The sequence below is a fragment of the Saccostrea cucullata genome, unplaced genomic scaffold, assembly GCF_032062105.1.
Source record: "Saccostrea cucullata isolate Sc308-1 unplaced genomic scaffold, CSIRO_AGI_Scuc_v1 ctg127, whole genome shotgun sequence".
Lineage (NCBI taxonomy): Eukaryota > Metazoa > Mollusca > Bivalvia > Ostreida > Ostreidae > Saccostrea > Saccostrea cuccullata.
In genome coordinates, this window is record NW_026940370.1 from 201,892 (window position 1) to 266,119 (window position 64,228).

General features: G+C 34.0%; 5 protein-coding genes and 1 long non-coding RNA gene across 6 annotated transcripts; 3 read left to right on the forward strand and 3 right to left on the reverse strand.

Annotated features, from left to right (window-relative positions):
- Positions 1–13,730: 13,730 nt before the first annotated feature.
- Positions 13,731–30,494, reverse strand: LOC134255215 (protein CFAP20DC-like). The gene is made up of 16 exons (XM_062737724.1): positions 30,343–30,494; positions 26,740–26,899; positions 26,181–26,253; positions 25,321–25,435; positions 24,532–24,688; positions 23,816–23,907; positions 22,513–22,591; positions 22,153–22,253; positions 19,027–19,075; positions 18,538–18,720; positions 18,215–18,355; positions 17,663–17,887; positions 17,065–17,206; positions 16,751–16,856; positions 14,953–15,549; positions 13,731–13,843 (listed from the first exon to the last, which is right to left on the reverse strand). The coding sequence occupies exons 1-16, from the start codon at positions 30,361–30,363 to the stop codon at positions 13,751–13,753; spliced, it is 2,334 nt and encodes a 777-aa protein (XP_062593708.1). The 5' UTR covers positions 30,364–30,494; the 3' UTR covers positions 13,731–13,750.
- Positions 30,495–32,721: 2,227 nt separating this feature from the next.
- LOC134255232 (uncharacterized) lies at positions 32,722–36,341 on the forward strand. Its single transcript, XR_009989475.1, has 4 exons — positions 32,722–32,820; positions 33,680–33,735; positions 34,152–34,239; positions 35,068–36,341. It is a non-coding gene; the product is annotated as an uncharacterized LOC134255232 (long non-coding RNA).
- A 1,095-nt stretch (positions 36,342–37,436) lies between these two features.
- LOC134255217 (vacuolar fusion protein MON1 homolog A-like) lies at positions 37,437–45,637 on the forward strand. The gene is made up of 7 exons (XM_062737728.1): positions 37,437–37,732; positions 38,932–39,074; positions 39,418–39,859; positions 40,206–40,381; positions 40,725–40,845; positions 41,099–41,380; positions 43,901–45,637. The coding sequence occupies exons 1-7, from the start codon at positions 37,475–37,477 to the stop codon at positions 44,039–44,041; spliced, it is 1,563 nt and encodes a 520-aa protein (XP_062593712.1). The 5' UTR covers positions 37,437–37,474; the 3' UTR covers positions 44,042–45,637.
- Positions 45,638–46,040: 403 nt separating this feature from the next.
- Positions 46,041–52,393, reverse strand: LOC134255228 (uncharacterized). Its single transcript, XM_062737743.1, has 4 exons — positions 52,288–52,393; positions 49,135–49,204; positions 46,744–46,898; positions 46,041–46,546 (listed from the first exon to the last, which is right to left on the reverse strand). The coding sequence occupies exons 1-4, from the start codon at positions 52,340–52,342 to the stop codon at positions 46,344–46,346; spliced, it is 483 nt and encodes a 160-aa protein (XP_062593727.1). The 5' UTR covers positions 52,343–52,393; the 3' UTR covers positions 46,041–46,343.
- An 857-nt stretch (positions 52,394–53,250) lies between these two features.
- Positions 53,251–55,729, forward strand: LOC134255226 (uncharacterized). Its single transcript, XM_062737740.1, has 4 exons — positions 53,251–53,527; positions 54,451–54,571; positions 54,833–54,999; positions 55,114–55,729. The coding sequence occupies exons 1-4, from the start codon at positions 53,449–53,451 to the stop codon at positions 55,308–55,310; spliced, it is 564 nt and encodes a 187-aa protein (XP_062593724.1). The 5' UTR covers positions 53,251–53,448; the 3' UTR covers positions 55,311–55,729.
- A 724-nt stretch (positions 55,730–56,453) lies between these two features.
- Positions 56,454–60,340, reverse strand: LOC134255224 (uncharacterized). Its single transcript, XM_062737738.1, has 4 exons — positions 60,255–60,340; positions 59,946–60,033; positions 58,105–58,379; positions 56,454–57,962 (listed from the first exon to the last, which is right to left on the reverse strand). Exons 1-4 carry the CDS (start codon positions 60,310–60,312, stop codon positions 57,622–57,624), a joined length of 762 nt encoding a protein of 253 aa, XP_062593722.1. The 5' UTR covers positions 60,313–60,340; the 3' UTR covers positions 56,454–57,621.
- Between the last annotated feature and the right edge of the window lie 3,888 nt (positions 60,341–64,228).

Here is a 64,228-nt window from a genome sequence, read left to right on the forward strand (position 1 = left end):
AATATTCTTCAAATGCATTGATGCAATTTTTCTCTGAAATACTGACGCAATGCTGACATTTATAGTTACACATATGTAAACAATTGTGTAATACATATGTAAGTTTTCGGGACACATGCACTTTCGTACAGGAGTACGAAATCTCGCCCATCCTTTGACCGAAATTCTAATAAATTATAGACACATTTTCAACGCACCATGTATATTTTACGGGATGAATTTCGTTGTGCGTGTATTATTTTTCGAACAGGAAGAAATCCGCCTTGAACACGATTTTACCGGACAACCCAGCTTGATTCTGGTTCAACCGTGAGCTTTCCTCTTATTGTTGAACCCAGATTCTTTTAAACCTCAAGACACAAACACGAGTTACTAATTTGTTACTTTTATATAGAATCAGCAAAGAATATACTTTTACATGAGCTTGGGAACTATCAGCACCGAAGGTCCGATTCCAACTGACTATAAGTTTTCACAACAAATCATACATACTGAACAAAGACAGAGTAAAATAAAAGGATTAACAAAAGGTATATAGAAATCAAGTATCAAACAATTATTGAGCGAATGGTGACATTTTAGCAGCATGTATATAATAGAATTAAAGATGAAAGATTAAGTGTCAATAAATATAAACAGATGTCAATTAAGGGATTAACTGCATGTACATCACTGACTCTGCCTCAGGTGGGATTAAGGCTGTGCGAAATTTATATAATTTATCACATTTGCCGAAATAAAAGAAAAGTTTTGACAACAATTTACACAAAGTCCGAAAAGTTAATTTACACGGTAATTTAAAATAAGTCCAAAAATGTTGTATTTTACACCGTAACACATGCTCCGCCTTCGCGTAAAACACGTCCTCGTGTTTTCATTTTTTTCTCAATAAAACCGGCCTCTTCTTGGTTTTCCTTGACATCTCCAGGATTGAAAAGGACGTTATTTTTCTAAAATGATGGATTCTAGATCATCTCTTTTATCCTTCAATCGTCTGCAGCAGGGCGTTGTTTTGTCCCCTCAATTGTTTGGCTGTTTTCTCAACGTCCTCTTGAATTTTCATAATGTACTGACTATAGTCCTTTCCGATGTAGTTCAATTTCTTCTGCATTAAGTCCATAAGGACTTTGTCAGCCTGGGCGTCTTCTTTTAATTTTTGAATTGTCTTTAGATATAACATTTCTTTGGAGTTATTTGTCTGTTGTTTTAACTTATTTTCCATTTCTCTGTTGTCGTTTTGCAACTTTTTGATTTCTGACTCGGCTGTTTTTAACTTTACTGCCATACTTCTCCCCTGTTCTTTACACATGTGGAGTTGCTTTTTCAGATGTTTTAGCTCAGTTCGCAAAGTAGAAGAAGTATCACAATATAATCGAAACTGGCTGTCTCTAACAGAATTGAATGGTAGTTCTCGCAAAACTCGCTTGTTTTCGAGAAACTTGCTCAGTCGTTTCATGTCGCGCAATTTCTTTTTGCTTGGGACTGGTCCTTTATTCACAGGTTTTGGCTCCGTTTTCTTAATCTGTGTAAAACACATCCTTGAATAATGTCCCATTCTGTGGCATCGGTAGCACTTCTGGTGAATTTGCAAAACATGAAACGTTTGGATGCACATTTCCACACCTTCCGCACACTGGATGCTGACACGAAGGGAAGTTAAACTTTTTCTGTCTCCACGGCGGTCGGAAAGAATACTCCACTGCTGATCCTAAAACGTCTGCTTCATCTGTATCTGAACTGACAATACTGGGGAAGCTTGCTTTTTAGCTCTTGTAGAGGTCCAGGATCTGACTACTACAAAGTATATGTAGCAGCCCCGGGTGTCGTTACCCTTAGGTTTCTCACACCAAGTTTTACGGGATGAATTTCGTCCGTCTACACTGATTCTGGTTCAACCGTGAGCTTTCCTCTTATTGTTGAACCCAGATTCTTTTAAACCTCAAGACACAAACACGAGTTACTAATTTGTTACTTTTATATAGAATCAGCAAAGAATATACTTTTACATGAGCTTGGGAACTATCAGCACCGAAGGTCTGATTCCAACTGACTATAAGTTTTCACAACAAATCATACATACTGAACAAAGACAGAGTAAAATAAAAGGATTACCAAAAGGTATATAGAAATCAAGTATCAAACAATTATTGAGCGAATGGTGACATTTTAGCAGCATGTATATAATAGAATTAAAGATGAAAGATTAAGTGTCAATAAATATAAACAGATGTCAATTAAGGGATTAACTGCATGTACATCACTGACTCTGCCTCAGGTGGGATTAAGGCTGTGCGGAATTTATATAATTTATCACATTTGCTGAAATAAAAGAAAAGTTTTGACAACAATTTACACAAAGTCCGAAAAGTTAATTTACACGGTAATTTAAAATAAGTCCAAAAATGTTGTATTTTACACCGTAACATATATACGAGGGGTTATCAAAAAATTTGTGGACTAGTTCCATAAAATTAAAACCATATTAGGTACATCAATGAATTTTAAAATATCTAGTAGGCATCATCTTTTCTATCTGAAGAATAAACAATAAATCATAAATTTTATTTTTTAATAAATTAGTAGTGTTTTTGTAAACAATGGTATGTCCAGGCGGCGCAATCGAACACGACGTTTTTGCGACCTAAGTGTAACTGAGTAATACTCTTATGATATGACCATTTGACATCCAAAAATCCCGTGAATTCAGATATGTGTTGGGACACAATTGTTACATAAAATATGAAATTTTAAGTTCATTCTGGAATTTCTATGAAATTTTATCTTAAATTTTACATGGAGTGACCAAACAAATAAGGCCTTGAAAATGACGTCAAAAGGGGGGATGGGTTTCCTTTTCCAACATTCTATAAAGTTTTACCCCTGAAAAAACTGGTATATACCTAATTATGTTTAAACTAGCTACAGAGAAAAAATATGCATCCAGAGTATTTATCTTTTAATGTCAAAATAGATTCAGAGAGAAAAGGGATGCACAGTTAATGTTGATTTGTAGTGTAAAAAATCAATCACGTCAAAAATGATCATGTGTTGTAAGTATTGAACTCCCAAAAACAAAATATGCTGGCACAATCAAGTGAGGATCCCTCCCATTGTATAAAATTAATTTGATATATTATATTCATTGAAAGTCTCTGTTCATGACATTGTAAAGTCATTTAAACAAGGCCTGATTAAGTCCTTATTCAGCGCCAGAGAATCTCATCAAAATAAGTGTATGAGGAACAAGAAGCGGACATTGAAAAACAATGACGTTGTCGGACGTCATGAAACTAAACGGCGACAGCGCCGGGTGATCATATAATATCGATTTTATTTTATGATAATTTGACAAATAATATACGTATCAAGCTAAAATTTTCAACATTTCTTTATTTTTTGTTGTTTTATGTCACATATAAATGTTGAAAGCACAGACTACATAGTGCTAATTTTATAGCCTCAGTCCACGAATTTTTTGATAACCCCTCGTATATGGCACGCCAAATTCACAAAAATGAGCTAATCATAGTTTCACAGTCGATAAACTAGGTTTATCGGTTGTAAACTATAGTTTACGGACAGTAAACTATAGTTAACAACGTTAACCTATATATTTGTAAACCATGATAGTTAACGCGATAATCTATGTTTCAGAACCGTAAACTATACTTAACACTGAAAACAATCATTTGCAATTGCAAAACATAGATTATCTGATAAATACAGTTTCACGATTTGTAAACTATGTTTTACAAACTCTTAAATATAGTTAACGATCTGATACATACAGTTTCACGATTTGTGAAACTATGATTCACAACTCTTTACTAATATATATGGCACGCCAAATTCACAAAAATGAGCTAATCATAGATTCACAATCGATAAACTAGGTTTATCGGTTGTAAACTATAGTTTACGGACTGTAAACTATAGTTAACAACGTTAATCTATATTTTACATCTGTAAACCAGAGTTAACGCGATAATCTGTGTTTCACAACCGTAAACTATACTTAACACCGAAAACTATCATTTGCGATTGCAAAACATAGATTATCTGATAAATACAGTTTCACGATTTGTAAACTATGGTTTACAACTCTTAACTATAGTTAACGATCATAAATTATAGTTTACAGACGTGAATCTATGTTTATCAACAAAATCTATTGTTAACGTTTTATTACAGACAGATAAATTTAGATTAGCATTCGTAAACTATAGTTAACAACCGTTAAATATAGTTTTACAGCTGAAAACTATTTATCGTTAACTATAGTTCAAGTTTGTCTAGTTTGTTAACGTTTTATGTTTACAGCCAAATTCACAAAAATGAGCTAATGATCGTTTCACAGTTGATAAACAACAGTTAACGATATATATTTCTATATTTCACATCTGTAAACCATAGTTAACGCGATAATCTATGTTTCACAACCGTAAACTATACTTAACACTGAAAACAATCATTTGCGATCGCAAAACATAGATTATCTGATAAATACAGTTTCACGATTTGTAAACTATGGTTTACAACTCTTAACTATAGTTAACGATCATAAACTATAGTTTAACTATATGTTTATCAACAAAATCTATTGTTAACGTTTTATTGATAAACTATAGTAAACTATTTACGTTAAATATAGTTTTGTGAAAACTATACTTAACGAATCGTTAACTATAGTTTACGATTTGTAAACTATAGTTCACGATTTGTAAACTATAGTTTACAATCGATAAACCAAGTTTATCAATTGTGAAACTAGGTTTAGCTCATTTTTGTGAATTTGGCGTGCCATAAATATAGTTCACGCTTGTAAATTATAGTTTACAGTCGTGAATCTAAGTTTATCAACAAAATCTGTTGTTAAGGTTTTATTACAGACAGACAAACTTGGATTAGCATTCGTAAACTATAGTTAACAAACGTTAAATATAATTTTACAGATGAAAACTATAGTTAATGAATTGTTAACTATCGTTCACGGTTTGTAAACTATAGTTTACAACCGATAAACCTAGTTGATCAACTGTGAATCTATGTTTAGCTCATTTTTGTGAATTTGGCGTGCCATATATATAATATACGCTATTTTTAAAACTTATCCAGTAGAATTCAGACAAGTGCACTGTAACATCAGGGGAAGGGGACAGGGTGACCCCCTTTTTATTCATAAACTTTTCCTACTGAGATTTTAAGTTGTTTTTTCCGTGCTCGGTCGATATGCTTTTTCGTAAAAATCGTTATATTTGTGGATTGACTGAATGAAAGGGCTATATTTGTCATATTATTTTTAGAGAGTTTGACAGGACAAAATTTGAAAGCAATAAAAGCAAAATTTAATTATTCATAATGAGAACAATTTACTGTTACATGTTTAATACCATTGTGCTACCACCTTTACATGTATATATACAAATAGAGCATTTTAGGGAATGTACCTTAAATCTACACTTTGTTAATGTTGCTTTTTAATATTTTTTTTATCAATTTATTAAAAATATATCAAATTTGATTTGACATCGAGTCGCTAAATATTCAAAGCATTTTTACCTCTCAATATATACTCACCGTCAATAGAAACGCAACACCCTAATTTTAGGGTGAAAATTAAATTCAGGTTATAACTATGTACCAAAAAAGTTAAATATTGCCAAATCAGCGGTTGAATGAATTTCTTTCCATTACCGGAAGTTGCTTTTTAGCCCTCTTAACAAAATTCAAAATTTTCCATTTTTTATAAAATTTTAACAATATATAACTGTTAATTATAAGTATTGTACTAAAAGGCCGGGGGAAAATCCTTCTTTCTTTACCGGATGTGATGCCTATATTTCCTCAAAATGACTGATAGCAAGAAGGGGGGATGTTTTAAGAGTTATTTGTTACCTTCTAAAGGTTAATGATAACATTAAAACTGAATATATTTAGGTAAAAAGTAAATTTACAAAAAATTAATGCTCCATTTAAACATTAAATGTTATTTTTATGAAAGAAACAAATGTAAATCTTAAAACATCCCCCCTTCCGACCATTTAATGAAAACGTGCTAGTCCGCCATATACAACACACGATTTCTAATGCATTAATTTTATTAATGTCTTAATCTGAGCGAAATTAATATTCTTGGCTTGGGCATTTTTTACATGTTTTTAGATATTGGGGTCGAATTTTCTCTAACCTGGCGTAGTGTAGCAACTTTTTGACTTTCAAGAAACTGTCATTTATGCTATTGAAACACATTAGCCAGTCGTTATATAGTGTACATTTGTATCTGCATCTCTTTTTTCTTTATTTTGACAATTTCCAGCATTAGCAATGAAAATCAGTCATTTTGAGGAAATATAGGCATCACATCCGGTAAAGAAAGAAGGATTCTTTCCCGGCCTTTTAGTACAATGCTTATGATTAACAGTTTTAAAACCTTGGAAACCCAAAATATTGTTAAAATTTTTTATCAAAAATGGAAAATATCCGGTAATGGAAAGAAATTCATTCAACCGTGAAATAACTGATTTGGCAAAGTAAAAGATTACCTAACTTTTTTGGTACATAGTTATAACCTGTATATAATTTTTATCCTAAAATTAGGGTGTTGCGTTTCTATTGACGGTGAGTATATATTACAATATATAAGAACTAAGTATTTGCGTGTTTTTACCCCTCAGAATTCATTTATGTCGTCTATGTAAAATCAACACACTTATAATGTTTTATAGAAGATTATTTCCATTTTTAGAATCATCGGGTCGATATGCATTTAAGAATCTTAAAAATAGTACAAGTAACAGCTTTTTAAAAAGCTTGCCTGACTAAATCAATCAATTTATCAGCATGAGGAGTGATAAACCTTTTAACCATTAATACTTTTGTAGGTTTAAAACATATCCTAACTTAAAGAGCCTGGGTGGTCGTGGCCACTTTTAGACTATTTTTATCTCCTTTAGAAGAAGAGCTCCATTTAAAGATGAATAAAAATAATCAAATTTTAAAACTAATATGTATGAAATTTTTCTTTGTCAAATGAAAGTTGACAGCTAAAGATATCATATCTGAAAATCTAAGTTATATCTGGTGGCTAATTTTTTGTTAATTTGTTGACCCCCCAGCCTCCTTAATATTTTGAGAACCTTGTGAAATTGAAATCTTGATTTTGTTTAACTTGTAGAAGAATCATCTCTACATTTCATACTAAAGGGCTGTTATTTGGGGGGGTGGGGGGGGGGGGTGGGGTGGGGTCTGCCCTTGGGTCTAAATCCTATTATAAAATCTGTCATCAAATCATGCATTGTAAACATTTTAAAAGATGGATATAATTAAATACACATATTTTCTCCTCTGAAGTAAACAGTAGTAATGTGTGTTCATTATTTTTTTTTCCTTAAGAAAAAGGGGGGGGTAGTGACACTATCATATATTGAGAATGAAATAAGTAAATTCAATATTTAGGCCTTTTTGGAAAGAAAAATCCTAGATTTTTCAATGCTTCCTTATTTATTGTGTGCATCTGAACATAGACATGTTAATAGATCATGCATAAGGAGACGATGATTTTGAACTGCGTTGTTTATTATTATTGGACTAGTCCATTTATGGAATATCGGGATACAAATTAGAAAAATCATTTCTTTAGTGTTGCATGCCCATATATACTGAAGTATATGATATGTTGTTTTAAAGAATGATATAAAACTTGTAGATAGAATTTCTGAGGCATTAGAATAAGGTTTTCATGGAAGTTTGCACACCCATTCATACAATAGAACAATCCAAGAAAAAGGCGCGGAGATAGCTTACTAGTGACAATTGGCGCGAAAAGAGCGATTCACCCCTTTCGTAGAATATAAATGGACTGATCCAGTAGTATAGAAATGCAGAAAAAAGAATACACGGACATGTTGAAACGGCGAATCACATGGAATAATATGTTGCATGCAAAAAGAGTAAAAGAAGTAAACACTGCAGTATTTTGCATCAGTAATATCATTCTTTTTTCTGAATATTGTTTCTTTTAAAATGCAGGTAAAGAATTCCAATGTTAATCAGCTTGCACGAAATCTAGTTCTCTAGATATGATCGCACACTTTCGGATCGTGGAAATATCAATCCTTATACAGCCTGACGCCGTGACGTCAGGCAATCACAAGGCTATATGCTGTTATATACCGTATTTTGATCATATGATCAAGTTTTATCCAATCAGAGAGCTTGGAATAATACAGAAAATAAAGAATACAAATCTGTGAACAGGGTGATAAAATATGGATCTTTTTGACTAGTCACGCCCGCCGTGAGCCCTATGCATTGATCAGAAACAAGACGAAACAATCCGTATAAAACAAAGGCCTAACCATTGAAATGCAACACGTCAGTCAAAACTGACCCAATGGTAGGTTATATTCGCTATAAAGAATGTCATTAAAACAAACGACCTGACTTTAATAACAGAGGTTGCTGAAATCCCTGTAATATCAACATATTTGTCAATAACCTGCCTTGTTTATAAATCGTTTGTTATAAAGAAGCATGCTCCTGAGTATCGAATTACTAGTAGTTTGGAGAAGTAAACACCAAATGCATGTGATAGTGGAATATAACTACATAAATAAAGTAAGCTGACGATGGAAAAACTGAAATCATCTCGTTCATCATACAATTTTGTTGTAAATTGGCCCTTCGTCATATATAGTCAATAAAACTTTCAAATATGAAACAGATGAGACAGACTCTCAGGTGTCTTTTACTCTATGTAAGCTAGAAAGCCAAGTTTAGAATGATTCCAATACCCACTTCTCCCAAACTCTTTTGCCCAAATGTAACTAACTGGTTTTGGCTTCAGTTTATTCTTCATTTTAATTATACACATTGAATAATTATACCAACTACTTACTTTACATGGTGATATTTTTTCGGGGAGGGAGATGGGTTTTAAAGGTTTTCTTGGTAGCTACTAGTATACATGTATAATTGTCATAGAAAATCTCAAGGCTATATCGATATCCCATCCTTTCCTGCTTTACTGTTTCTATACTTTAAAAAGGCACAGATTTTCTGTAGGTTTTAAAAGAAGCTAGGATTATAAGATACATTTCTTAACATGATTATTAAACAAGAGGCCCATGGGCCTTATAGGTCACTTGAGAATCATGCAACAACTTTCAAATGATTGATTTTGGTCCATGTTTTAAGCTAGATGCTATGATGGCATTCACAATTTTGAAAGAGGCACCATTACTAATCATAACTTTACACTTAGCAATTGCTTAGTTTGGTTACTTAATACCCATTGGCAGGGTAAGGGAACAAAAATGCATTTCAACTAATCAGTAATATTCAGCAATAATAAGAAGTGCCCCTACCACACATGAACCCCAGACCCTAGGTCCACACACTGCACAATTTTTGAAAAGGCACACTTGCTTATCAAAAATGTTTGATTAATACCAAGGAGCAGATTTCAAACAATTCATTTTCAGTATATAAGTAGACCCCCCTCCCCCTTCTATGGTATCCCAGACCCAGGGGCCTTGTAATTCACATTTCTGGAAGAAAAAACCCTTGCACATCAAAACTGTATAGGTAATTCAACTGCATGGAAGCAGAGAAAAAGATTTTCAAAGATGTAATGCATATTCGCTATATAATCAATAGAGCCCCGCCCTAACACCAGAACCCACCCTAACACCAGAACCCCTGACCCTGGGGACATGAATTTCATAATTTTGGTTGAGGACTCAATGCTCATTGCATTCATGTCAACAGTTTGACTGCTTGGTGTCCAGAAGTAAAGAAGAAGATTTTTAAAGATTTCATTAATTTGTGGTTTTGGCCCACCCCTCAGGCCCCTGGGGGGGGGGGGGGGGGCAGGGGCCATAAAATTCACAATTTCCCTTTACCCATAGATGCTGTAAACCAAATTTGGTTGAAATTGGTTCAGTGGTTTCAGAGAAGAAGCTGAAAATGTTCAAATGTTAACACACGACGGACGATAACGGATAGCAATAGATCACCTGAGTCAACAAGGTATGTTCATCAGTAACACTTACTGTTTGATTGACATAACAACATTTTAAATATATTTTAATCACAATTGATCACAGACAGTTTTCATGAATGGAACAAAAATACTGTTGCAAAATGTGGCTTTAAAATGCTGATTTTCAAACAATGAAAATGTACATGAAAATTAATTTGCATATACATGTACATACACATGAACTCCTTAGTTTCTTATGCAAAAATTATTCTTGTGTCATATTTATGCACAATTTGCTTTGAAAACAATGCACTGCTCTAAATAGTACAAACTATAATAACAGACAATATCGTGAATCTCATGGCACTTTTACATATGATGAAGGTATATTTAAAAGAATGTGGTCTATCATTTGTGTGATTTCTAATCACAATTATCACTAACATAGCCTATGTTATCACAGACCTTCAGACTGTAACATAATGAGGGGATAATAGTATACCCTCTGTGTGTCATTTGCATCCAGATCTTGAAATGTCAGGCCTGTGTATGGTTGGTGTCAGTGTTTAACAATTCACAGCCAAACTACAATTATAAACCTGTCAAAGATTTCTGTTCTAAGACAAGGACTGAATGTGTATCAGACACGGGGAACCATATAAGTCAAGGGAAACCATGCCAATTTTTCTGGGGGGGTTTTCTTCTCTAAAATTTGACCATTGATACAATATGATACATTTACACTGTAATCTCAAAATGCATCAGAATCAATTCAAAAGAAAACTTATTCTTCAAGAAAGATAATTCCATAAAATGACATATTAATAAAATGGTTTAAATTCACACCAAAATACATTGGTCTTTGGGCACAAGAGCCATTAGATTTTTGATGACATTATCATGAAGTCGAATTCAACTAGAACTTGAGAGGCATGAGAGCTATAACAAAACCTTCATTTAGGACAAGCTCCTAATGTTTGCTTCTCTAAATCAGTGTATGGTTCAGATTGTGACTGATTTCAGAAGAGCTTGTGATGCCTCTGTATAATCGAGTCACTGTACAGTTCACAGTTCAGATTGATTCTATATGAGCTTGCAACCTTTCTAAGTAGTTCTGCCACTGTCCCGGGCTCAGTCACATCTTGCATGAGCTAATAATCCTTCTTAGTTGTTGAGTCACTGTGAGGTTAAGGGTTCAGAAGTATCTCAGATGAGCTCATAATACTTTTGGGTGTGTGGATCATAGTAACAGTTTAAACACGAGTCGTATAACAAGTCTAACTCATCTTCATCTGTTCCATCATCCCGAGTTGATGGTGCATAAATCTGCTCATGTGACTTTGTATCTAATAAAATAAAACAAATTCAGAATTATATATCTCATCTTAAACAATAAATTATTTCATGTTCACATTGGGTTACTGCACATACATATATTACCAAAATTAATAAAGTGCCGCGCCACAGCATGATACGCCCGTCAAAAAATTACAATTTTCTTGAACAGTTTAGCGTGCAAGAAAATCACATCAACCTCGATTCTAAGATTTCGATGATTTTTCCATTCCTTAAAATATTTATCCATACCCTGTGATGTAGGCATCAATTATAATAAATATTACATCACTGATAGATTTCTGTGCTGGTTGTGTTAGACCTTGTCAAATGCCCATCATCAAATTAGTTTTAACAACTTAATCTATACCAAATTAATTTTGAAAAGAAAAGGCTGGCCATCAAATGACATATGCTATAAACTGATCAGCAGTTCTTCTGTCTAATCCCCAAAGGATACAGACAAGACTACTTGATCAGAGTGATTGAGACAGCTAGCCTTTCTACATTGAACTCATTAATTAATCTTTAACTGGATGCTTGTCAAACCTTCTACCAAGAGAAAGATCAATGTTATAATTTTAATAAAATACTAAAGATTTTTTTTTTGGTTGAGATTTAATGTCGGACAGGTTTTAATATGTAATTCATATGGACATGCTGATTCCACCCCACCCCAAAAAATTAGTTTTTAAATTAATAATATTACATGTACATAATATCAGATTAGTCTATTATGCAATATCAAAAGTTTTAATTACTTTTCATCAAATATATAAAACTTAAGCTATCAACAAGAGCTATTTTTAATAAAACAGGCTTACCCATTTGCCCAATACTCAAGGGATATAGATAACACCAATGCTAGCTCCTCGCACTCAAAACCCATTAATTTCTCTCTAATTTGACATGCAATTTTCTGTTATCAAAATTCTTCTTGACCAGTGCTTGATAATTACACTCATGGGAGAGGCAGGATTTACTGACATACATTATATTTGTTATAGATTGCTGTCAAGTATAAGAGAAAAATAAGTATTTTCTATTTAAACTTTTTTAATAAGAAATGCAATACTCATTACATTTTTTATGTGTAAATGAATAGTAAAAAGACACATTTTTTTTTTTAAAAATTCACTTAAATTAAAGGTCACAGTGATCTTGAAATAGGTGGCGACACACCTTCTACCTAAGATGCATGAACTGGCCAAGTTTGATGATTCTAGGTCTTATGGTTTTCTAGTTATGGGCCGGAAAGGATTTTTCCATATTTGGCTATAACTTCTTAAATAAAGGTCAAGACACACACCTTCTACCCAAGATGCATCAGATGACAAAGTTTGTGTCCTAGGCCTAGTAGTATTAAAGTTATATCCATAAGCTAACAGACAACGGATATGACAAACAGACGGACGGACACGAAGCCTATAACATTTTTCGTCCAGTGACCGTATAAAAATATCCTGTATTTTATAAGTGCCAATATCTAGGAGTCGCTGTTATTGTTAACACAGATCCCTACCTTCATGGTGAATTTTTGTGTGATAATGAACAGCTGGATAAATCTTTATCCATAAGAAAGATATGTACCGGGGAACACAATTATAAAAGCAATTTTTCTGTAATGTGACCTCAAACATTCACCAAGGAAAAGGACAAACTTATTTCAAAATTACCTGAAATCACAAAATTTTTTTTAAAAAAATATTTTGTCTCTATCAATAGTTTTCAGCTTTTTTATCATATAATTTCAGTAGATAATCTAACATTATGTTTGTAATTATTAAAGCTTTTTCTAATATAAATTTAGTATATGATCTAATATTTTGTCTGATATCATTATCAAATCTCTGTAATTCCATACACTGCTGTACATACCGCGGATTGGAGGAAGTCAGTGTGTCCGTGCTGACTCCTAACTTCATCTCTGTTGGCTAAAATATCAAAATCATTTCAATTAAATCATAACAAAGTAAAATGTTTTTGTAACAAAGTGTCATGGATGAAAAATTTGGATTCATTAAAAATTAAACTGGTAATATATGATAAGTTCATAAATAAAACTAAAGAGAGTAATAAAACACTTGAATTCATTACAAAATTCTTTGCTGCAACTGTGTTTTACACTTCAGTAATATGTAGATGCTCTTATACACGTTTCCTTTTGCCTGTTACTTCAAAAGTGCAAAACCTTCAACATACATTTAAAAAAATTTCTCACTTAAAAAATAATTTGAACACATGCTACAGAGCAGTGTACTTACAGGTGCCTGCCAGGTGCTGTCTTCATCACTAGTCAGGGTCAGAGTGGGAGAGAAATCGTATAAATTTCTGTGATATGCTTCTAGGACATTTTTTATTGTCATAGCACCTGCTGGGGCTGGGGGAACCATTTATGTAACTCCATGAAACTATCTTCCTCTGTTTGTCTTTTCATACTGGAGAACATGCCAGTGTGTCAAAAGAATCTGTAATGTCCTCCATTTTATAGTTTATTGCACTGTATTTGGTAAAATCATAGGGCTTCTGGAAAAAAAAATACAAAAACATTTCAATTAAATCATAACACAAGTAAAAAAGAGATTTTTGTAACAACAGTGTCCTGAAATTGAAAAAAATCCAAAAGGGCATAACTCATTAAAAATTAAACTAAAACAGAAATAGACCTAGATATTCATCTGATAAAATAAAACACAAAAAAACTTGGCTGCAAAGAAAATGCGGAAACTGCAAATAATGGAATAGTTCAAGGGGCATCCTTTAAATTCGTTTTACAAAAGGCCAAAAAAAATTAATATGTAAATGCCCTTGTACATGTTACCATTGGCCTGGTACTTTAAAAGTGCAAACGTTATACATACATTCAAAAATTAATACATGTACTTCATTCATTAAATCCATTCACACTAGAGAACAATATAGCTCTAAATCTAAAGTATTTTATCAGTTAACATTTAAATAAATGTTTGGCCTAACATTATTTAAAGTTGTCATATTATAACTAATTTCAGAGAACAAAACTTTTAAAACAATTAGTAGATATTAATTTCTGTGATACAAAAATAAGGTGTCAAACCTGCTTTAAAAAAAAAAAAAAAAAAAAAAAACCTGCCTGCCGCATTGAATTTTGAATTTTTTGGCCTGAGAAACTATTGATTAATTTTTTTTGGCCAAACAGAACTACACATAGATATTCATCTGATAAATCTGTATACCAAATTTCATTTCGGTGTGTGCAAGGGTTGTGAAGAAAATGAACGGAAACAGCAAATAATCAGAATTTTTCGAAGTACAAGTTTGTCTTTTCAAAAATGGCACTGGAGAACATAAAACCAGCTTAAAAAATCTGATTAATCTGTATACCAAATTTTATAGTTTATTGCACTGTATTTGGAAAAATCATAGGGCTTCTGGAAAAAAATACACAAAAACACTTGTTACTTAACAGAATCAATGAGAAATAATTTAAAATTGCATATATAGATTTATATTTTGAAACAAAAAGAGCAAAATAAGAATTCAATTCACAAGATTGTAAATTTGGATAAAACTTAATATCCTTCAAACCACATACACAGCAAAAATTGTCTATGCCAATAAAAAGTACATTTTCTGTAATCCAAGTCCCTCCCTACCTCAGAAGACTTTATCACAGACAGACGAGCATCATCCTTAGGAATCTCTTTCACAGATTTACGACTCATCCTGGAAACACTCCTGCTAGACAGGCTCCCATTGGTTATGTCCGAGCGGTGAGTGGGGAGCTGCGAGCTCATCTGAAGCTCAGGACTTTCCGCAGTTTTTGGCATGTGATTGGTCAAAAGGTCTATTTTATCCTTTCTTTGGGGCTTGGGAACATTTTTACAGTTCTTGGGACTAACATGATTTGCAGCACTATTTTTAACACTAGAAATGCTTTGTGACTTTGCACTTGTGGGTCTTGGGACATTGAGTGGACGGTTGGACCCACTATGCGGTCTGCTTGTTGTGCCACTGTGAGGGCGACTGGTGGTACCGCTGGTGGGTCTGCTTGAGGCACCACTTTGTGGTCTACTGGTGGTGGAACCACTGTGGGGTCGGCTAGAGGAGCCGCTGGTGGGGCGAGATCCAGGAACTTTTTTACGTCTCTGGGTCTCCTCGTCCTCAAAGCTGGAATCACTACTGTGAACAAAGTCATTCTCCAGCTTTGGCCCTCTCTGTTGTTTCCCTTTGGAGCAGGTTGGGCTCTTTACCTATAAAATAATTAATGTCTTATCAATACATTATACAATCATTATCTGCTAAATTTTTATAGCAAAGGTATATATTTATCAAGTGATATACAGTCAAACTTCCTTTTTGGAACTTGCTGGGAAAAAGATTAAAATCTGAGATATCAAAAGATTCCAGACAGAGGTTAAAAACATTTCAAGGAGTGCTTTGGGACTACCAACACACTTCAACATACATGTACCCCTGTATTTCGAAAAATTGTGTTCAAGATAATGAAGGTCAACTTTAAAGTTAATTTCCCTGCAGTTGTAAAGCCAGAGTCTGTGTTTGAGTGTATAATTGTGCTTTTTTTGTTGCAATCAGGGGTTCAAAAATCCTCAAGCCCGACGTCCCGGACTAACAAATTTCGGTTCCGGACTCGGCATTTAGAATTCGCCAAAGTCCTGGGACTTGGCTATGTTTCTTGTTTATCTTTTTTTATAAATTAAAAAAATTATCGTAGAGCTAAAAATAAAGCAAATTCTCAAATGTATTAAGTAAAAATGTGGGTTTGTGGGCGTTAAAATACCCATAAAACATTACGAACGTTTCGAAAATACAATCCGTCTTTTTATTTTCCGTTGCGGTTAGACTCTTGCTTTTACGCAATTCCTCATGTTTCCTCCTATATGACAAATGGCAATGAGTTTGTTAAATTTCGGTTTTAGCTGTGACTTACAGCACATTCTAATTTCTATTTATTGTAACAGATGGTTTATTCAGTAGTGAGTATTTGTAAAAGTTATTGTAATCTACCAGTAATCTATCAGTCTGGTATTGTGTTGAAATACTCATGTATGACTATATGACAGTTTATGGAGGACAAATAAAACATATATTAGTACACATAGTCTTTATTCATTCAATGCAACAAATGAAAGTAAATTATAAGTTACATAAATTTAATGATGTATAGGTAAATATGGATTCTGAAATTTCTTCCTCGGACTTGCCTAAAATTTACTCTTCAAGTCCTGGACTTGACCATGACAAAAAAAATTTTGAACCCCTGTTGCAATGCCTCAGCGTGTTTGTAAGCCACCACCAGAATTGATATCCCAGTAGTTATGGGGGAGCTATTATACAAGTTTTATAAAGTGGACAGTATCCATTTGAAATTAACCCTGTAGCTATATGACCAGTACCATAATGATATTAACCCTGTAGTTGTATGGACAGTACCTGTACTTCCTCTTCCGTGTCCAGCTGACTAGGAGAGACATGGCGTCGGGGGGCTGACTTGGGTTTTGATACAAAGAGAAACATCCCACTATCTGACTCCTGCTCCCTGTCAAGTGAATAAAAGTTCATTTCAATCTAGTTCTTGTCTTACAAACAAGCATGCAAACTGTCTACTGTACTCTTCTTACTCTCTTAGTCTTAGTAATCACACTCCTCACACTATCTTTGATCTACTCTCTCTGTGATACCTCTCCTCATACTCATTTCATTCTCCTCATACTCTCTTCACTTTCAACATACTCTCTGTAACTTACTCTTCACTCTCCTCGTACTCTCCGAGATCTTCCCTCTCATCCTCCTCCACATCCCCGGGGCCAGGGTTTAAGATGTTGATCACACCCATTAAGGAGTCATCCATCACCGCCCCATCTCCCTCATAGTCACCACGATTATACTCTGTAAACACAAATTATGTGTTATCACTTCAAACAGTTCAGTTCTACCAATTTTGTAATGGTACATTACTCCAGATCTATGATCTGTGTCAAAATGTTTTATTTGTGAGTTAGTTTACATAAAATCATCCTCTCAAGGTTTCTCAATTCAACATAAACAGTAAATTTTACAAACATGTATACTGTAAAATCACAAATTTTCACTGTTTTAATTTTCATTGTTTTCAAAGTATGAAGAGACCCACAAATTCAAGTCCACCATGAATTGTTAAATACTACATACATAACTACTCAACAATTCTTCATGTACGAATTCAAATCCCCACAAACTAAGAGTTTTTACTCAAACCACAAAAAATTTGACCCCAGGAAAATATGTGATTTTACAGTAATGTACATATCTTTTGTATTGAAATGGAAAGAGAAAGGCATCATGTACCCAACTCTTTATACCAACCTTTTCTGTAGGACTGAGACAAGGATATTCCTGACTCTGACCCTGACACTGGGGTGTCCTCCTCGCTGCCCTTCCCCGGGGATCTGACTTTCTCCCCCCTGTGTTTACTGACCAGCTCAGTGTCAGACACCAGTCTCTGGCGACGCCCCTCCTCCCCTGCCCCCCGCTGTGAACTGGAAGTCTTAGCTGAACTGCTTCCACTGACTGATGAGCTTGTAGCCTCATCTGTGAACAGAAATATGCCATCTATAGCTGAACAGCTGATACATGTAAATATTTTAAGACTATGCATAAGCAATAAGTATTCTATGTATAAATAAGGACAGTTTATATAAATAAATTTCATTTGGTGGGTATGAATGGTCTCTGTACATTATAATTGTTAATTGGCTCTTGAATGATTTAATGGCCATCAAAGAACATATACCATAATTCTAAAATTTCAAACTCTATAGAACTTAAGATATATGAAAGTCAACTTCAAGCATTGAATACAGACATGTTTAACATAAGTCTAATCTTGACATATTATTTTTTGATTGAATTCCAAACCTTTTAATGACCCGGCACTGGACCCGCGGTCTTTGTTGGAGCTGCTGGACCCGTTTTTGACCCGGATTCGTCGGCGGAGTCGGTCAGTGGAAGGCTCCCTGGGAGGGTGGGGCTTGACCAACAAGTCAGGCTTCTCATAATCTACAAGCATACATTGGACGGTAAAAAAATTCAAAATATAATCTCTATCAAACTATTATTTACTTTGGTCGTGGTGAGTGATTGATCAATCCAAAGAAACATGTTAACAACTTCTGATTTGCTTCACTTACCATTGGTATTCAAGTGTAAAGGAGGCAAAAGGGTCAACAACTGTATCTTACCTATTCGACTGGCCATTTCTAGGTCTTGCTGTGTAGCTGGATCTGAGAGCTGTCGCCTGTGTAATACTGCTCGGTGTACCGTCTCGGGAGGCCTGTCTCCACCCCCACCTGGATCAAACCCCGCACCATCTCGGAAGATACTGTCAGAAAGATCTCGGAATGTTGGCTCTTCATAAACAGCATCTGAATAAAAAATCATTATTTTTGGTTAATAACAAAATGAGGGTAAATTATTTAAGTTGTAAAATCATATTTACTGACAGCACAAACATCATTTGCCAGACCATTTCTTCTGTTAATAAGTTATGCCAGCCAATTGAAAAGAGAGAAGAGTTATATCCCTTGATAATGTGACAAGACAAATTTGCTCGGTTAAAAAAAATATTTTTGATTTTTAAATGACTAATGTTTTAAATCTTATTGATGATTGATGATTTTTTAATAGTGGGGGACTATAATGACAACACTAATCTACATTTCTGTACATACCCTCAGCTCTGGATACTGCACTCCGATTACTTCTGTTTGTAAGATTTCCCTGAAAGTCAGATACAAAACAAATATATAAACAATCAAATTGCCTCAGAAAACTAGCCATACTGCATGCAGTCCTTTTCCCTATTAATTTTCAAAGGAATATTCTAGTAAATTAATTTATACAAGGAACTATATGGTTGTCTTTTAGCAATATACATGTATGTATTTTAATTTACACACCATACTCAAATAAAGATTGCATCTACTCATACATTATCAATGAATTTATATTTCTCAAAGATATACATGTACTAGTGTGTTCATTGTGTTCAAAGCACTTTTTATTACACATTCATGTAATTCACATTAAATCATGACATGTGATTTTACATTTGTTTGGATGTAAGGCAAAATTATTGTGTACGCATTTATAGTTTTATACACGTACAGTACATGTATGTGTATTACACACAGAATTTTATAACTTTATGAACTAGATAACTGACCAGTCAGCAAGGGCCCCGCTGAGGGGTAGAAATATAAGGGTGCAGCTCATTGAATGAGAGTTTTACTTGATTATTTTTTTTAAATATATGAAGATTATAAGTAACAACTGTTACAATATTTTTAAAATTTCAAGATAATTCCTGAATGTCCAAAAACCTGTAAATGGTAACCTTGTATTTACATAAAACAGGGAAAACCTCATGTCTTATAAAAAAAAACTAAATTAATGTGTATTTAAAAAAGATTTAAGCAGGTGTTTTATAAAATGCAGTGAATGCAAATATCATCCAGGGTTGACCTCAACTTCAAAATAAACATCAGTTGCAGACAAAGGTGTTCATTAATCTTCATGTGACAGATAAAGATAAGCCTCTAAATTTTCTGCAGCAAGCAAGATAATTAATCCCAGGTGATTAAATGAACTGCTCTCTCATCCTTTTCTTCTAAATTTACAATAAGAACTTTTCAGCACTGAAAGAATGGGGTTAATATCTGATTACCTGTTAAAATTAACAGCATTAAGCTAAGGCAGCAAAAAAAAAATAAAAAAAAATAAAATAGTAATAATAAGAAAGGATATCTTAATACATATCTTGATTTTAGAATTCAATAAAATTATCATAAATCATTGTGTACAGTATTTAACCAAAATAAAGTATGAATATTATTTTAAATCCATATTTCAGAGAATGTGCACATCATTCAAAATTGACCTTAACTTGAAAACAAAGTTCATTTGCAGACAGAGGTGGTACAGTAATTAACCTGAATGAGACAGATAAAGATAATGCTTGGAATTTTCTTCATGTGGAAGGTTAATTAATCCTAAAGGACAATTTGCACAGCGTTCCCAGTTTACAATGGTAACATTCTCAGCAGTTATCTCTCTTTGCCCATTCAGTATGCATAGTTAAGAAATCTACCCCACCACCCCAGCTCCAAACCAGAAGACGTAGAGAGAAAAACTTCGCATCAAAATATGTATTTCTGCCTACTTAACTACCATACCAAAATTGAACTTGATTGGGCAACCATAAAAAGAGTTATTAGAAAAAAACAGAAAATTTGTGGACGGAAGAATGACAGACAGACGGACAGACAGAGTGATTACTATAGGGCACCCGCAAATCCTTGCGGGGCCCTAATAAAGTTACATGGATGAAAAGTGTAACAGATAAATAATATTCATAACCTCAAGGTGCTGTGTATTATTCCATTAAATAAATCATGCTACAAAGTACACCTAGATATAAATCAGTATAAAATCAGTATTGTAGATGAGTGGCACTTCACTCTCAGTGAAATTACTGGGCACTAAATACTGTGCTAAAGTGATTTTTATTGGTTCATTACCCCCCAGTTAAAGGATGCAGCTAAAGCAAGTCCATTGGAGAAAGTTCTCCTTCTACATAACTTTAAATATAAAAAGAAAACGTTCTAATTTTAAAACAAGAGGCCCAGGGGCCACATTGCTCACCTGAGCAATTGGCTAGGAAAAAGCACATATCAGATCAGAATTGAAAGTTTACTCAGGGGAGAGGGGGCATGAATTTTAACCCCCCAAGGGGGTCATGATTTTAACAAACTTGAATCTACACTACTTAAGATGATTCCCTATAAATATCACTAAGCATGGCTTTAAAGTACTTGAAAAGAAGATTTTAAAAGGTTTCCCTATATATTCCTATGTAAAACTTTGATCGGCCATTTTGGCCCCACCCTACCCCTGGGGGTCATGATTTGAAGAAACTTCAATCTACACTACCTGAGGATGATTCCACTTGAGTTTCATCTTTCCTGGCCCAGTGGTTCTTGAGAAGAAGATTTTTAAAGATTTTTTCCTAATATATATTCCTATGTAAAACTTTGATCGACCATTTTGGCCCCACCCTACCCCCGGGGGTCATGATTTGAACAAACTTCAATCTACACTACCTGAGGATGATTCCACTTGAGTTTCATCTTTCCTGGCCCAGTGGTTCTTGAGAAGAAGATTTTTAAAGATTTTTCCTATATACATGTATTCCTATGTAATACTTTGATCGGCCATTTTGGCCCCACCCTATCCCCGGGGGTCATGATTTGAACAAACTTCAATCTACACTACCTGAGGATGATTCCACGTGAGTTTCATCTTTCCTGGCCCAGTGGATCTTGAGAAGAAGATTTTTAAAGATTTTTCCTATGTATTCCTATGTAAAACTTTGATCGGCCATTTTGGCCCCACCCTACCCCCGGGGGTCATGATTTGAACAAATTTTAATCTACACTACCTGAGGATGATTCCACATGAGTTTCATCTTTCCTGGCCCAGTGGTTCTTGAGAAGAAGATTTTTTAAAAATGCTATTAATTTTTCACTAATTAATTCATAATTATCTCCCCTTGGAAGAGGGCGTGGCCCCTCATTTGAACAAACTTGAATCCCTTTCACCCAAGGATACTTTGTGCCAAGTTTGGTTGAAATTGGCCCAGTGGCCTTCGGCTCAGGTGAGCTAAAAAGTCTAAATCCATCACAAACTAAAACAAAATCTGGGAACTGAAATTACTGATCTAGCCAGAAATAAAGAAAGTTTAATCGGATCTATCTAGCACCTTTAAATATTACATTACATTAAGTCTGTAGTTTTACCTTGTTTTTGCTGGCCGTGGGAGCCCCAGGAACTTTAGTTCCAAAGGCAATGTGGTACGCTGAGTCATTGAGAGAAGTCCGTCTTCCACTGGCATTCAGGTCTAAAACATACAGGACAATGGGATATATGACATAAATTTACAGGGTTTTTTTAAGTTTACAATCTGATTTACAGTTAAAAAAGGAACATTTTATTCAATGCTCTTGGAACCTTTGTTTAATAGAAAAATTTTAAAACTCTTTAAAATCAAAATAAAATCTATACATGTACATTGCAGTGTATGAGAAATAATTCAGAAGTCATTCACTTTGGTAATGGAACATGGTGTGCAAAAAGAGACAATTGATGTGAGGCTCTACCTATCTCTGTGGATGACCTGACAGAATTATCCCCTCCTTTCAACCTCTCAGCATGCTTGATTTTGGCCATGTTTAAAACCTACAAATAAAATGCCCCCTCGTAATGTATTCTTTTCAAATCTTGAACTTGTAATAAATTGTACAAATTTACTTTAAATAATGCAAGAATAAAATGAATTTAAATGATGAAGATAACAGTAATGCAAAATAAAAACTTGCAGAATTTCTCCTTATATTTGTGAAGTACTCATACATGTTAAAAACCTCAAAAGCGGTAGCATTGCGTGCGTGTTGTTTAACGCTTGGATTATCGATCTCTTTCATGGAATATACATGTAAATTATAAGCCTTAAATGAAATCAGGTATCAGGTACCTACACTAATTAATCTTAAATATCAACAGCAAAGAAGAAGACAGAAACACTTTAAGTTTGACATAAATTGTACAAATTCAAATATTTTTCATGCTCATCATTTTGCTTGGATTGGCTGCTTTACTTAGCCTTTTGAAGAGTGATCTTTGCTGAAATAGCCTAGAAGCAATAACTCTGAATGTTAAACAAAACAAATGATGGCATGGTAAAGCATAATATAAATCAGATTTCCCGCGATGATCGAAATCGAAAGTAGAGATGTGCCACATGCCTTGGTCAATCGAGTGATTTCTATTGACTTTATTGATAAAGTTGTGAGCTTCTGTGCTTTTAAAGACGATGTCAAATGTTTTCATCTAATTCTTAAAAGCTGATTCATGGCAGGGATGTTGATAATCGTAACCAATGTAATCACTGGTAGTCTTATGTTGTTGTCGTTGTCAAATCCGTGCTTGAAATCTATGTACAAAAAAAGCGTTTGTATGATTCCGAGTCAAATCACGCAATATCTAGCGAGATTTTACGAGAGTGGCTTCAAAAATGGATACCCAAGCGAACCAAAAATACTTTAGACACAGCTTTTGTAGAAAAGCGGTAGATTTCTGAATTAAATCGGTAGGCGGGAGATGGAGTGAAAAAGCGGTAGACTCCCGCCTAAATCGGGAGAGTTAACATGCATGAGTACTGTGGAATCATTTTAATTCGTGGAGGTCAATGTTTGTTGGTAAGCAAAATTTTACCTTATCATGGGGACATAATTTCGTGGATTAATCATAATTATAATGGTTCAATGAATCAATATGTTATCAAAATAAACATTCGTGGGGATGTAAATTCGTGGGTATGGGTGATCCACGAAATCTACGAACATTGGTCCCCTAAGAACAATGATGATTCTACAGTATTTTCATATAACATTAATGTCCCACCTGAGTAACAAACTGTACATCGGTAGCGAACTGACACTGTTTAGGAATGATTTCCAGTTCTCCTGTGTTACAAGGTTCACATCCGTACATCTCTGTAACAGATTCACCATAATTAATTCATCCAAACATTCCCAAGTACAATATTTATCATGATCAATAGTTACATATCTACTTGTACCTTGTAACTTTACAGGTACCAGTATGTGCAATAAAGCTTGCTTTAAAATGCTGACACACTAATAACTCATTATTAACTGTACATTCATGTGCAATCTAGTCAAACACAAAAATTTCTTATACAAATTTGATCCGCTTCATTGATTTAAAAAAATTACAGATTCACAAATATACATGTACATGCATCATGCAAAGTTAATCATTTTAGATTCCAAATACTGCAGACGTACTATTTTCCACGGGGTCATAATTCCGCGGAATCTCAATTTCTTTTAATCCGCGGGTAGAAAATTACGCTGATTTGCTAGATTGTCACTAAATGCTTTACATTTATGTTTATATGATTGGACAAATTTCCACGAAAAATTTGTGACCGCGTACATAGCATAAATTAATACCACACGGAAAAAAAGTACTTCTTCAGTACATAACATGATGTTTAGATGCATGTAGAAATGCTGTCTCTCTGAGAATGTTAAGGAACTTAATAATAGAACACTAAATATACATGTAGACTGCTATAGAATATGACACCTTACCTTCATCCTCCGCAGTGTCGGGTGGCTGGGTTTTTAACGTAAATATCCGGCGCAGTTTACAGTTGGCTGACACACAGACAGACTCCACACAGCGGTACGTCTGACCCCTCCATGTGTCCCCCACAACTGACACCAGGTCCACACACAAATTAACCCACTAAAATACAACACATCACAATCAAACAGGGTCTACCCAGGTATTAACTGACACCAGGTCCACACACAAATTAACCCACTAAAATACAACAGATCATAATCAAATAGAGTCCAACCAGGTATTAACATACACCAGGTCCACACATAGATTAACCCACTAAAATACAACAGATCACAATCAGATAGGGTCCAACCAGGTATTAACTGACACCAGGTCCACACACAGATTAACCCACTAAAATACAACAGATCACAATCAGATAGGGTCCAACCAGGTATTAACAGACACCAAGTCCACACACATATTAACCCACTAAAACACAACAGATCACAATAAAATAGGGTCTGCATTTTGACATAATTTACAATCTTTTTCTATTTTTAGTAGTATTTACATGTTGAGTATCATGTACTCAGATGATGGAATTTAAACTTTTAATAATGCTAAAGTGAATTGGAGTGCTTGGATTTCAATTAAAAGTTCTGGTTCATTGTACTCTATGTTTATGAGGTACATGTATTAGGTAATACTGAACAAAAGCATGTTTCTCCCAACTACAGTGGGGCAGCTACGAGCATGGAGTTCATTTGCCTGTATGTATTACATGAATGCAGTACTATATCTGACATTACCATGTGTCTCCTGACTATGGTGAGAGGTATGCGAGCGTGGAGTTCATTTGCCTGTATGTCCTTCTGTGCTGAGGAAAACATAAGTCTTCTCTTGTTTTTCCTTTGATCTATGACCCTGAAAGAGTAAAGGAAAAATCAATGTAGGGAATCTGATAAAGTAGATGTGTTATAACAAACTGATAAATGGTGATTTTTATTTAATACTTTCTTGCTTTGCACTGAAACAATGTTCAGTTTAGACAAAGTGCCTTTAATAGACTTTTACTTCAGTTCTTGGTATGAAGCTTTTCAGAACTTCAAAAGTACTCAAAATTTCATGTCAGTTTAAAGTTTTCAAAGCCTTATGGGTAAAAATGGGAGTACATCTCAAGAGTCTAATGAACTACAAAGTTTACCTCAATTTTCTATATATTCCCAAGTAAAACTCTTTCATTCCCAATTCCGGGAAAACCTACCTTTGGGAATCATGATTTGAACAAACTTGTGTCTCCACTATCTAAGGCTGTTTGCATATTTATAAGTAAATATAAACTTAATTACATGCCTTTTTGAGACATTAAAAAATCTTATATACATGAATTCCTATGAAATATTTTGATCCCAATATGCTTGCACATAAATATCATTAATCATGAACTTTGGTCCTCACCCCATCGGGGCATTGAATCTATACATGTTAGGAAACCATCACTCCAGTTTTATGACTTTGTCCCAATCGTTTGCAGGAATCTTCAGTTCAGGTAAGTTAAGAAGGGTCTTACAAATCATGAGATGAACTCAAAACACATTTCCAACAAAAATGTCATCATAAAGCTCTGATAAAAATTGTATAATTTATGTACAGTATATAACCCACATACCCAATTTCAAAAGAAAATTCTTTTCCTCTTGGAACAAACATCTGAAAGACTAGGTATCTCTGTATAAGATTGGCTGGAAAAAAAAAAAAGATGTGTTAAATAACTGCCAAGCGTAACTTCATGTTATCAAATAATGGTGTATTAAATATACATAAATAGGTGAATCTGTTTACTAGAATCTTGTAAAACTATCACAAACAATCTTTTAACAGTTCCAACTCTTTGGTAAACTTAATTTGCTCAATGAATTTGAGTGCAAATTTAAGAAGCAGATTTTCAACAATATTTTAGAGGCAGAAAGTGCAGTTTCATCCACACAGCATGAATCCTAAACTATAAACTCAGTCTTAAATATATGTTCAGAGACACATAAATTGACTATTACCTTTAGGAAGGTGTCTTAGACTGTGCGGTGGTATTACAGATGACCTTTGACATCTTACCTTAAGGAAGCTGTATATCTGTGGTGGTAGTACAGATGACCTTTGACATCTTACCTTAGGGAGCTGTATCTTTGTGGTGGTGGTGGTGGTATTATGGATGACCTTTGACATCTTACCTTTAGGAAGCTGTATCTTTGTGGTGGTGGTAGAACCCTCCAGACAGTACAGATAACCTTTGACATCTTTCTCATACTCTCTTCTAATCCCTCCACTATGTTTCCAGCCATGCAAGGGGTCTTTGCCTTGTGCAGAAAAAATCTCGACAAAGGGTCCACCCTAGAACATGAAGAATGGGTCATTTCAAAAACTTAAACCTGAAATTGTTAAAGTCAATGATTTTATATGATACACTGCAGTGTTTTCATTGAAGAATCATACATATAAATCTAATTGTAAATTTATTAAATTTACTAAAAATTGCTATTTTTTTAATGACAGATTTCAGTCTGACCCCTGACTGGTTAAGAACTACTTTTAAAAAAAATAATGATTCATTGCTTAAAAAAAACAAAAAGTAATTATATTTTTATTCACAATAACCCTGTCAAAAAAAATAATAATTATAAGTCAATTGTGACCATTTATCAGGTCTGGTACAATCACTAGATTTAGCTACGTAGCTTGATTTACCTACATAGCTTTATTTACCTACCTGAGGTAGCTTTATTTAGCTACCAAATTGATTTACTGTAAAATGAGAAAATTTGGCGCATACGTATTTTAGCGCAAATGCAAGTGGGAATGCATTGGCGCAAATAAAATTTAGCGCTTGCACTTGTCAGTAAAATATATATATGTGATATTTTTTGTATCCACACCCGTATTTGATTTCTTGTACATATATTTAGAATTCTTTAATGTTGACTTTCGATGTTAAAACATTCCTCTATTCATATTATGTATTAAAGAAAATAATTATCTCTATTTGACGCTGATTTAAGAATTTTATTTTTTCGCTGGGGGGGGGGGGGGGGGTGCTGATCACTGATTCCAATATCACTCCCAACACAGCAAACATGTAAATACAAAATTTTATTTTAGGGATATGTCTGAAATTAGTGGGACCTTGGCTATAGAAATAAATTGAACACAATAATAAACCATGGATCTGTATTTTCACTTTGAAAAAATGAGTTGAAATGATTTGTTAAAAACAGAAAAGAGAGAACCACAAATCGCCACTTTTTGACCGTGCGGTGTTTGTTTCCAAACATTCCGATTAATTCATAACATAATTATGATTTTAATATGAAATCTAATCTATCATAACTTAAACCAATAGGTAAGGACGTCAACTTCAATATGTAATAAATTAAAACCTTAAATGAATCACTTTTCGCAATATATCTATATAAAATCAAAAACCATAGGATGACTCATATGAAATATTTTTAACATAAGTTTGACTTAGCTAAGACCTAGCTAAGTTCGCTTTATGTTACGGTTTAAGACATACTTAAGTAGTACTTAGACAGGTCCTAAGATTGTGCCTAAAACGTACTTACGACCCTACTTAAGTCAAAAACTTAGCAAGCTTTATGTTACGAGCCCCAGGTAATGTCCGCAAGCTCAATCACCATGCTTGATTGCATTGTTTACATCGAGGCGATAGATGATCGACAAGCCGAGAAGCCAAACTTTGAAGGTGCTAATGATAATAATCGGGTAACAACTACTGAGGTAACAATAGTTTAATTAAATTATAATTTGGCAGAACTTTCTGTCTTCCGAACATGTGCAATGCTAGTGTCTATATAAAATCCAATGACCCTTCGACATTACGTAATCGTGCGTTCCGGTTTACATGTACTTATGTAAAAGCTTTGAACACGCACAAAAAATGATATTTAGAAATCCTTTAGCGCACAATAAATTTTAGCTCTCAGGGAATCTTGCGCCAAAGGCGCTAAAATTAGTAGTGCGCCAAATATTCTCGTTTTACAGTATTTCTGTTAAAAAGCATTTTTCTCAGGGTGTGCAGAAAATGTCATTTTGATGCAGTGATCATTTTCAACTTTGAACTCATCTGAAAACAACTCATGAAAAAATCCCTCTTGGAAAAATGTCTTTTTCTGCGCAATTGCAATCAAAGTTCTGAAAGTTTTGGGGCTATGTATGACAGTTAGAACAGTTACTCCTTGAATGAAATGACAAAGAAGTCCAGTTCCAGTTAACACGATAATAGGTCGGTAATTATTCAGCACAATGTGAAGTAATCATACTCTGGCATGCCTCACCGAGAGGATAGTTAACCAAACAATGGAATTACATGTTTTGCTCTAAATTGTCCAAACGCAGCAATGTATAAACTATCTCTGCTTTGGATTGTTTTTTTAAGCCTCCCTAGTATAAATATCAATAGTCATTTAATTGCGACTTTTTGTCTCTTTTTAATAAAAATAAAACTTTTGAAAACTTACCTTGAAATAGCTAAATAAAGCTACCTGAGGTAGGTAAATAAAGCTACGTAGGTAATTCTACCTATGTAGCTAAATGTAGTGATGTACTGGATCTGTTTATTGTTTATTGTTTCAATTTGCCAAATAAATCTAGGATTCGAATTCAAATACCAGTATCTCTCTACCTGTTAACAGTAAAATAGGCTATGCACAAATTACGCTTCTTTTTTATTGAATTGCCCATTTTCAGTTGTCAATCAATATTTACGATGTGCACATCGTGTAGAGGAAATTTCGAATGACTCAGAAAAGTGGGCATTGTTCAAAGAACAGCTGAAGAGAAGGTGGTGCAAAACAAGACAGCAGGGCGAATATGTCATTAAATATCATATTTAAACAGCAACTAACTCAATCTTACATATTCTTTAAAAAGTTCATGTCGTTTTTAAAAGAAATGCACCAATATTTAAACGATAAAACTGTACACTGCTCTGCATATTTTCCACTAGTTAACAGGTCCGGCACAATGTCTTGATTAAGCTATATAGCTTGATTTAGCTATATAGCTTTATCAAGCTATTCAGAATAGCTTGATTAAGCTATTTTATCACACTTTCTTCTCAAATGTTTTATTTGTTCAGCGTGTGCAAAAAGTCGCACCTTGGTGCAGTGGAAATATTAAACTTTGAATTCTTCTGAATACAATACATGTAAAAATCACTCACCAAATTGCGTCTCCTTCAGAGACTTTGTACTCAAAGTTTTAAAAGTGTGGGGGCTATTGATGAGTGACCACACAGTTATTTCTTGAATGAAATATAAAAGGAGGTCAGTTATGGCCAACAGGATAATTGATTGGTAACAGTTCACCACAATGAGAAGCAATCATACTTATCCACGCCTCACCGCACTCACAGTTACTCAAACAATGGAAATACACCTTTTGCTTAAAAGTATTCAACAACAGCAATGTTAGAACTTTCTATTATTTAGGTTGTACATGTATTTTTGATAGCCAAAAGTACATATATGCACAGGGGCTTGTGTAGAGAAAATAAATCAGTTAAAAAAATTGGTACCTCTACACAAGCCCCTGTGATATATGCTTAGTCAAATACTTGCGACTTTTTGTTTATTTTTTTTACAAAAAACGTTTTTGTTAAAAACTGCATATGAATAGCTTTATTAAGCTATTTTAGATAGCTTAATAAAGCTATATAGCTTTTTAAAGCTATATAGCTTTATCAAGACATTGTGCTGGACCTGGTTAAGTACAAGTGACACTTGTACAGATATCAAGATATGTGACATTTGTTTTACCTGATAATCAGTTTTATACATGCTTATAAGTCGCCAAAAGCTCTGTGTTGCATAACCACATCTTATACCATGATAATTTGCTTATGTCAAAAGTTTTATAGAATTTTCAAAAGTCACACAAGAAATGGAAGCCATGTTGGTTGCTACTGAGCCTGTCAGCAATTTCGTCCAATCAGTGATGCGGTTACAAATGTTAAACTCTCGGAACTCATCTTACTTTAAAAATTCAGAATATCAAGCCCGATCTGAATAGAGACGAAAGGCTTTTATTTGTTATTTTCAGAATTATTTATGAGCACAAACACAATTACACTTAATATCTTAATATAAAGGCAAAGGTCCAAACATTCAACTGGCCTGTAGGAAGCCATTTTGGTTACGGGGGGGGGGGTATTTTTAAAAATCATGAGAGAGAATTAACTCGAATGATGACTGAGTATTTTTTATACAAATTGTTAGACGAGTTTTCATGTTAAGACATTATTTTACACAATGATTTCTGTACGCCTGATCGTGAAAATATATCATCATGACTGATCGACAGAGATTCTTAACTCCTTCATGGTACATGATCCCAACAGCCCCGATGTTTTTAGAGGTTCATATGTTTATACGTACTTTACTCCAAATTTTTACTGTTCCAATGGACTTTAAGACTTGAATGATCTTCGTTATCTAAATATTCAGGGCTATTTAATTTTATTTTATATTGTCATAGAAAATAAGTACCCCCCCCCTTCTGGATCCCCTCCTGCACACATGGTATAAAATTTCCGTCTGTGGTTTTCGGGTTTCGGGATTTTTTTTTTCATTTTGTAAGAATTCTCAAAAGATTGCAGATTCTGACATTTAGAACCCCCCCCCCCCTCCCCCCCCCCCCAAAAAAAAAATCCCAGAACTGCCGAATATATGCATGTAAATATGATGCCTCGGATGTATATGATATCCAAATAACAATATTACTCCACAATGGCACCTGATTCCACTTCTGGTGTTTAATAATATTTTTTTTTATCATGTTCATTTATTTATTTTAGTTTAAAAGATTTATAAGCTGATAAAATCCCCATCCGAAAGATGTTTGAAGTATAGATAGAAGTTCATGTAAGGGGGGGGGGGGGGGACGGGGTAGGGGGCCGAGAGGTGAGGATATGAGAGTGTCCATTTAATTTAAATGGCTCTAAACAGCTGAATGGTGCATCCTTAAATGGTGCCATTTATTGGAAACTTTTTTTTAAAAGTTTTTTTTCCTTAAAAGAATTTGGCCTGAATAAAATATTTTAAATTAATCTGAAAATTTTTAGGAAAATTAATTAAAATTATTCTTCATTTTAAATGCATCTTCAGTTTGTCGAATGTCAAGCTCTGACTTCCAAGATATAACTGATGCGTGCAATTTTTAATACTTTAGAAATAATTAATTTGAATTCCCTGTAGAAACTCTTATACTACTGTTATTCAGTTTACTTGATTGAGTATACTGTCATTAAGATCTGGAATACAAAAACACATTATCATATTTCATAATACAATAATAATAATAAGAGTACATATGCTGAAGAATAAACATGATAAATAAAGCGCAAAAAGTAGCTTGGAAAATTGTTAAAAAGGTGTAATTTTTGGTTTATTCATTGGGTAGGGGGTACGTACTCCGCCCCTAACTGTGATTGGGTGGGCCGGTAAAAAAAGTATTAATACAAAAGTATGAAAGACAATAAAAAGTGGTCAATTCGTCAGTGCTTTGATGTCCTAAATTTGTCTTAAATTCCTCTGTTTGATTAATTTTTTGTTATAATTATCATGTTTAACCTCACCTTACACAGGTAACTGACGTTACGTTATTAGGTATATGTCTCTGGTACTACCAATTAGGTATGTTTTTTATCTTATTTTTTTTTTTTTTTTTTTTTGAAATACATGTGTATTATATTATATACATGTATATATGTAAGAAAAACTAGAGGTACTGTGAGCAGTGAGCTCACTAAATGACACCCCCGCCTCCCATATGTATAAAATGGCAGTGTCCATGTTGTGCTATGGGAAACCCAAAATATGTGTCGGATCAAAAAGTAAAATAGGAGGTGCACAATGGCAATATGTAATAAAGATTCCGTGAAAAATTCATTAAATTTCATTCAGTATGAGAGGAGTTGCGGATAAGAGATTGGTACCCTAAAGCGTAATGTTCAGACAGGCGGACGGACGAACGGACGGATGGACGTACAGACAGCTAGACGGACGGACAGACATACCGATTACTATATACCCTCCCACTTGAAAGCGGGGGTATAATAACATCAGGTACCTGTCACCTATTACACCGGGATCGATATACAAACAAAAAAATTGCAATATATTCGGAACTCCTCGAGTAGTTTCTTCATTATTTTGTTTTTAAAAAGACTTCACTTGCGGCTTGACTGCGTCGTAGTGGGACTACCAGCAGCAAAAATAAAATGTCCGGCAGAGAAGGTATTTATTTCATTGAATGAAAACATTTGTTAAAAATTGTTTAAAATTTAGAGGTGTATAAATTTAAATAGAGAAGAAATGCGATTGGATTTAACACGTGCCCGGAGATGCTTTGAATTACCCAACAGCATACTTGCCAACCTCCAATGGAAAAATCTGGTCATGACCAGATTTGTAAAGTAAAAAATCTGTTTATATGTACTTCATACCGCGTAATGACATACACGACATATAACGTTATACCACAATTTAATTTTATATGTATGGTATATATTATCGATACTTATAAGCAATTGTTTAATCAGAATTATTTTATTTAAAAAAGCTTTTACAATTTACCATAACCAAATCAAATGATATACATCATGTACATTAAAAATTCATTTTTTGAATTTACATGCATATAGGACATTAAAGGTTTCATCATCCAATATTGACCTAAATAAGAGAGAAATTTCTTTTCTAAATTAATTAATAATGTGTAGAAGTTCAGGCTTTATAATGTAAAAGACCCTTTCACAGTAAATGCGGTACTACTCTTTTGCAGGGCAAAATGATATTTTGGCGAAATATGACGTAGTTTAAAATACAAACTAATAGATGAACCAAGTCTGGAAATAGGGATAATTATGGGTTCAACAGTTGTTTTAATTGTCAGCAAGACTTATCAGTCTAGTTCATATATATTTTACACATCCAGACCACTCTGACATACACTAGTACGACTAGACTTCTGATGGGGTTGGTAGTACATGCCATATTCATGATAATGGCAAACGCTGACATGGCTCTGAGACTATCTCCGTATTTTACCTTGTACTAGTCTACTATGTACTAAATGTAACTTTTTATGTTGCAGGTGGCAAAAAGAAACCCCTGAAGACCCCCAAAAAACAACAGGCGGACTTAGATGATGTAATGTTTTGTTTTTTTTACAAAAATTTAAATTTCATTCAATTGTTGTAAAGATTTTGGGAGTAATTTTTTGATAAATATATAGTCTTAAAGTAGTTATACCATAGCAGTACAAAAATGTACCATAATATAATCAAATCAATTTTTTTCTGCAAAAGTAAATTTCACAACATCTCAAAGATTATATCAGCAAATGTAAATGTGTACAGTACATTTTTTTCTAGATTCTAGAATATGTGCTGTACGTGTATCAAGATGTTAAATGACTTTATCCGAAATGCAAACTTGCAAACAGCTGTTTGGTGATTATAACTATCATTCCAAACATAAATGTATGTCTGGTTTTCTTTTCCTTCTTCTTATTTAAAATTTTATAGAAATTGAGAAAATACAATTTATATATTTTGATTTTGTAGGATGATTTGGCTTATAAACAAAAGCAGAAGGAGCAACAGAAAGCGATGAAAGAGATGCAGGCTAAAGCTGCAGGGAAAGGACCTCTAAGTATGAAATATTCCAAACCTAGAAAAGATCCACTCCGTGTTAGACATCTAGATTGTATAAAGGGGTGATAAATCCTAGGAAATTCCCACTGAGTGTGAATAAAATACATCTATAGTAAATTCAATTCAATGTACAATTATTGTGTAATATGGTGATAAAACCTAGAAAAGAATCACTTTATTAAGAATGAAATATTCAGACTCTTTTAAGACAAGACATATGCCTGGAAATATACATTTTTAGATTGGGAAGGAAATGTGTGTTTATTTTTATTTCTTTTTTTTTTGGGGGGGGGGGGGTGAAAGGGTGAAACTATTCACTGTAATAATCTAAGTAATCTTTCTCACTTTGATACAAGCTGCAAAATCTCCCATTTTCTGTTTGGTACATACACTTCATTTTTTCAGACAGGATCATTATGCAGTCAAATTTGGAATATATAAATTTTAAAATGCACTACTCAGCATAAAAAAAATTTTTAAAACATAAATTTTTTGAGTGCTGATAGTTTGTAAAATACCGTATAAGTAGAATTTTTAGTGAGGATTTAATTTTGGCATTATTAGCGAGGGTGCATAGATCACTAAAATTGAGTATCGCTAAAAATTAATTGCATATTATTTGTAACAGCTTCTTTAGTGTAATTTAAAAATCACTAAAATAACATCTCGCTAAAAATGAATTACCAGTTTTTAAGGACAAATCGCTAAAATTGTGTCTCGCTAAAATTTCCACTTACACGGTAATCTTAAAATAAAAATATCATTATAAAAGATTTTACAAATATACTTGTACATTAATTTTGTTTTTTTTCATCTTCCAACACAGCGGGTGGAGGAATCAAGAAGTCAGGGAAGAAATGACAGCATGAGACGGTCCAGGAAACCACTGCCATCCGTGACTTAGATATTCTTCTTCTGGTGAAAGGATAATAGTGAAAAAAAAGACACAACTTTATGTATATAAACTTTTACGTACAAAACTGCATTATAAACTATTGAAAAATGAAAAAAAGTATGATCTTTCAAAGTTGTATGTGCAATTTGTCCCCTGCCCCATTTTTTTTGTAATTTAAACTTTTTAGTAAAATAATGGTCATGATTTGAAAGTTTCTGATTGGTAGCTAATTATGTCTTGACTGTGTAAAATTTGTAATTTAATCATATACAAAGGTTGTTGGGTGTAAGTACTTTTATAGAACTCAAGATTGTTTTTTGTTTTTAATAAAAAAAAATTAAATTTGTGCATTTTTAAAAGGACAATTTAATTTGGTGCAATTTAGGAATTATTGTGTTCACTAAGAAATTTTTTCATTGACTTGCTTATAAATTTAAAATTCTCTAATTTCATTTAATGAATTTGAAAAGCTTTGGTCTAAAGTTTTTTTTATTGTTACTATAACATAAATTAAAGCTATATGAGCTGCAACTTTGATGTTGGAATTTTTTATTGCAAAATTGTTTTAAATAACTATTTATGACAAAGAAAAAATAGTGTTGATAAACTTCTGTTATTCATATTTGCAATGGAAGAACTATTTTTAAGCTTCAATTTAATCGAAGTTACATTATTGTCCTCTTGTATAATAATTATTTCTTACGTAAAACTTTATATTGGATTGTGTAAAGAAGTCTTTCTTCTGCTTTATTTTAGTCTAATTGATAATAAAGGTTTAAGTTGCACACAAATTTATCATATTAACACATTTTAACAGCAAAATAAAATTTTCAAAGTTGCAGCTCATATTGCTTTCAGTGTACTTACAATTAGTTAATATTTCTCTATGATAAATTTTTAATAACTGGATTTTAGAAGGACACAGGGCATTTTCTCATCTTCTCATTAAAAATACATGTGTACAGATTCCTTTGTATTGTTTTAACAAATGCCATGATATTCAATGTCTTACTATTTTTCATCAAAAAACATTTATAAATCAGCCATGTAACCCATAGCTAAAATAGAGGTCTTTGATAATTAATTAGGCATGAGGAAATGTAAAATTTAGTAATTTAATACCAAAATTTCAGTAACATTTCTTAAATATATATTGCGTTAACAATTTAGAAATCTTCAAAAAATATATACTATGGATATTTTAATTTGTGTGGTTCAATGTTTATGGGTATATACAAAATTATGTTGGTTTGTAGCAGGGATGTTAATTTCATGGATAACTCATATACAGAATATTTAACGAGTAAATATGTTGACAAAAGATGTTCACGGGGATGTTATTTCGTGGGTGATGCAGGAAATCCACTTTTAACACTGGTCTCCTACAAACACTGATGATTCCACAGTATACAAAGTTACATTGTATGCATAGGGGCTTGTCTTCTGATTATTAAGTGTGAATTAAAGTAATGAAATTTTGAATCTTCTTTAGATACAAATGTGTACTTAAAAGTTGTTGAAAGATACTGACTCATTCAAGCAAGCAAATCCATGTTTAAAAAAGATGTATATGTACCACACCCACAGAAGATTCAAAATTTTATTAATTTATTTTGCTTGTAAACAATCTGGAAGACAAGCCCCCTAAAATTGTATGTATTTACACACATCCCCACTCTACTTTTCATTTTATAGATACATTTACAGTCAAACCTCATTATTTCGAAATTGATGGGCCAAAAAACATTAAGATAAACGAGAGTTTGAGATAATGAGGGTAAATTCAGTAAAGAAAACGTTAGGAGAAGATTTTTGTTTTCCAAAATGAGATCTTTTTTCACATGCAGAAAAGCCCGTTTCAAGAAAATCTGGCAAAGTTTAAGCCAATATTTTGTTGTGATCAGGAAATTAAGGTAACTCTAAAGATCTTCACAAAAGGAAGAAATTAGCCAGTCCAGACCAGGGTATAACCTGGACTTTGAACTCTGGACAGGTACTCTAACAACTGAACTTTAGTTATAGAATTATAGGCCACATTTTCTGATCTTCTACATAGGGTCTTGTGATATACTCAAAAGTCATCAACCTTGGATGCCATGGATATGTAAACGCTAGAAACGAGTTTTATATAAAATCAAAGTTTCATACACAGATACATGTAAGTAAAGTGTATCAATTTAATTTCATTCTAAATTATTTGAAGTAAAAAAAAAACGTCTAGGTATTTTACTCTTCGCCATTTTTCAAGCATGTTCATTTTTATTTGAAATTTGGCGCCTTTTTGTCTCAAAGTGAAAGTTGACTCTTTGGTACCGGAGGTAATAATCGATGGATCAAGATGGCAGAAAATAGAGAGGCGGAACATGTTTCAACCTCCGAATCCGAGCAGAGTGATTTCATAGAGCCAGAAGTAAGACGCAAGGATATCGAGGAACCTTTCATTAATGTCGACTACGAGGCACTTGAGGAATATGATAGCCAGCCGAGCGGGGTCATTCACGAACTAGTTCGACAAAGCTCACAAGACGACACCAAAAACCAATCGTCCAATGATGAGATATCAGGCGGAGAAGAGGGACGATCTGAAGGCGAACAAGTCAGTAGAATTATATAGCACAAAATGCATAAATGAAAATTGATTCTTTTTATTTTAATTTTTTCAAGATAATTTGCATCTATGTGCCCAACACAACCATTGCAATCTTGCACACAGGCGCTTGGTTTCAGGATGGTGTATTTTGTGTATTATGTGTTTTTCTATGTGTGTTTGAATACCCTCATCAAAATAAAAATTCGCTGAAATTAGCACGTTTTAAAAATGTCATATTTACCATGTTTACTGAATTACTGTATATAAAAAGAGTAAAGGAGCATCACTCCCCATCTTGAAAATCAGGGGGTACCTTGGTTCACACTTAATTTTCATCTATATCTACATTTTTCATGCCGGTGTCAGGTAAGATCTAGCTTCAAAAATGATTGAATAACGCCTTTCAAACATCTGCCGATTTGAACTTGCCGTATAAAGCGTGCAATACAGCCAAAACTTCCTCGATACCTAGCACAGAAATCAAAGGCAACAGAACTGCCGATTTCTAATGATAAAAAATATAGAGGCGTCCCGAAATTACATTTACATGGAAAATCTAGAGAGGTCAGAAACCGCGCCAAACTTGTTCTCTCTAGATTTTACGTGTAATTCCGGGATGCCTCTACATTTTTCATCGTTAGAAATCGGCACTTTCGTTGCTTTCGATAAACAGATGCAAGAATCGAGGACGTTTCGGCTCACTGCATCTTCAAAATGGCATATGTAGGTCAACAGATGATAGGGAGAAGTCATTCAATCATTTTTGAAGCTAGATCTCACCTGACCCTGGTAGGAAAGATGTAGATATAGATGACTATGTATATGATATTTTAATACACTGTAAACCAACTTTTATTCGCGACAACTTTATTTTGCGATTTACCAGGGTTAAACTACCTCGGGATGATCAGTTTTTGTGATTAAGCTTTTTTTATCTGTAGTTAATAGACACAGAGACTTTAAGGACCAGTTCACGGCAAGAAATATTCATGATCATCAAGCTTCCGTGAACATCGTGAAAATTTCTCACACATGAATAAAAGTGGGTTTAGTTATAAAAGGCTGGGAGCAGGCCTCTGTGGCCAATCAGGATTTTTACTCTCTTTAATGAGGATAAATAGATAATATACCAGATACTCTCCAGCAACGTTTTTTTTATTTTTGAAAACTGCGCACTTTAAGTGAATGCGTTTTCATTTCTGTAGCTTAGTAGTGATGTTGAAAAGGTGAAATTGGTACCCCAGGAAATCCCTGAGGAGGAACTGGATGAGACACAGACAGCGGAATGGAGACAAAGGAAGAAGCACATCTTTATCTTAAGTGAATCTGGAAAACCTGTTTACTCAAGGTCAGGAATTTTGTGTAATCTATGTAAATACATAATTTTTTTTTCGTTGACAAAAACATTTACTGATTTTAAAGGTAAATTGTATTTATATATTCGAAACAGATTTGAAAAAAGGTGGATTAATATTTTGATTTTCTTTAACACATGCACATGATGGTGATAGTTTAGAAATGAATATTTGAAAAAAAAGTGGATCTTTTTTCAGTGAATAGCAGTACATTTGCTAAAATTTAATTATGGAGTTTGATATACACACCACGAAATACAGACTATAGTATAATCGATCATTTACTTGTTTATTTAAATACTTCATTACTTGATTGATATTCATTTTCTTTTACAGATATGGAAATGAAGACAAACTTGTAACTATAATGGGACTTTTACAAGCTTTAGTTTCATTTGTTCACGATTCAAACAAAGACAATATCCGCTGTGTCATTGCCGGCGATCATAAGTTTGTGTTCCTGGTTCGGGATCACCTGATCCTGGTGGCGGTGTGCAGCAGTCAGGACTCCCAGCACCAACTTCTGCACCAGCTCTCTTATCTATACAACCAGATCCTCAGTGTTCTGACTCACTCAACGCTGAATAAGATATTTAAACAGAGACGTAATTACGACCTCCGGAGGCTGCTAAGTGGGGCGGAGAAATTCCTGGATAACTTGTTAAATATGATGGATAGTGATGCCAGTTTTTTACTGGGAGCTGTAAGGTGTTTACCTCTGGAGTTTCATGTCAGGGAGCAGATAGCACAGAGTGTAGTACAACAAGCAAGGGTCAAGGTCAGGAAGAAAGAATCATTCTTTTTTTTAACAAACAATCATCATTTTCATGTTTAAAAAGATTACTGGGTCTAAAATGTCTTAGCTAAGCAATAGGTTATTTGTTAGGTTTTAGTTCCAAAAATGATGATACATGAGCAGATGATTCTAAAACATTATAACTATGAAACATCTTTCCCATCAGCCGATGAGTAATATTTATTAATTGTACAAAATTGTACAGCTGAGTGAGCTGACTCTAAAGTAAATCATACTTAACAAGTATCTTAACATTATCCTTAACCCATTGTTTGTTAAGCACTTAGTACATAAGATTCTGTTGACTGTTGAATGTGCTGAATTTTAGGACTTGGTGTTTGCCCTGATACTGGCAGACAATCAGCTGGTGACCCTGGTCCGTATGAAGAAGTACTACCTCCACCCCATGGATCTACATCTCATCATTAACCTAGTCAACTCCTCAGAGTCATTCAAGGCCGCCGAATCCTGGATACCAATATGTCTTCCCAAGTTTGACTCCAGGTAATTAGTGTTTGTAGAAATTGAGAAAGAGGATATTCAGAGTTTTGTTGTTGGATATGGAATTTATTTCAAGGGTGGGACAGGATTTTTTTGAAGTGATGTATTTTCACTTCATTTGAAAATATTAAAAAAATTCCTGTCTCATGAATGAAATTTTCTGTTGATTATTTTTCTTTTATTTTTCCCTTTGCCTCTGTCTTTTTGTAATATGGTGTCATAAGCTACATGACATCATAGTTTAGCAGTTGAGATGTCATAGCTAAGTGTATGAGATTGAAAACATTATAAACATGTCCTGTTACATGTAAGTGTGATATAGGCATTACCATGACCTGTTTTTCAGTGGGTACCTCCAGGCTCACATATCCTACCTGGACGAGGGCTGTCAGACCTGTCTCCTCCTGCTGTCTGTGGACAGGGAGTCATTCTTTACTCTCTCTGAATGCAAAAACAAAATCCTGGAGGTATGCTTTAATCCAACAGGGAGGATAAATAAGAGGATTATTGATTTCCTTCATGATAAACAGTGCTATCAATACCCTAAACTGTTAATATATCAATTTTTAAAATTTTTCCATTTAAAGTTTTCTTAGAGTTTTTTTTTTTACTTGTTATGTAAATGCATGTCAGCCATATTTTATGTATGTGAATAGTAGAAATATTTAGGGACTGGGAATTTCATCATGAATATAAATGGGGTACCATTTCAATTTTCAGAAATTAGAAAAATACAATGGTCTAAAAGCCATTAGTGATTCAGTGGCCAACACCAGTTACAGTATACGGCAGTGTGGTATATCAGATTTACGTCATTTCCTGTATAAGTCACGCTCCACCGCTCAATTCACCAGTCCCGAGATCGAGGCTCCGTACCTGAAGCCGGAGGAACAGGAGCGACTGTTTGGTCTGTACCTGTATCTACACCACAGGATCCACATGACTGACCGTCCACTGAAAATACTGTACCACGTAGGGCAGCATGAAACACTGCTAGGATGGGTGAGTATAAAGTTTATGTTGAGCAGCATGAAACACTGCTAGGATGGGTGAGTATAAAGCTCCTTATTTATAACAGTGTAGGGCAGCATGAAACACTGCTAGGATGGGTGAATATAGAGCTCCTTATTTATAACAGTGTAGGGCAGCATGAAACACTGCTAGGATGTATGAGTTAAAGCTCCTTATTTATAACAGCATAGGGCAGTATAAACACTGCTAGGATGTATGAGTGTAAAGCTCCTTATTTATAACAGTGTAGGGCAGCATGAAACACTGCTAGGATGTATGAGTGTAAAGCTCCTTATTTATAACAGTGTAGGGCAGCATGAAACACTGCTAGGATGTATGAGTGTAAAGCTCCTTATTTATAACAGCGTAGGGCAGCATAAACACTGCTAGGATGGGTGAGTGTAAAGCTCCTTATTTATAACAGCGTAGGTCAGCATAAACACTGCTAGGATGTATGAGTGTAAAGCTCCTTATTTATAACAGCGAAGGGCAGCATGAAACACTACTAGGATGGGTGAGTATAAAGCTCCTTATTTATAACAGCGTAGGGCAGCATGAAACACTGCTAGGATGGGTGAATATAGAGCTCCTTATTTATAACAGTGTAGGGCAGCATGAAACACTGCTATGATGTATGAGTGTAAAGCTCCTTATTTATAACAGTGTAGGGCAGCATGAAACACTGCTAGGATGTATGAGTGTAAAGCTCCTTATTTATAACAGCGTAGGGCAGCATAAACACTGCTAAGATGGGTGAGTGTAAAGCTCCTTATTTATAACAGTGTAGGGCAGCATGAAACACTGCTAGGATGGGTGAGTGTAAAGCTCATTTATAACAGCGTAGGGCAGCATAAACACTGCTAGGATGTATGAGTGTAAAGCTCCTTATTTATAACAGCGAAGGGCAGCGTGAAACACTACTAGGATGGGTGAGTGTAAAGCTCCTTATTTACAACAGTGTAAGGCAGCATGAAACACTGCTAGGATGTATGAGTGTAAAGCTCCTTATTTACAACAGTGTAGGGCAGCAGACCGCAGCACGAAACACTGCTAGAATGGGTGAGTGTAAAGCTCCTTATTTATAACAGTGTAGGGCAGCATGAAACACTGCTAGGATGTATGAGTGTAAAGCTCCTTATTTACAACAGTGTAGGGCAGCAGACCGCAGCACGAAACACTGCTAGAATGGGTGAGTGTAAAGCTCCTTATTTATAACAGTGTAGGGCAGCATGAAACACTGCTAGGATGTCTGAGTGTATAGCTCCTTATTTACAACAGTGTAGGGCAGCAGACCACAGCACGAAACACTGCTAGAATGGGTGAGTGTAAAGCTCCTTATTTATAACAGTGTAGGGCAGCATGAAACACTGCTAGGATGTATGAGTGTAAAGCTCCTTATTTACAACAGTGTAGGGCAGCAGACCGCAGCACGAAACACTGCTAGAATGGATGAGTGTAAAGCTCCTTATTTATAACAGTGTAGGGCAGCATGAAACACTGCTAGGATGTATGAGTGTAAAGCTCCTTATTTATAACAGCGAAGGGCAGCATGAAACACTGCTAGGATGTATGAGTGTAAAGCTCCTTATTTATAACAGTGTAGGGCAGCATGAAATACTGCTAGGATGTATGAGTGTAAAGCTCCTTATTTATAACAGTGTAGGGCAGCATGAAACACTGCTAGGATGGGTGAGTATAAAGGTTAATGTTGAGCAGCACGAAACACTGCTAGGATGGGTGAGTATAAAGCTCCTTATTTATAACAGTGTAGGGCAGCATGAAACACTGCTAGGATGTATGAGTGTAAAGCTCCTTATTTATAACAGCGTAGGGCAGCATGAAACACTGCTAGGATGTATGAGTGTAAAGCTCCTTATTTACAACAGTGTAGGGCAGCAGACCGCAGCACGAAACACTGCTAGAATGGGTGAGTGTAAAGCTCCTTATTTATAACAGTGTAGGGCAGCATGAAACACTGCTAGGATGTATGAGTGTAAAGCTCCTTATTTACAACAGTGTAGGGCAGCAGACCGCAGCACGAAACACTGCTAGAATGGGTGAGTGTAAAGCTCCTTATTTATAACAGTGTAGGGCAGCATGAAACACTGCTAGGATGTATGAGTGTAAAGCTCCTTATTTACAACAGTGTAGGGCAGCAGACCGCAGCATGAAACACTGCTAGAATGGGTGAGTATAAAGGTTAATGTTGAGCAGCACGAAACACTGCTAGAATGGGTGAGTGTAAAGCTCCTTATTTATAACAGCGTAGGGCAGCATAAACACTGCTAGGATGTATGAGTGCGAAATTCGTTATATATTACCACAAGACATACGGCACATGAAACAGCTTTATTACTGCAACAGGAGGACTGCATGAAAAATTATTATGATGGATTTGTGCATATTTCTTGTTTGCAGAATTGAAAATGTATTATTTTGTGTGTCAGTGACAATTTTACCCCTCAAATGAAATTTACATAAAATCTTACGTATTTGAATATTTAATTTCAGTTAACTCAAGGGTTTGAACTCTATGCAGTATTTGGACCTCTTGTGACAAAACCTGTTGCCATAGCAGCCATTAACAAACTTTTACGGTGGATCAAGAAAGAGGAGGAACGTTTATTTATTTTAAGCTCTGTCACTTTTTGATAGAAATTAGTTTATAGAAAAAAATGTTTTAGGGTTTTATAGATTAAGCAGAAATAATGTGTTTAATAATGTGCACCTTAAATTCTCAGTGGCAATTTTAAATCATGTTTTTAAGACTTTGAATGTTGTATTTTATTTTTAGGAATGTAGTTAAAGGAGTTCTTGACGCAAGGATGATATTTTTTAGCATTATGAAATATTACGAGTAAATGCAAAAGTAATTTATATAAGGTGTTTGCTCAAAACATTCTGGACATAATATTTTCACTTGTTTTAATAGTGATATGCTACAGAGGATTTGGTATGGTCTATTATTAGGTCTAAAGGATAAAGTTATTCATTTCATTTCTAAATAAATATCAATGTTTTAACCAATACATTTTCACAGAATGTATGACATTAATATTATTAATTTTGGTAAAATTTATAGTTTTAGTATATATTGAATGGGATTGTATATAGTTCAAGGTCTTTTCGAAGTACAAGTGATCAGGTGTTTAAGCAATACTTTATAACTGATTAATTACCTTAATGATCTCAATCTAAAGGTCAGTAATTAATCAATCTCCGAATCGGCCTAAATGAATATGCGAAAATGCTAATATGCTGTTTCTTAACTTGCCTGAAATAGAGGGAGACTAACTTTCCTGAAATAGAGGGAGACTACCACATCACTAGAAAAGCTATCTCACTAGTGAGGCAGTATATGATGTCCACTACATGTATAATACATAGTATACTCATACTTTTGTTTCAACTCACTGATTTAAGATTTTGTAACTGATTATGATCATTCTTTAAAAGACACATCACTTTAGGTATATCACAGTTTTCTTCATAGTTCTCGAGCTTCATGTATAATACTCTCAGCATCTGAAACACATTCCAGGACAAGTTGTATAAATGTCTTTTTATAAAATTCATCATTACACTTTTTTCAAATCCTCAGTTGATTTTGTTGAACATAATATATTTATTAGCCAAATAGCTGATTTACTGTGATAATAATCATTGAATTGTATAGAATGTTATAATATGCATATTGGAAAGCCTAGTTTTAAAAGAGGAACTTTGGGAATAAGGCATTGAACATGTTACTGCAAGACTATGCTGTTTAATGTTAATGTCATGAACTTTTGCTTTTTTTGAGTCAAGAATACCTGTTTCTGAATTAATATATTATATATGTTTGTGTAGAAGAAAGAAAATAAGATTTTACAAAGAATTTCATTATAACGTGACCGTTTTTTTTTAGTCATATTAAGTGTTAGAAATTTCTTATAAAAAAGATACACAAACAGGGTGTACAAAAGACCTACAGCTTCAAATGTATAGAAGTTGACTTAATCAATTTGTGAAATAAGTATTGAGATTGAAGTTCTAATTATTAAAAGTCAGATGAATAGTCTTAAATATTTTATGTATTAAAATTCTCCAAACTTAAGATCAAGATCTGGCAAATGAGTTAAGACTCATTTGCAAGACTGTCTTTTTGTTGCTAGATCCATTATTACAGCTTAAAATATGCTCTTTTTCAGGTAAAAATGACATACAATTGTTAGGAAAAAAGAAAAGTTATACTTATAATAGTTTATTAACGATTTATGATGGCTCATATATAAAAATCAACATCAATTCAAAGTAACAAAACCCATGTTGGTAAAATAAGATAACAATGTAATTCACTGTTAAAAAGAAATCCAATGGTCATATAATATGCACACGTTTTGTTGAAAAGCGGTTGTCTACGTGAAGATTTTCACATGGTATGTTTTATTTGATAAGTTTAGTAAGGTATAAAAACATGTAATCTACTTGAAAAACTAAAAGTAAAAAAAAAAATTAAAGGTTGGTTAACTACTTTTTCCTTCTTAAAGTATTGTTAAATTCAAAGAAGTGAATGAAACGAAAGAAATGAACAATCATGTTTTTGTGAATATTGAACGGGTACATGAATCTGTTCAATACATAACACAACAATACATATATGTAAATATATGCAAGCAAACATTCATAACATTAGAAATTTGTGTAAATGTAATTGCCCCCATGTACATATAATATTGAAAAAGGATAAACAACAAATATTAAAATAGAAAGAACACGGTCAGTCAAGAAGAGAAAAAAAATGGTTGTAATTGATAGAATTGAAATAAGTGTCAACAAATTTTTTTTTGTTTAAATTTAATTAAACAAAAAAAAAGTTCAAATGAAACTTTCATGACCAAATGGCCATAAATTGTCTTTATGACATTTATTAATTTGATTGAGTAGCTATACTAAGGCGTAGAGATAATGCATATTAATACGCGGGAGGTAAATCGTCATTGCTATTGGCGCCGATGCCATTGCTACGGAGACCAGGTCCCGTGACCGTTGCTGAGACAGTTGGAGGGGGGTGGTTAAACTGGTGGGAATCATAGGACGGAGGGGCATACTCAGGAAGTGGTGGTGGGGCGCTGGGGTAAACTCCATACATTGGGACACTGTTTGGTGGCATTTGAGCTGAAAGTAAAAATAAATGTAGTCTTTTCATTAGATAATTTTTTTGTTAAATGAAATAGTTCTCTCAAAGTTTTTTTTACTGCCATACGCTGTTTTTGGAATAGAGTAAGAGTAGTAGGAATATAAAGATTGACGTAAAATTGATTTTAAAAATTATTTAAGATTAATTCTTTAAAAATTTTCCTCCTTTGGTTTACCGTGTCTGCTGGCTTCCGTGACCTGTACCCTTGTGGCCCGGGACCGTGACTTTTTCTTTTTGTTACACTTGGTTACACAGCAGACCAAGACTGCTATGAGTATAGCCAGAGCCACAGTCGCTCCGATAGCAATTCCCGCTATCTGCCCTGTCTCCCTATGATGCGGAAAAAGTGGTAAATACTGCGTGTTTAGGTGACATAAGTTAGTTTCACAATGTACATGAATTGAAAATATTATTTTGAATTAAAAGAGGGATTCTTCTCATGATTCTTGTATTTAAAATTAAGGAAATTTTCATAGATTTTAGCAGTAGTGAAGGAGAAACTTCAAGAGTAATGTGCAACAATATATTCAAGAAGTGGTGTAAATCAGATGTGGATACTTAAAAATTCCAAATTTAAACACAACCATTTCACATGATAAATGAAAGTCGAGGCTGTGTGATATCATTGTCAACTTCTTTTTCAATAAGAATGGAACTGCTTACCTTGTCATTGATCATTTGCAAAAATATTTTGTTAAAAAACATTCTGATTGTACAAACAAGTACTCTGAAGTTTACATAAAAAAGATGCTTTAGTTTCTGATTGACAATATTTATGTCGTTTTTGGAGACCAGGTTTTCCAACAATCTATTGGAATTCCCATGGGTACCAATTGCGCCCCGTTATTAGCAGACCTATTTTCGTACCCGTGAATATGAAGCAGAATTTGTGCAAAATCTTCTGCTTGAAAAGAAGAAAACACTTGCTGTGGCTTTCAACTCGACATTTAGATATATCGACGACGTAATGTCAATTAACAATGATAAATTCCATTAACAACGCTCTATGATAAACGTGATGACTTTAACTTTTCTATCGTCAACTTCCCTTTCTTATGCAGCAATATAATGTAACTTCATCACCTGCATTATTTCGCAGTTTATATCTCGAGTTGATGTCAGCAAATACAATTTATCATTGAGTCAAATGCTGACTGACGTTTTTCATACTCATTGTTAGTCCATTGTTTAAACATTGAGTTGCCGTTGTTTCCTGGTCGTGGCGGAGGACGCGCGGCAGGTGTGGCCGGTCAGTGGGGGATACGCACTTCTCCATGGCACCTGATCCCACCTCTGATGTTTTGGAGGTCCGTGTTTGCTCTGTTCCTGTTTTGTGTTGTTTTATGAACTTTTGATCTTGAACACTGTTCGTTTTCTCCATATTTTTCAATCGAGAAGATATTATAACAGTTAAATTAATTTTGACATTAGAGACAAGGTTAGGTCAAGGTCATTATGTTTTTCATAGATATAAACAATAATTACTTTTTCCAATCATGTGAAACCTACATCTGTTTCAACGGATTTTTTTTCCTTTTGCATAACAATCTATTACCACATACATGTATGGGTTCTATCAGATTATATTACCAAATTGAAATAAATGTTTCAACTGAAATTGGATATCGGCTAATCTGAATTTTCTCATTTTTTCTTAAATTCTCAGGATATTTTAGTTATTTTTATATGCCTCGTATATTTAAATATTTCTTATTTTCACAATATGATTATTAGCCAGTCAAAGATACAAAACGATAAAAAAAAAAACAGATCGTTTTGTCCATTTACTAATAGTGAAAAAACACTTTTTAATTTGTTTGGCTCAAATCTGTACTTAGACTGGAAGATTTTCAAAGCTAATATAATTGAGATTCTTCGAAAATCATATTTATTTATTTGATATATTTTAAAACTTGTATCTCTTATGTTTAATTTTACTAACATTTGAAAATTTCTTCAAGTCTATGATTGTGTCAATCTTATTAAAATTAGATGTTATAGATCCGCTCGCATAATTAGATTGTGATTGTTTGAAAAAAATCACCAAATTCATTTTTCTATACTAATTTTGCGAAGCAGAAAAAAGAGATACTTTCAAACGCTGCCATTCCACCAAAAGTATTGTACTAGTACATCACTTAATTTTCGCGACACCATATTTTCGCTAGGTAGTCATGGACTCTTGATAAGCGAGACAAATTTTTTCACAAATTACGTTTATTGCTCTATATAATCTTAAAAATTATCATATACTAGTATAAAGCGCGAGAATTAAATTAACATCTCGCGTAATTACGCTATTAAAATAAAGTTTTTGTGAATAAAATGTGATTTACAGTATATATAAAGTCAGTTGTGATTAGGGAGGAAAAATATTATCTTTTTACTCCCTTACATCTAAACAGGTAAGGCATATAGGTAAATTTTTAGTAAGCAAATGTAATTTGGATATTTCATCTAGTCAGATATCAAACAAGAATTCCTCCTACATACCTAAATATAAACTTTTCCATTTTCTTTTTAAAAAATTGTAGGCAATAAATATACGTTTTAGTAAAATGCTTACTGTCCGCCATAAGAGTTCTGGCAAGTGTACGCCCCCGTACTAGTCGTATAACAATATTTAGAGATGCATTCTGGAAAAAGAGAATATCAAGTACGTATTAATAACATGACTTACAAATTAACAAACGATCGAAATGATAGCATAAAAGTCATTAAAACCTATATACCTATAAATGCATAATGGAAATTGTGCACACGACAGGAATTATGCATCACACGCAACAAAAATTGATCAGGGTTAACATTTTAGAAACAGAGATTTTATACACATATTGTATGTTTTGAAAATAATTTCTCACAAAAGTAATGAAATTTTTCAGGGTTTACAATATATTCAACATTATATTTAAGCTTCAGGGTTTACATTTCAGCAACAAAAATTGAATGTTTCATTGAGGGTTTATATTACAACATTTGGAATAACATACATGTATTGCAGAATTTACATGTAAGAATAACAAATTATAACAAGTTTAGAATCTCTTCCAGCTGCAATAATGTAGCCCTCTTTTTTTTTGGGGGGGGGCACAACTCTTTAGAAGGTTCTCCCTAATGGTGCAAGTGTGGGAGCGATTCACTCAACCCCGCATCAGCACAGATCATCCATAAGATGATATCACCAATTCGAACAGCTAGGTGATATCACTTATTCAAAAACTGGTAGGGGATATCAGCCAATCGAGTCCAAGGCGATATCACTAAATGCCAATAATTATCAAATTCGTGTCTCATATTAGTTTTACGCCTCACAAGAACGTTATTCTTCGTAAAAATCTTTGGATACAATAAACTAGGGGTACTGTGAGCACTGAGCTCACTATGTGATACCACTGTCCACCATATGGTAATAATGGCAAAGTCCATGTTTTGCTCGGTGATTCGAAATATAAGTGTCAGATCAAAATGTAAAATAAGAGGTGCATGATGGCATTATGTAACAAAGATTCTGAGAAAGCCTCATTAAATTCCATTCAGTAGTATAGGAGGAATTGCGGATAAGAGATGGGTACGCTTCAATATTATAGAAAGAATGGCAGTGTCCATGTTTTGCTATTTGAAACCCGAAATATGTATCAGATCAAAAAGTAAAATAGGAAGTGCACAATCGCATAAATGTAGTTATGTAATAAAGGATTTGTTTAAGTTTTATTAAACTTTATTCAGTGGTATATAAGGAGTTGTGGATAAGATATGGGTACCATTCAATATTATAGAAAGAATGGCAGTGTCCATGTTTTGCTATGGGAAATCTGAAATATATGTCCGATCAAAAAGTAAAATAGGAGGTGTAAGATGGCATTGTGTAACAAAGATTCTGTAAAAGCCTCATTAAATTCCATTCAGTGGTAAGAGTTGCCATTAGAGATGTGTTCTCCAACGCGTAACAGAAGGAGGGACATCCCGATTACTATATACATGACCCTCCCACTTTTCAAGCCAAAAGGAGGGGGGGGGGTATAAATAAAATTTCGAGTTTTATGGGATCAAATTCGACTCCAAAAATATATAATCCTTATTATAGAATGCTATAAATAATGGTATTGAACGTTCTTGACAAATTCAGAACTTAACCCCACCTCCAATATGCTTATAATGGCAATGTCCATGTTTTGCTTTGGGAGACCCGAAATAAATGTCATTTCAAAAAGTAAAATAGGAGGTGCACAATGGCACAATGATCTAGAATCTATGAGTATTATCAAATTTTATTCAGTGGTCTAGGAAGAGTTGCAGATAAGAGATGGGTACCCTTCAATATTATAGAAAGAATCCCAGTGTCCATGTTTTGATATGGAAAACCTTAAATATTTGTCAGATGAAAAAGTAAAATAGGTGGTGCACAATTGCGTAAATGTAGTTAATTATTAAAGAGTTTGTGTAAGTTTTATTAAATTGTATTCAGTGGTATATAACGAGTTGTGGATAAGAGATGGGTACCATTCAATATTATTGAAAGAATGGCAGTGTCCATGTCTGTCACGCTTTGGGGTACCCATCTCTTATCTGCAACACCTCTTATACAACTAAGTGAAATTTAATGAAACTTTCACAAAATCTTTATTATATATTGCCATTGTGCACCTCTAATTTTACTTTTTGATCCGACACATAATTAGAATTTCTCAGAGCAAAACATGGACACTGTCATTCTTTCTGTAATATTGAAGCGTATCCATCTCTTATCCGCAATTCCTCCTATCCCACTTATTGAAATTCAATGATACTTTCACAGATTCTTTATTACATAATGCCATTGTGCACCTCTTATTTTATGTTTTGATCTGACACTTATATATATCAAATCTCCGAACAAAACTTGGACTTTGCTATTATAATCATATTGCAGACGGGGGTATCAGTTAGTGTGCTCAATCCTCACAGTACCTCTAGTTTTTTAATTTAAAAGTCTCCAAATGAAGCTTGAAAATGAATTGTCTACATGCAACAATTTCTATTTTATGCGTTTCAATGTGATCCAAGGTTCTTCAATGTTTATTTATTCATTTTTTTTAGAAATGGTCTTAATAAAGTTTATATTTGTACATCATAAAAGTATTTTTTGAAAAACATAACTATTTAAAGAAATAGAATTTCTCATCAAAATTGAATTTCTTTAATTTTAATCTTAAAAATGTTAGATTCCAATGCTTATCACAAGATAATAAATAAGAATTGATTTTTGGTGTTTTGCAATAATAGGGAAATCAATGCTTTATACACTATACACTATAAAATGATTAAATTGAAGTAAATAGAAGAAATTAAAGTAGTGTAAAATCATGCAAATTTCATCAAAAGCCTGGATATTTATAATGTTTCATCCTAAAATGTATTCGAATATCAATTTTCGATTAGAAAATGCCAAGCGTAACAGGTGTTTATTTTTCGCATTTCCCGGAAATTTATTTGAGATTTACTAACATTCACTATACAATATGATTATTAGTAACTTTTTTAAAGATAAGAATTACCGTGGGTAAATACACATCATTTGAGAATCCAGAGACATTTTCATGAGCATTTTCAAATATTCATTACCTGATATTCAGAACCTGTGGATCGGACCACCTTAAGTCTCACTAGCAGATTCTTAATTGTTGTTTTTTTACAACAGCATAAATTGCGAATGATCTTTTTTTTTTTTTTACTTTACCTGAAATGAGAGTGAAACAGACACCCAGTCTGAAACTCCAGTTCACAGTGTCCATGATCAATTAATAATGCGGATTATTTCGGTACTAACACATCACGACTGTCCGTTAATTTTTTTTTGAAATTTGGGATTTAATTAGGACAATGAAGAATAAACAATATGGACTGATCTACATTGTGTGATTTGTAAAGAATGCACTGAAACAAAGAGACGCTTCGTTTGACAAGCTGGCACAGGGTTGCTAATTTTTGATAGCATCTTAATTATCTTCTTGTAAATTTTGAATTTACAAAGGGGAGGTAAATGCAAAATTTACAATATGTTACATGTATCTATCATCTTGTAAATTTTGCATTAACTCCCCTCAGTAAATTGAATATTATGATAATATATAATAGGGAGTAATATTTCTTCTTTTTAGGTGGATCTAATTTCCATTCTTCTTGCTTTGAACCCGACAATTGGTTTAATTTTCTTTCAAAAACAAGTTTCTGTCTAATCATGCATTCTTTACAATTGTCGGACTTGAATTCAAAGAAATATTCCTCTTGGCTCATATTTTATGCCGCAGCCCTTTTTTCCATATTCTATAATAAATATCACTAGGTAGTTAATAAACTTTTTCATTTTATTCCTATGTTTTTATGCTTTGATTCCGCCACCCGTGCTCCAATTTCACATGGAAACCGCGCCAAATTTTAGAAAAAAGTACATTTACATTTAAATTGACACATTGGAAATGTAAATATTCTATAATAAATATCACTAGGTAGTTAATAAACTTTTTCATTTTATTCCTATGTTTTTATACGTATCCCCACCCGTATTTCACATGGAAATCAATTTTAAAAAAGAGCTCTGCATTTAAATTGACACTCAATCAATACACTGAGATAAGAAACTATGAGCAATGTGTTGTGTGACGTTGTATTTAAACAGGGTATATTTATGGTAAAAAGTATTAGTACACGTCACGGAGCAGCCTGGACTGGGGATTTAAATAAAGAACAATGGTACTGAAATCAAGACCATTTCGCAATGGATAGGTGAGCGCATAGCAATACACCACTATCACCAAAATAAAGGAGAGCAGCGTCACGCCGCGGGTGTAGGCCGGCTAGACTTTTTGTATATCTGTCTGTCCGTCTCCTAGCCCGAGCCATGGGGAATTTAACCCGAGGACTTACCAGTCTGGTGGTAGTGATTATATCAGTAATACTGGGCATTGTGTTGTTTTCAGGTAAGAATTTGTAACCAGGGTCAGAGATCAACGATTTTACTTTGCAATAAATTGATCGATTTAGAAGCTGCTTCTGTAATGGGAATGCTGCAAATCTATAGATTAACGGAGTACTTTTTTTTTTATCTTAAAAGCATTATTGCTCAATTGATTTCTACCCAACACATACACATACATGGTAATATTTCTTTACGCTTTACATCTAAAGATTTTGAAAATATTTTGAATGGACTTGCAGTGTAATTTACAAGTCTTTGTGAAAAAACCCCAATCATCTTCAATCTTCGCTATTTTCAACGAAATTATTAATTGCATTGAAAGAGTATTTCAAAATTGATATTCCAAAGAGCTTATAAATACTAGTGGTTAAATAAAGAAAGCAGATCATCATGAAATGTTATTTTAACAATTAAAAGCTAGGCATTTACAAGCAAGATTAAATTTCAGTTCTATCCTTTACAACTTGCCACCTGGGGAGGGAGTATAGGTGTTCAGGGTCAAGGGCACACGGGAGAGGAAATAACCGGGAGGCGCCTGACCCAACCACCCCCCTCCCCCATGTCAAACAATACAAAGGTGACCTCGCCTAAGAGGTGGAACTAAAATCATCTTGAATCTTTATCTTTACTCCTGGACATCCCGCCGTCATATATTTGGCATGTTAGTAATAAGCATTGATCCAACAGACTAGTGCTTTATTAGTTTCTAAATCCCTGATTATTGTATTATAACAATCTCATACTTGTCTGTTATGGGCTCTAAATTAGAAATAAAATGTTCTGTTCTGTTCTGTTCTGTATTTCTGTTGTTTTGGAGCAACATATACCTTCATATATTATTTATTTTGCTTTGCTTTATAATTACCACATTTTATTTCACTTATCTAAATGAGATTTAATAATATATTTTCAATATCTTTCCAGCTAACAATGTAGATGCGTATAGAAGGGGCGGATCTAGATATTACAGATCGTACCGGTATTCCTATTACTCCCGTTATTACTACTACAGATACTACGGCTACGCGACCACTGGAAGCTCATCGTACGTATCAAGTCATTAAGAGGCGTACATATCATACCAATCTAATGAAATATCATCGTACGTATCAAGTCATTGCAGCGTAATCTTACATATCAAACCAATCTAATGAAATATCATCGTACGTATCAAGTCACTGCAGCGTACATATCAAACCGTTTTGATAAAATATCGTACGTATTAAGTCACTGCAGCGTTGATAAATATCATCGTAAGTATCAAGTCATTGCAGCGTATATATATCAAAAGAGACATTTTTTACAGAGATGCCGGAATAATTGCTGGTGCTGTGATTGGCAGTCTTTTTGGATTGGTGCTTATTGGTGTGTGTATTCTGTTGGTGAGGCATCACATAAAGAAAAGCGCTAATACTAAAAGAACCCAGGTTAAAAAGGAAGCTGCTCATGTTACATTACATACACCCCAGTCAGGTAAGCCATCTCTCTCTCTCTCTGTCTCTCTCTCTCTCTCTCTCTCTCTGTATAAACATGAAATGTTAATAAATATGTAATTCAAACTTATATCTCTTTGATATTTATTTTCAGTTATTGATAAAAGACAAGAGCTGTATGAGAGAAAAGGTCCAGAGTATTTCCATCAACAGCCTCCTGGTTATAATAATATGTATGGACAGGCTCCCCCGCCGTACGGTAACCCACCCCCGGGGGCCTTCGCTTACCAGCCCTCAGCCTATCCCCCTCCAGCTGACCCGGCGTACCCCCCGGGATACGTTCCGAAATAAATCTACAACATGTACTATTTACCTCGATATACTCATTTTACAGCAGTATTATTATCGACCTGTACCGTGGTACTGACAGTGTTTTCTGCACTTTATACATGTACATAGTGCGGACATGGATAATGCCAGCATTATTTTACAGCATTAGCACATGTTCGGCTTTTTTAGCACAATCTCAGTGATGACGTATATATTTTTGCTATATACTATCCATCTGGTTATTTTCCTTTGAGTGACGGTTCTGCCTATACGCTTGACTATCCGTCCAATTACTATTTTCTGTGATACCTTATGTGGGTTTTATTTCATAAATGAGACTCAAGCTATGTATATTTATAATTAATTTGGATGGAACCTGTTTAAACATATGTAAATATGTATAGGATGTACGGCCTGAAATAAAGGAGTATTAAAAAGGACCTAGTTTTTTTCATTTTTTACATGGAATATTATTCAACCTTATGGTAAATACTGGTTACCATGTACAGTAAAACTTGATAAATCCGTACAGCACTGGTACTATACCATATATTAGATAATATTTTCAACAATTGAATTTACTGAAATGAAATATATGGAGATAACGAACAGCATTCGAGCTCAAAAGCCCATTAAATATTACAAAATAGGAGCGGAGCAAACACAGACCTCCAAAACATTAGAGGTGGGATTAGGTGCCATGGAGGAGTGAGCATCCCCTGCCGACTGGTCCCATTCGCAGTGTGCTCCTTGACATGCTCGGATAACCCAGTGTGTTTATAATGGTCTAACGATCAGTATGGAAAAAGTCAGCCAGCATTTGACTGAATGATAAATTGTGTTTGCTGACAAGGTCATTGTATCGACCATAGAACTTACAAAACGATGAGTTTAAACGAGGCTGCTCATATCCTTGCTTAATCAACTTGTTTGTCAATAACTCGTTTAAAGTAGAACATGCTCCATAGTATCGACTCAACTGAAAGATATAAATTCCGTATGCAGGTGACAAAGGTAAATTAATTGATGCATTAGCAAGGGAAGTTACAATTGAAAAGTCATTAAGTTTAACATAAAGCTTTGTTGTTAGATAACTACATGTATTAACTTCTATCTTTAGTAAAAGATACAAATATGAAACGAAGAGACAGACTCTGTGGTATCTCAAGCATTTTTAATATCAACTTCAGAGTTCTTGTGTATACAATCAAAATGTTTTAAAGTAATTTTGTAAATGACCAATGACAAGGAAAGTAAATTTACGGGTTCCATTTCTATTGAAAAAGCAGCTGTCAATGATTTATCGTGGGGAATAGTTGGATATAAAGTTTATAAAGTTTTTATGACACGGTTATAGACAAGAAATCGGAATACAACATTCAGATAAGACAAGGTTACTGTCATATCCCTTCAACATGTTCAACTATATGTTATGTATAACCAAACTATATAATATTTACATTAAGATATATAAACAAAATAAATGTGTAGAAGAATATATGCTGAGTGAACATTTACTTCAATTTAAAAAATGAAAAACATTGTTTGTACAAATTTATTCCACAAAAATACAAAATATCACTTAGGAATGAATAATTCGGACTTCAAAACACTATAAGTATTATACTATTTTTTATTTCTTATGTGTAGGGTATAATTAATTATTAGCCCCTTCACGATAACTGCGGTACTACTCTTTTGCAGCTAAGGCACATTAATAACGTGTGGCGAAATTTTTGTCGATATATAATTAATTAATTGACGTATACATTAAACAATTACTTTTACGTCATATTTCACCAAAATATCATTTTGCCCTGCAAAAAAGCAGTACCACAGTTGTCGTGAAAGGGTCTATTTCTTTGCTATAGTTGCTTAAGTATCCTGCTCATGTCATTAGACTTCTATATCTTGTAAGGATTATTTCTACCGAGTGTGTAAAATTTATGTTATGATAGAATTATGAATTACGATGTTAAATGAACGCTAAAAATTATACTAAACAATACATGAGATAATTATATATTTTCAAAGTTAAAACATGTTACCAGTATTCTCTATTTAAAACAGTATGGCATTTGATTAAGCAGATTTTAATTAGGCCTAAGTAGGTATATAGTATGCGCATGCATCCTTGATTCCTTTGCGTTTTCCTGCAAACTTATTTTGTGACATTAAAATAAGATCCAGTCTTCCAATGTGTACACCAGGTCACGTGATCCTCACAGTGTTAGCTTGATGATGCGACCTCTAAATATAGAATGCCAGTCTTCTTATATTGCCACAACTTTGTATATATTTAAAGATAGCATACATTTCCTGATTCAATAACCTATTCGTTCCATTTGCGGATCACTGTGAGTTCTTGCAAGTCTTTTAGATTTACGAGTTTGTTTGGTGAAGATTTGTCGTCTGCTTTTCTATCTGATGACGTCATGCTATTTTCTTGACGAGACTGCGCCGTCTTTTCTCTGAGAAGGTTCATCTGTGAGACAACCCTGCTTATTCGCTGACGATTTTGGAGAAAATCAGACTTGTTGTTAGTGTTGGTCTCTTTTACGTCTATGTATTCATATGCTGGCGGGGGCTCCATAAATTCGCGGTAATGCGTTGGATTGGACTCGTACAGAGAAATTTTCTTTTCTAAATTTTTGGACTCTCTTTTCTCTAACACTGCAAAAAAGTGTGAAAATTCTAGTATTGAAATAAATGATTTAACCTAATAAACTAGGTAAACCGTCTTGTCAATTCTAGTGGGTGTACATTAATTCCATATTCTGATTAACTTACTAGTATATCCTCTCTCTAGCCTTACCCGGTTTTGGAGTATGCATCACTATCCTAAGCTTCGCCATGTGTCTTTTGACGGGAGCCCATGTATTCTTCCGCTTTTCTCTTTGGACCGAGGACGGTTCTATTGTGACTTTATTCTCTCCCTTCCTGCACTGCTGGCATTTGTATCTGCAGTCGGTGATGACGTCTGAGGGACTCCAATAGGGGCAACACTTGCTCTTCAAAATAATCACCGCTCCAATCAGAACCATCAGGCCTAAAATCACTCCCACGGCTATATACGCCCCCGTTTGATCCCTATAACGAAAATATCAACCCCTGTGAAGGTTCATCTGATACCAAAATTCAATTGATATGAAAATTCATCAATGAAATGGTTCGACTACGAAAAAAAAATCAGCCTTACCTTTATTCAAGTGATTATAGATTGAGGAGCTTACCATGAGTTTGTACAACAAGATGAGTAACTTTGAGCTTTGTTAGATTGAGCTTTGTTACTTTGAGCTATCTAGCTTGTACTAGAAGATGAGTAACTTTTCAAGAATTTTATAAGATTTAGGGACTTACATTGAACCTGTCCCAGATGATAAGTATTTTTGAGCTCTATTTGTTGTGGGGCTTACGCTGAGCTTGCGCCAGAAAATCTTTGATTTAAATGAGATTGAGGAGCTTACCTAAAATTGATGCAAAAGATAATGTCTTTGAGTTCTGTTAGTTTGAGGGACTTACGCAGAGCTTGTACCAGAATATGAGTATCTTTGAGTTCTCTTTGATTAAAGAGCTTTCGCTGAACTTGTACCAGAAAATGAGCATCTTTGAGTTTTATTAGACTTAGGGGCCTACCCTAAGGTTGCGCCAGAAGATGAGTATCTTTGAGTTTTATTAGACTTAGGGGCTTACCCTGAACTTACGTCAGAAGATGAGTATCTTTGAGTTTTATTAGACTTAAGGGCTTACCCTGAGCTTACGTCAAAAGATGAGTATCTTTGAGTTTTATTAGACTAGAGGCTTACCCTGATATTGCGCCAGAAGATGAGTATCTTTGAGTTTTATTAGACTGAAGGGCTTACCCTGAGCTTGCGTCAGAAGATGAGTATTTTTGAGTTTTATTAGACTTAGGGGCTTACCCTGAGCTTGTACCAGAATATGAGTATCTTTGAGTTTTATTAGACTTAGGGGCTTACCCTGAGCTTGAGCCAGAATATGAGTATCTTTGAGTTTTATTAGACTTAAGGGCTTACCCTGAGCTTACGTCAGAAGATGAGTATCTTTGAGTTTTATTAGACTACAGGCTTACCCTGATATTGCGCCAGAAGATGAGTATCTTTGAGTTTTATAAGACTGAAGGGCTTACCCTGAGCTTGCGTCAGAAGATGAGTATCTTTGAGTTTTATTAGACTTAGGGGCTTACCCTGAGCTTGTACCAGAATATGAGTATCTTTGAGTTTTATTAGACTTAGGGGCTTACCCTGAGCTTGAGCCAGAATATGAGTATCTTTGAGTTTTATTAGAATTAGGGGCTTACCCTGAGCTTGCGTCAGAAGATTAGTATCTTTGAGTTTTATTAGACTTAGGGGCTTACCCTGAGCTTGTATCAGAATATGAGTATTTTTGAGTTTTATTAGACTTAGGGGCTTACCCTGAGCTTGTACCAGAATATGAGTATCTTTGAGTCTTATTAGACTTAGGGGCTTACCCTGAGCTTGCGCCAGAGGATGAGTATCTTTGAGTTTTATTAGACCTACATGCTTACCCTGAGCTTGCGCCAGAAGATGAGTATCTTTGAATTTTATTAGACTTAGGGGCTTACCCTGAGCTTGCGCCAGAAGATGAGTATCTTTGATATTAGACCTACATGCTTACCCTGAGCTTGTGCCAGAAGATGAGTAGTAACTAGATCTGTAACCTCTGAAGGACCTTCCTCCTCCTCTTCTGCCTTCCGAAAAACTTACTGGCAATATAAGAAAAATGTCAGTTTTCAGCATACGCACATGATATTTTTAAAAGTAAATTAACACTATTCCTAAATTAGCATGCCAATAAACACCGTCTTTTTTTAATTATATTTACCATGTTTCAATAAAGAACAATTTTCAGTTATTAAGTATCTAATTTTTATGTAAACGTGCACGTATCAAATTTCCTTCACCAAATTAACTGGTACATCCATACCTATCTCGGCTAAAAGAAAGAACAAAAACCGACAAATCATTACTTCTGCCGATGCCATGATTCACGGGCAATGCTGGAAAAGAAAATCATGACATTCAAACCGCAATACACAATTTTTTTTATCCTTGTATTAAAGCATTTTTAACTATATGTATTCATAAAAGCAGATTTTCAGAACAAGATTTGAGACTGGGTGGGTTAGATGTAGCGATTTATTTGAAATCTAAAAGTGACCAGAAAATTTATCTGAACTTATAGATCTTAAAAGTGATGATAAAAAAGTCTTGAACTTCTTTCACATCTATTCTTTATTCTTTAGCACAATTTAAAGCAAGAAACATTAAAGCTTTCTCAATTAGGATTGTATGACTGAAAATGTTTAAGAATTGCTTAGATGTGCATTCATAGGAACGGATTTAAATAATTATTGCCTTTGGAATAAATCACACCACGATGTTTAGATTATTTTTATTTACATTTCAAAGTATTATTAAAACACGGCGAGAACGGTCTTTATATGAAATGCACTATCAGATATTTTTTCCTGAAAATTTCTTACCTGTAGTTAAAAAAGATGAAACCTGACAGATATAACAAAACAAGGAGAAGTCCGGAGTTGTCTTTGGTTTGTCTCCAAGTTTACTGTTTTTATTTATTTGGAGACAAGGAACAATTATGGAGGACTTTAAAAATGGCGGTCACCAATTTCCATATTAACATACTAGTATTTATTTTAGTACGTACTGTAGTTATTATGTTCCCCAAACGAAGTTGGGGAACATATTGTTTTTACTCTGTTTCTTATTATTATTATTCCTGGGAAAATTTTGTCCTCGAGTGATCTTGTAAACTACACATCCGAGTAAGGTAAAATGTTTTTAGGGTCAGTAGACATGTTATGTAGATTTGCCGAACAAAGGTCATTTTGCGCGCACGTGCTTGCAAGAGCGCGCACGTGCAACACGAAAAATGACGATTTAATTGATATCGGCGTAACTTTTTACATTTTTGATGAAATGCTTTGAAACTCATAATATAAGGATATATTAGTAGCATAGACAATAAGACATGGTCAAAATAGCAAGATCTCACGCGCATGCACGTGCGCTTCGCTCTGATTGGCTAAAACTAAAGTCTCAATATCTTTCTTGTTTTTTGATGAAATCCTTTGAAATTTTGAACATAGCCATGCATTAGGATGTCCTACAAAATGATATATAAAAATTATCATGAAAACACGTGCATGCACGTGCGCTGCAATCTGATTGGCCGAAACTTTAAATAGCTATAACTCCCTTGGTTTTCAACCAAACAAGATGTGATTTGGAACATAGATAGATATAATAGACTTCTACAAGAAGGTATGGTCACCATGCACATCCATACACGTGCGTGTACTAGCGCTGCAATCTGATTGGCCGAAACTTTAAATAGCTATAACTCCCTTAGTTTTCAAAAATTAAACAGGATGAGATTTGGAACATAGATAGATATAATGGATTTCTACAAGAAGGTATGATCACCATGCACATCAATACACATGCGTGAACGTACGCTGCAATCTGATTGGCTGAAACTTTAATCAGCTATAATTCCCTTGGTTTTCAACCAAACGGAGTGGGATTTAGAACATAGATAGATGTAATGGACTTCTACAAGAAGGTACGTAACCATGCTCATGTATGCACGTCCGTGCACGTGAAATAAATAAAATCAAAAATACACTTGAATGAGCGTATTCTTTAATACTTTTGGATTAAATACTTTAATATTTAGTATATTAAAGTATACAGATTGTGTAGAAAAGATGATATGGTCATTACGCACATGCATTCACATGCGCACGCGTGCAGTGCTAAATTTGAATGAACTTGGTACCATTCTGGGTAAACGTTGATAAAGTCTCAAATGCATAAAGTTTGTCTTATCTAATGAAGCTTACAGGGAATATGGCACCAAAAGGGAGATGGGGAGCGTTTGGGGAACATCTGTAACGGTCCCCGTTACAATTAGCACTAGTTAATTTGTAGTTTAAACGCGTTTGTAATTGTAGATACTTTATACAGGCAAATAAATACAAACTATAGACAGAAAGAACTGATGTGCATGTACATATTTTATTATTTTCCTAACAGATTAAAAAAATATGAAAATGTTCCACATTGGCAGTCTACTTTAGACCTGTGGAGGCATGATTAAAACAAACTAAAATCTACACTATGTAATAAAACATTTCACATAAAATTTATGTTTCTTTCCCTTGTAATTTTAGAAAAAAATATATTAAAAGATATATTTTTGTAATTGATTATTATGATATATTAAAATTTATTTTTCTGTAGGCCCAGATACATGTATGCAGATTTTCATCTCAGAGTAGATTGGCAAGAAGCGTGTGGAAGACAAATGCTTGAATGTTTTTTACACCGAGATTTTTTTGGCTACGTATGACTCCTTGCTCTTTGTATACTGACTAAAACCATTTAATTTCAAAACTTAGAAGCTATAATTCATTGGCTTTCATGTTTTAAACATTCCTCTAACTAAAGAAGAGCCTATACTATAATAAAGGACTGTATATTAAAAATCATCAGCAATTTTCATTAAACACTGAACAGCATGTAAATAAACAAAACACTTCTTATGATTTTTTGAGAGATAATTATTGAAAAGAACAGAGATTAAAATTTTACATAGTGCTGTGTACAGGAAGCAAAAATTCCAATGGCCCTTTCCACAAACAATATAACTACATAGACTAAAAAATTCCTCCATTCTACAAAAAAGCTTCAAAAATCTTATTTTTCCATAACATTATATTAAGTATTTTTATTTTTATTGTAAATAATTATTCAGAAAAAAATATCTTTTTACGTAAAATTAATGTCCAGATTTCAGGTCTGTACATCAAAATATTATATATTAAAAAAGGAATTAAATACTGTAACTTTCCTTGGACGGTTGGATGGTCAAAGTGTCGACTTGTAAACTTTTACTAGAAATTTCATCTTTTGGGTTAAATCCTCGAACAAACCATTTAATCACATATTTTAGTATTTATGACAAAAACATTGCTATATAAATTTACAAAAAATATTTTTTTAAAGTCACTTTATAAGCGAAAAGAATACTGCACCGTTGCTACCGGTATATCAACTTGCTATATCAACGATCGACGTAAATTGTTAAATATTTACATTTCTAATAAATTTCCCCTATGATTCTTTACAAAATAAAATGCAGTATATTTTCTCATGAACTACATTAGGTATGTATCACGAATAATCATGAATATCTCCATTGTTGCGTCATATTACCGCTCTTGACGTCAAAAAGTCAAAAAATATAGTGCACACTGTTTTGTTTTAAAAATGACAGTTGAACGGCGTAAATTTATGGCAAGTCATCAGAAAAATAATGTAAATATAAGAAATGAATTTAATTTTTTGAAGATTCATGAGGTATATGAACTACAACGCTTCACGCCGGCATATTTATCATGAAGCGCTAACGCACTTCATGAAATATGCCGGCGTGAAGCGTCGTACCACTGAGTATGCATTTCTTAATTAACTATGGTTATTCCCAGTCCTATGTCGATGAGATATAGGGTGCGTATCATTACCGCTACATTTTCAAAATTTCCATTACCGCTACATAGTCATTACCGCTACAAAAAACCTTACATTACTGCTACATAAAAAAGTATACATTACCGCTACATTGCCTGTTTCGCTAGCCAGCCACATATGAGTGTACAGTACAACCTATAAATGCAGAAGACCCGTTTTCTCTGCTCACCACGGGGAGGTGAAAGTAGAACTTTGAATAGGATGGGTTTTTTTTATTATTTAAATCAATTTTATTTCATAAAACACAAAAAAATTAAAATCAAGCACTGTTTCATAGATAAAATTCTAAGTTTTGTCAAATGTTTTTATACTATCGCTAAAGCCTTGAAAGCCATTTGCTTC

Bases quoted from the DNA above. Each gene is read 5' to 3' on its own strand.
- LOC134255217 (XM_062737728.1), top strand. From the start codon at position 37,475: ATGGCAGAAAATAGAGAGGCGGAACATGTTTCAACCTCCGAATCCGAG. The intron at 40,846-41,098 runs GTATGCTTTAAT...TTCAATTTTCAG, and splicing joins GCAAAAACAAAATCCTGGAG to AAATTAGAAAAATACAATGG. The intron at 41,381-43,900 runs GTGAGTATAAAG...ATTTAATTTCAG, and splicing joins ATGAAACACTGCTAGGATGG to TTAACTCAAGGGTTTGAACT.
- LOC134255215 (XM_062737724.1), bottom strand. From the start codon at position 30,363: ATGTATAAAACTGATTATCAG. The intron at 18,721-19,026 runs GTATGTACAGAA...TTTTTTATTCAG, and splicing joins TGCAGTATCCAGAGCTGAGG to ATGCTGTTTATGAAGAGCCA. The intron at 16,857-17,064 runs GTAAGTTACAGA...TTCACTTGACAG, and splicing joins GAGTACGAGGAGAGTGAAGA to GGAGCAGGAGTCAGATAGTG.
- LOC134255224 (XM_062737738.1), bottom strand. From the start codon at position 60,312: ATGGCATCGGCAGAAGTAATGATTTGTCGGTTTTTGTTCTTTCTTTTA. The intron at 60,034-60,254 runs GTATGGATGTAC...TTATATTGCCAG, and splicing joins CTTTCTTTTAGCCGAGATAG to TAAGTTTTTCGGAAGGCAGA. The intron at 58,380-59,945 runs GTAAGCATGTAG...TTTTCGTTATAG, and splicing joins TCTTCTGGCACAAGCTCAGG to GGATCAAACGGGGGCGTATA.
- LOC134255228 (XM_062737743.1), bottom strand. From the start codon at position 52,342: ATGGACACTGTGAACTGGAGTTTCAGACTGGGTGTCTGTTTCACTCTC. The intron at 49,205-52,287 runs GTAAAGTAAAAA...CTCTTTTTCCAG, and splicing joins CTGTTTCACTCTCATTTCAG to AATGCATCTCTAAATATTGT. The intron at 46,547-46,743 runs GTAAACCAAAGG...TTTTACTTTCAG, and splicing joins CACGGAAGCCAGCAGACACG to CTCAAATGCCACCAAACAGT.
- LOC134255226 (XM_062737740.1), top strand. From the start codon at position 53,449: ATGGGGAATTTAACCCGAGGACTTACCAGTCTGGTGGTAGTGATTATA. The intron at 53,528-54,450 runs GTAAGAATTTGT...ATATCTTTCCAG, and splicing joins GGGCATTGTGTTGTTTTCAG to CTAACAATGTAGATGCGTAT. The intron at 55,000-55,113 runs GTAAGCCATCTC...ATTTATTTTCAG, and splicing joins ATTACATACACCCCAGTCAG to TTATTGATAAAAGACAAGAG.